Below are 72,089 nucleotides of genomic sequence, written 5' to 3'. Positions count from 1 at the left end.
TGAGGTGAGGTTGAAGATTGTGAGGTAGATAGGGATTAATTTTTATTATTTTATAATAATAATTAATAATATTTTAATAAAATTGACTAGGCTATTTAGTTTTAGGGGTGGAGATGTATTTGATGTAAGATCCCACATCGCCCAGGGGTGAGGATTCTGTAAGCCTTATATGTATATTTCCATCTCTACCTAGCACGAGGCATTTTGGGAGCTCACTGGCTTCGGATTCCATCGGAACTCAGAAGTTAAGTGAGTTTGGGCGAGAGCATTCCCAGGATGGGTGACCCATTAGGAAGTTCTCGTGTGAGTTCCTAGAAACAAAACCGTGAGGGCGTGGTTGGGGCCCAAAGCGGACAATATCGTGCTATGGTGGAGTCGAGCCAGGGATGTGATGGGGGCCTGGGGCGGGATGTGACATTTGGTCTATTACTGTTCATTGGGGTCTATCACTGTTCACTGAGTGGATTAAATAGGTTGGATGCTGGCGCATTTTTTTAGGGGTGGACTTGCTCTTAGGAACCAGTTTGGATTGCCTACAAATTAGGAGTATCTTGTTTATTTTGGATACTGTTGATCATGGAATTAGTTGTTCCATGTTTTTAGCTATTTGTATTATTTCGATTGTTACATAATTGGATTAAAGTTGAATTATGTTGGAAGGAGTTTAAAATATTGTATTATTGGAATTAATTGTATTATTTAGCTATTTGTATTATTTCGATTGTTACATAATTGGTTTAAAGTTGAATTATGTTGGAAGGAGTTCAATATATTGGTATTACATTCATATTAAACTCATAATACTATTGCTACACTAGTGTAAGTTCCACATATTAGTATTACATCCATATTAAACTCAGAGTTCAATATATTGATATCACACCTAAATTACTAATCCATTATAAAAATGAATTTTTTTATGAATTCAATATGAGAGAGAGATTCCATGCGTGCTACTACAAGGGGTCGAGTCCTACCCTTTGATATATGCTTTTGTTTTTTATGAGATGCATACTCTTTTCGACGTTAAGGTAGTTCCTCATTTTGATAGAATTTCGATAGAGTAAAAAAAAAAATTTCATAACTGTGCATTTTGATGACTTAAGTGATCAATGATTATATATTTTTAATTGAGAGACCATTATTCTAATTGAGTTAAAGTTGAGAGACCATTGCTACAATTTTTCTCATTTGATTTTCCATATTTGTCCCTTGATTTAGCCTTACGTGTGTGGCGGCACGTAACTCATTTTGACATAAGTTCTAACGGAGTTGACGAAAAGGACTATAGTTGCACGTTTTAATGAATTAATTAAGGGACTGATGGTCACATGCATATTTTTAGTTGAGGAATCATTACTCCAATTGAGTAAAAATTGAGGGGCCATTCATACAATGTCCTCAAACAAAAGCATATTAAAGTAAGGGTAGGACACGACCCCTTGCAATAGCACGCATGAAATGTCTCCTTCTCTCTCAAATGAGCTTAATTTAGCATTTCTTGATTTTGATTGTACTAAATGATAGATCACTAATGAATTAGATAATTTGAGTATGATATCAATATATTGAATTCATGAATTTAATATGAGTGAAGTACTAATATATTGAACTCACACTAATGTAGCAGTAGTGTTAGAAGTATCAAACTCAAATTATCTGATTTATATATAAGCATCACACACTCTTCTATATATAAAAAAATGTACCACACTCATTCAATTTACTATGAAAGGCCTAACATAACATTGGGTATATATGCAGAGTGAATAGAGAAAAGTCTTGACAGGATAAAGGGGTAACGTGCCATTATAAACCACCGAGCACACATATTAAAATGCAATTTGTCACGAATAAGAAATGATCATGGTATCAGCTTTGTGGAAAACAAATGTGAGCCCTAGTAGCAGCTTTGTGGAAAACACCTCCCTCCCCACCCCCCAAACGATCATGGTATCAAGTTTTCCTTGTGCGGGTGGTAAGACCACGATGCTAGAAGAGCACACAGAGAAAAGGGCAAGAAGTCTCTCTTTTGCCTCGACTCTACAACTTGACTATTGCCAATTCTTTATTAGTGTGTAGTTATACTTAAGGCCGACACAATATCAGGTGCTAATCATCTGTCTTGTAAAATGTTGAGTGGTGGAGCTATTTTTTTAATATTATTTTGTAACAATAGCAATGACATGGCATCAGTGAGACTCAATCATGTAACACAAGAGAACTTGACCAATTTTTTAACAGAATTAATGGTATATAACAAAGTGATGTAAAAATTGTGTTTCAGTGGCGCAAATTAGCCTTGATTGGAAGTGTTTTTAAAATAATTAAAAATATTTTGGATTCTAAAGCACTTGCAATTTTATTGATGATTGGTTTTGAAAATGTTTTTATCAAAAGTTTTTAAGTTAATTTTAAAAATATCTCCAAACGAATTCTTAATTTTCAAAGAACAAAGTAAGATTGAAGTAAAGTTTTAAAGACATACCAAAAATAGGCCATAAAATAAAAAGAGATATTTCTCCTACCGTGAGGGCTGGCCTAGGCCCTAGGGTATCAGCGTACACAGATATTAGGGTTAATACTATGTTTCCTTTAACAAAAGGAGGATCCGGTTGATGGCGACCCAAGTGTTTTCTAAGTGCCTCTCAAATTCTTAATACCTCTTTTTCCTTCAACTGCAGTTTTCAAATGACCAAACCACCAACGCAGCTCATAAAATACAAAAGCGTATCAAAATAAGGGTGGGACACGACCCTTTGCAGTGGCACGCATGGATCTCTCTCTCTCTCTCTCTCTCTCTCTCTCTCTCTCTCTCATATGAGTTTAATTTAGCATTCCTTGATTTTGATTGTACAAGATAAGTTACTAACATATTGAACTCATAAAAGAATTATTTTAAAAAAATAAAAATAATGGAGTGTAATATTAATATATTGATTCATGAGTCTAATACAAGTGTAATATTAATATATTGAACTCACAATAGTGTAACAATAGCGTTATAAGTATCAAACTCCGATTTTTTTGATATAGGCGTCTCAGTTTTGAATTTTCTAGATCAAATATCCATGCCTCTTAGTGATTTGATTAAACTTTTTTTTGTCATAATTTTGGTGCTATATGCACATTGTGTTGTAAGAAATTTCCTATAATCTAGCCTTTTGATTACAGTCTCATCCGTTACAGATATTTGTCAAAAAAAAAAAAAATTGGTTAGATTCTATTGTAGGCATAATTTACTGAACAATTATGGAGGTCATAGAGAGAGAGAGAGAGGTGCGGCATTTGTAGAGAGAAAGAGAGAGATATGTAATTGTGGGTGTATGTTATTTCACCTTATTGTGCCTTTATTTATAGTAGTAGGGAAGTTTAATTCCTTACCCTTTAGGATTACAACATTTAATAGGTAATCTACTCCTAATAGGAATATAAGATACATTCCCATATCTACTAGGATTTACACAATCACATTCCTATTCCAATAGGACTGCATTGCTTCCCCTTGAGTATGTAAATACTCAAGTAAATGGCGCATCAGGTCTTCAATGATGAAGCAAGTACAGTTGATGAAGTTGTCGGCATAATGAGCGAATGCGAGTCTTAAATCAACGGAAGAATGCATAAAAGGTAAAACTCACAAAACCCTTGTTATGGTAAAACCCAAGGTGGGAGAAAAACCCATAGACTAAGGACAAAAGTGAGAAGTTGCATTAAGTCAAAACTATACGTCTTTTGGACGCAAGTAGAAGAGCTCTCAAGGGTATGATCAACCCAGGATGGGTGCCTCATTAAAACCTAGTTAGGTAGCAAAAACCCAGTGGGAAAAATGCTCCTAATCGTAGGGAAAAAGAGTACATTAAGATCAAGTGAGTATACTTCTGGATACTCCTCTTGAGTTTGACATAACTTCCAAATGAGAACTACAAGCATTGCATATGATAGTTAGGCATACCAATTCCTTGGAGGATGAGCTTGCATGACTTCAATCTTCTGATGCTCTGCTGATGTAGATGTAGACGCAATATGTCTTGGCATTGACTTTGTTGATGTATCATGTCTTGGTCGGGTGGATACATGCGGCATAGTCTTCATGGATCATTGTCGGGACTCAACGATGGATGAAAACACATCAAGTACTTAGAATATGCTCAACAAGAACTCTTAACCATGTCTCACTTGTGGTGTAGTGAAGTGAGGTGAGTCTTGGAACGATTCGAAGATTTCGCAACTAAGGTCATATCATGGACCTCTAAGATATTGCGATATCCCTAACGGTAAAGACATAACCATTTGGAGATTTTGTCTTGTGCGGGTTCGATAAGTAACTTGCGTCAGCATAACAACAAGGCAAGCATCATTTCGAGGATCAGGGGGTTGGATCTGCTCGAGATGCGTTGGGATTTGCCCTTGTAGTAGCTTCAGGGTACGTCTTTAATACCAATTCAATGGTTGCGTGTAGGCACGGTGCTGCACCTTTACCAAGATCAACAATGAAGGAGATGTCCTGTCTAAATACAATGAGCTAAGTACAATGAAGCGCAAAGTTGAACTTTAGATATAGAATATTGGATTCCATAACCTCTTCAAGTATCTCATTTGCATATAACGTGTCACATCTTGCCCTGGGCTCCCACAACATACCGGGCTCGACTCCACCGTAGCACGATATTGTCCGCTTTGGGCCTCAACCACGCCCTTATAGTTTTTTTTCTTCTGGGAACTCACATGAGAACTTCCCAGTGGGTCACCCATCATGGGATTGCTCTCATGCGCTACTTGCTTAACTTCGGAGGTCCGATAGAACCCGAAGCCAATGAGCTCCCAAAAGGCCTCGTGCTAGGTAGGGATAAGAATATACATATAAGGATCACTCCTCTGGGCGATGTGGGATCTAACAATCCACCCCCTTAGGGGCCCGACGTCCTCGTCGGCACACACGCGACCAGGGTTAGGCTCTGATACCAAATTGTCACATCCCGGCCCGGGCCCCCACCACATCTGAAGGAAGATTTGTGAAAAACAAGTTCATTTGAGCAACATCAACAACATGCAATTAACAATTAAAAGGCGGAATCATGTTTATATGCACTCAAAAACAAAACTTAACCCATGAACTTCAAAGCCTAGTAGATAGGTGAACCAAGACTCAACTCAAAACAAAGTGAGTTGAGAAATCAATACCTTTGTAGATTCCTCTTTGCATAAGCAAAGGCTAATCACCCAAAGAGAGGGCCTTCATTCCTTGCATCTTAGATCCATGGATTTGGATGGATGAAAAGGTTTCTCCAAGTTCCCAAAATTGAGAACCTCTAAGTCTCCACACCAAGGTAAGATTGGAGAAGAAATGAGTGACCTTGAGGAAGTAAGATTGCTAGATGTTTTCCTCAAGGGTGGCCGGCCATTTCTAGAGAGAAAGGAGAGTTTATGTTTCTCCAATTTCCCCAAAAACAACCCATAATGAATTTTGGCTATAAAGTCACACTTATACCTTAATTCATTTGAGTGGCAAACTTGTAAATAAGTCCAAAGCCCACTCTTTCTCTAAATGGCCGGCCTTAGGGTATTCATTGGGCTATTTGGGCCTTTGTGAATCATTATTCATTAAGTTGTCACACAACTTAAGTCAATGGACTTGACGTTCGAAGCCCATTGGGCCTTAAGGTCCAAAACTATCCCGAGGTCTTTAACGAACTTATTCGTTTGATTAATTAACATATTAATTAATCCTTGCCAAAAATAATTAAACCATTTAATTATTCTTACTCATCTCCGTTGAATCTTCAATCTTTACCTTACACGGTGTACGATCCATTAGGTTCCTTTTAGCGAGGCAGTGGGCAATTCAAACTCTTTCAAATCGATTGTGAATTGAAACTTACTTTCAATTCTCCCGTTAGTGATAATACACTTTTAGGGCTTCCACAAACCATGGTTGACGCCTAGCAGCATGTCATGGTTACCCAAGCTAATCAGAAGAGGTGGAGAACCTATTCAGTTTTAGGATTACAAATGCAATACGGTATTTCTCTAATACAATACTCTTGACCACATTGTTTGGTTTGATAGTTTATTCATGTCTACTATCCAATGTGAGTCTTGTGCTTATATGATTACCTTGAATGTGATTTGGAACGCATTCCAACATCTCATTCATACTCTGGCCAGAAATTCTAAATCATATCATAGAGTATTCTCCCTCAAACAGTTTGAAGGTTAGAGATCCCTTGTTGCGCATTCACTTGCCTCCATGGCTAAGTGGTTTAACCCTGACGATGCCGTGGACACCCTCCTGATGGAGTGACTTTGACATAATCAAAGATTAAGGACCTAACCACAAGACAACTGTGATGCCTCAGGTCAAAGGACTACTTTGCATTATCCCAACCATGAGTTCTCATGTGACATGAATATGAGAACTCTTCGTTGATCGTGTTCAGTGAACTCATTCTCTATTGAGCACCTACGTACTTGTCTTGATGTCACACACACCAATGACTCGAGACTAGTCACTCTCCCTGAGAGAAGATATAGCACGTACTGATCTTAACGGACTGTCAATGCCCAATTGACAATCCTATGATCAGGAACGTTTAGGATGTGTCAACGAAAGAATGGTCTCATGAATCTAACTTCTTTAGATCGCATTCTTCCAATCACATATTCCTTGGACTTATCGTTTAAGCATATAACATTTATATGAGACGGCTCAAACAATAATCTTTGACCTTAATATTAAACTAGATTAGTTTAACATGTGAAATGTCCATAAAGTATCATCATATGATTGGTTTTAGGGCACATTTCCAACAACATCCTGGGCTTGACTCCACCGTAGCACGATATTGTCTGCTTTGGGCCCCCACCACGCCTTCGCGGTTTTTGTTTTTGGGAACTCACACGAGAACTTCCTAGTGGGTCACCCATCATGGGATTGCTCTCGTGCGCTACTCGCTTAATTTCGGAGTTTCGATGAAACCCGAAGCCAGTGAGCTCCCAAAAAGCCTCGTGCTAGGTAAGGATGAGAATATACATATAAAGATCACTCCCATATGCGATGTCTTCATCGGGACACACGCGGCCAGGGTTAGGCTCTGATACCAAATTGTCACATCCCGGCCTGGGCCCCCACCACATCCTGGGCTCGACTCCACCGTAGCACGATATTGTCCACTTTGGGCCCCAACCACGCCCTCACGGTTTTTGTTTCTGGGAACTCACACGAGAACTTCCCAGTGGGTCACCCATCATGGGATTGCTCTCGTGCGCTACTTGCTTAACTTCGGAGTTCCAATGGAACTTGAAGCCAGTGAGCTCCCAAAAGGCTTAGTGCTAGGTAGGGATGTGAATATACATATAAGGATCACTCCCCTGGGCGATGTGGGATCTAACATAATGTATGGATAATCAAAGGTATACTCAAAAGTGACATATTCAGGGTGTAGTTCGACTGGTAGACCCAAATACCGTCAGAACAATGCTTTAACTTCAGGTTAAGGCATAAACGAGTTTTCCTAAGATCTTTCATCTCAAATTCCATCTTCAGATGCGAGACAGTTTTCTCAAGCTCTTTCGGAATCTTAGTGAGATTCATGTCAACAACATAAACTGTAACTCTAGCAATTTGGAATAAGACTTCATAATTTAACACGCAAGGGCATAATCCATACCCCTGACTGATTAAATAATCACTTAAACGGGTATACCACATCCATCAGATTGTAAGTGAATGCCTTAAAACGAGTTAACAAGGTGTTCCGTGGTTTTGAAACTATTTGAACCAGTCCATGTAATTCTTCGGGAACTTACATGTAAATCTCCATATCTATATCCCCATGGGGAAAACACTAATCACATTTCATAATGCTACTATCAATCATATGACGTTTTGAGAGAAACCTTGCACCGTAAGGCGTGCATCATATCGCATTATTTCATTCATCTCATAACGCGCCCTTTCCCACTTGTAACATAATAAGGTCACCTTGGGCAGTGTAGGAACGACAAGTCCAAACACACTTTGGTAAGGAATTTAACCTGGATTGTAATTTCAGTTGTCTAATCAGTTCTATGTTGCCACTTAATTAACGGAACACGGTTCGATATCGTCACTTTTCATTTATGTCGATAGCTACCATATAAGTGAAAATATCATCGATGATAATCTCATTTCAATTCCATTTAGCTCATCCAAACTAGTATACTGGACCAAGAACTTCAAGTCTCGGGAGTAATCCGGATTAATCTCATGAGATGGAAATGATTTGAGATAGCGATCGAGTTTAGATTCATTGTTGTGCCGTGTCTTCCTCTTCTAGGGAAGTGAATCCTATGAACCGAATGATCTATCGTGCTCCAGGCCAAGACAAATTGATTGGCTATCCGCCTGTGTACCAGACCATCCAACAGGGGCGTCTAAACCATCCAATAGAAGCGGCATATCCTCCAGGGATGTTGACTCAGTGTCCGTTAAGTATGCCTATCTTTGCAGACATGTTTGCAGCTGGTATATGATCTCGTCACTTTAGCTAGATTAGAGAAATGCGTCTAGAGCAACATTCTGAAAACTAGAATTCATCACACTTGCTTATCATACTTGTGTGGTATGGGGATTGAGATGAGACATAGTGGGCAACGTCCATGCAAATTCGCGCTGTTCTCCAGGAACGTTGACGTTCTTATCTCTTCCTAACGGCGGGAAGATTGTCTCATTAAAGTGACAACCCGTAAATGAGCGGTAAAGAGATCGGGTGCAAGGGCTCTAAGAGAGCTAATGTGAAGGAGAATCATGATCGACAAAAGATACACATCCTTCTTTGAGGACCTATGTTGGTACGTTGCGGCGTCGTAACTTGGCACATGGAATGCATACCTAAATGCATAAATATGAAAATTGTCAGGTTCGTACCCAGTAACCAACTATAACGTCATATAGGTTGGGTGACAATGGGCCTCAAGGCGGACCAACATAACTGCATACAAGGATTGCATAGCCCTAGGCAGAAATTGAAACCTTGGTACTTTTACCAAAATTGGGGCGATCATTTAAATTTGCGCTTTATGATTGCTAGGCGATCTTATTTGGGGTGAACATGCAATACTTTATCGAAAACCGTCAATATAAACTCTCCGGCATTATCTAGTCTCCCGGACCTTAAGGGATAAGTAGGGTGGTGAACCCTTAATCGGCCATGAGGTTTAGCAGTAATGTGTGTGGACAAAAATGTGACCAGTTTGTCGATTCATCAACCAAAATCATAAGTATTTATATGGTCTGCATTTTGGTTGGATTAATCCGTATTTTGGTGCATATAGCACCAAAATTATGACAAAAAATCACTAAGAGGCATGGATATTTGATTTAGAAAATTCAAAATTGAGGCGCCTATATAAAAAAAAAAAAATCAGAGTTTGATACTTAAAACGCTATTGTTACACTATTGTGAGTTCAATATATTAATATTACACTTATATTAGACTCATGAATCAATATATTAATATTACACTCCATTATTTTTTTTAATTCATTTTTAAAAAATAATTCCTTACCCCATTGTGCCTTTATTTATAGTAGTAGGGAAGGTTAATTCTTTACCCTTTAGGATTACAACATTTAATAAGTAATCTACTCCTAATAGGAATATAAGATACATTCCCATATCTACTAGGATTTACACAATTACATTCCTATTTCAATAGGACTGCAACATATTCAAAATTATTTTCACAATAATGCTACAATTTAGCAATAATTATCTACGATTAAAGATATTTTCTTTCCAAAATAGTTTAAAATATTTTTAAATCCCTCAAAATCAAACGTACCAAAATAAGTTTTTCTTTTAGTACGTTAAAAGAAAATAGGATCGAGAATAATATAAACATACCAATACACAATATGTACAAAATAAAACATACCAAAATAAAAATAATGTACCAATATTAACAATATGTATCAAATGAAACGTACCAAAATTGCAAATAAACGTACAAATTAATGATTTTTGTAAATTCAAACGTACCCGCAGATATTATATACGTAATGTATTGTACCTAATAATAATTCGTAAACAACCATACATAAAAACAAAACAGCAAAAAAAAAAAAAAAAAAAAGAAAGTAATTTCACAAAAAAATTGAAAAAATTACACGAAGCTTTTATATTGATCACCAACTATTTGAAAAAGAAAAAAACCATGTGGAAAAAAGAAATAATATTAAATGTTTGCATAACAAAAAAAAAAAAAAAAGTGATCAAAAAAACATATTTGAAAAAAGAGAAAATATAGTTTAATTAACAATATCTCTATTAAATAAGAAAAAGTGCATCATGCAGATAAAATAATAAATTAAAAAATTATTTTAATTTTAAAAATAAAGGTGACTATTGATCAAAGTACTTTAATCAAATTTAAAAAAAAACACAGATATTTAATCTAAATGATATAAAAAACTGTAAGAGATTCCAATTTTCACTTTATATATAAGCATCAAACACTCTTCTTAGTTTGAAAGGCCTAATATTAGGTATAAATGCAGAGAGTGAATAGAGAAAAGTCTTGAGAGGCTAAAGGGGTAATATGCCATTATCAACAACTGAGCACACATGTTAAAATGCAATTTGTCAGGAATGAGAAATGACGTACGCCCAAATGTTTTTTTTATTGCATACGTGAGCCCTAGTAGCAGCATTGTGAACCCCGAACCCCCACCCCACCTCCTCTCCCACCTGCCAACCCCAAACCATCAATGGTTACAAGTTTCTGTGAGCGGGTAGTAAGACCATCATATCAGAAGAACACACAGATGCCAATGAAACTATCTTAAAATGTAACTTTTCATAGATTTTCTGTCATTTTATAGTTTAATGTTAATTCTCATGTCAATAATATAAAACATTAGCAAAAAAATAAAGTGATAGAGAATCCATGAAGATGAAGAATCCTATTTTTGAGAGCCTCCTTAGCATTTAGCATTTTTCGTTTTTTTTTTCACCTCAACTCTACAACTTGACTATTGCCAATTCTTTATTAGTGTTTAATTATATTTAAGGCCGACAAAATCTTAGATGCTAATGATTTCTTATAACATGTCGAGTAGTGGAGCGAGCTGGACATGCACTATTGGTTTACTAAGTTATGTTTGGGTAGTTTTCCAAGTCCCATAAAGTCGAGAGTTTTTAAAAAAAATGCTAGATCGAGAGCACTAGGAATTTTTTACACAAGCATTACAAAAGCAAATCATGAGAAGGACTTGTAAATTCTTATTTGGAATGATTTTACAAATTCATCTTACATGTTTTCGTATGCTCCTAAAGAACATTTTAGTCTTTAGTCCTTACTATCTACATTGCATAGTCTATCTCTTAATAACTTAGTCTCAATATTTTTAAAATATTTTTTTTTTTTCCAAACGATAACGATAATGAGTTATATAATTGAAAGTTAAGAGAAAAGGAAATCGACAAGAATTGAACCTGCTTCAAAATATATAATGTTATTCCCTTCCATCATTGCCCTCAACATCCTATACCTCAGATCTTTTAGATTCAGAAAATCCTAACTTAGCCTTTGTGTTCGTTCAAGTCCGGGGATATGCATAGCAGTCAACATGTAGATCCGTAATGACCACGAACGTACAACCGCCTAGGTTAGCTTAGCTAGCTACCTATGGTGCCTTTACATATATTAATATAGTTTTAGTTTCATGTTGAGCATGCTTCTTTACATATATTAATATAGTTTTAGTTTCAATTGAATTTTGTGTTGGTTTAATTACTAATTATGTACTTAATCACTTCGATTCGATAGTTACGAATTTAATAACTAATCAACACATCACTCCTTAATTATATATATACTAGCATTTGCTTATACACTTTATGTGTATGAATACATTTTTTTAGAAAATGAGAAGGAGAGGGAGAGAGAGAGAGAGAGAGGGAGGGAGAACGTGGGGGAAGCGGGAGGCTTTTGTTTTTGTTTTTATTATTTATAATTTTAAATATTAGAGATATTTTAACATCACCTATAGGTGAGGTTTTAATAAAAAATAAAATAAAATTTGGACCTATGAAATTACATTATTGCCCTTTTTTGTGTGATAGAAGACTAAGTTGTCTTTTCATCCTCTTTTGGTTGACAAATAATGTTTCATTATATATATATATATATATATATATGTATGTATGTATGTATATATGTGTCTATATATATATATATTCACAGTCGACATATGTAATGTAATATGTAATATGTAATATTTGTCTTATGGGTATCTCGCTTATCATGCAAATGCATACGTTTAATGATAAGGAATTTGTTTTTCCTATAAGTATTATTTTCTTGTCAAAGTTGCATTATAATATAAGTGTGTCCTATTGTTAAATTGTATATAAAAAACACTCGATCAAATAAAATGATAACATGATTATCACTTATTCGAGTTCATATTCTCTTAGTGCGAGAACATTTTCTTAAAAAGTATAGTTATTTGATCAAGCCGTCGTTCGTGCCTAATTAGCTTCCTCCGAGTGTAAAGAAAAGCATAAGGGTGATGCACAAGGATAGATGAATAACCAAGAACATCAATAAGCTACAAATATGGAGGTCTTCTCTCTTGTAGAAAAACACTGATGCCTAAACAACTTAGTGGAAGAAGCATTAACTTGCAAGCTTATATAACACACACTAATTAAACTAACAAATTAAAAACAGACTCGTCAATGTTAAAGCAAAGTTGTGGTGGTGTTGTCTAATCAAAATCCATGCTCTCTCCTTGATAATATTTTATACACATTGCAAATTTGCAATGAATGGCCATGATAGACTTCTTTAATTTGAACAGAGATGATCGATCAAGAAGTTCTAAACTAGCCAATTTCGGAACCTATTCTTTTTCCGTTTTTGGTATGAAATTATTCCTATGCTCACTCCTTCTTTATCTTCATTATTACAATAATATCTAACAAACATCACCATGTGGAACTAGCCCTTATTTTATATTCAGCAGTACCTGCCACCGTTACAAAACTTGTTAAATAGCCGCAGTTTCTAGTCACAAATTAAGCATCACTACCTAATTAACACTTCTAATTAGCATAGCTTGTGATTGCTCCAAGCTATATTTTGCTTGTTCTCAATCCCCTATCCCTTCATAGAAATGGCGACCAGTATCTTCGTGATAACCATTCTTATGGTTGCCCTCCTTCTAGGCCAAAACTTTGATTTGATAGCAGCATCAAGGCCACTACAAATACAACCCCCGGTCGTCTTCCACAAGGAATCCTTGAGCAAGCCAAAACCTCCTTCCACTGCGACGTTTACTATAAAGCATTACAAGAGGACTGAGTCATCGGGAGGCGGTGATGCCTTCCGGCCAACTTCTCCTGGTCATAGTCCTGGCGTTGGCAATCATCAGGCACCTAGTACACTACTCTGATCTGCATGTTGGTTGAAGGATAATATATAAAACATAGACTACAAATCAAAACAGTTGTATCCTTCAACTTATGTATTCTAATGCGGTGACTCCATGTATCGGTTCTCTCCAGTCTTGTGGAATCTATGAGTTAGGGTTTTTCATGTGAAGGTAGTGACGTGCATGCCATATATATGGTATTATGTTACCCAGCTATACGTGTATTGAGTTTGTTTATCATGCATTGGGGTTCTTGCTTTGAGAAAATTATTTTAATCACTTTGTAGTTGAGGGAAGTGTGACAGAAAGAGCTTGGAAGTGCTTATGAGTTATGTAAGAATTTTTAGATATACTTTGAAGTACAGTACTTATCACATGTTTGCTTAGAAAGTGTTTCCAAGTGCATTTCTAGGAAGCATTTTGATTTTTAATAAAGTTGTTGTTATGTTTCTAATTGGTGACTCAAAATGCTTCTGACATAATAACTAAAAAACACAATGGCAGAGCCAGAAAACCAAACTAAGAGGGGCCTTTAAACCATACAAAAAAATAGACAAAATAATTGCAATATATTTAATGGGAGAGAAATTAAAGGTTTTGTTTTTTGTATTGGCATGGAAAATTTTAATCAAACAAGAAAGGTGGAGCTATAAATTTTGTATGAAAAACATAGTATTGAAATGATTATACCTAAGAACAAAACCTTTTTCTTTGTATCATTCTTGTTTTTATTTCTAGAATGGTAAGGCTTACGTCCCCCTTCTTTTTCGTGTATTATTTTTTAATGTCTCTATTTTATGAAGATAAGATTTATATATTTCCTGACTAGGTGTAACTTCTTTTTTCATTATCAATAAAATTTTCCTCATACCGTCGAGGTTTTCCCAAAAGTTAAAAAAAGAAAAAAAAAGAAATCCTATTTATACATATAGACCTGGCATTTGTGTCGTGTTTCCGGTGTTCATGTCATTTTTTTTACATACCCAATATCTTAACGGGTCGTGCCGTGTAACACCTATTAAAATAAACAGGTAGTATGACCCAACCCGAAATCTACCCGTTAATATTAACGGGTCACCTGACCCGTTACCCGTTAAAGAAAATATATTTTAAATCAATAAATAATTAATTGAAAAACATAATACTAAATTAGTATCAAAATACCACATTGTCACATAAATATTACTTCAAAACATAAAAACAAGTTTTGTCTTGCAAGTATTACTATAAATAGTTTTTTTAATTATGTACAAGTTTCCAATATTCTCATGCATTGCATGTGTTGCAACATGATAATCGTGATGTATTTGAGTATGTTAATGATTACTGGAAAGCAAGCTTTTACTAGGAAACATATCAGCTTGTCATGCATCTATTTTCAGATTTGGATATAAGCCGAATGTTGATACTATCATAAATGGTGTGAGGCCTCCAATTACGAAGATTCCTTCTGGAAGACCAAAGAAAAGTAGGATTAAATCTGCGGGTGAAATCACTGGGACTAAGAAGACTATCACTTGTAGCAGGTGTGGATGTCCGGGACATAACAAGGTTTCATGTAAAGTTGTTATACAAGACGATTGATTTTTTTAATTTTTATTTTTAGAGACAGGAGTTATTGGTGACATGTAATAGATTTTCAGTTTGGAGATGTTTATTTTGTTTCCAAATAATGTTTTGGATTATGTAATTCTAGATTTAGAGTTTTTTTCGACTATTATATATGAATGCAATGTTTTAGTATTTTCAGTTTTATGAAACAGTGTTTTCTGTTTAATAAACAGTTAATATATAGATCCATCCATAAATAGCTAAGTTTATGATTTGTTGGTTTCAACATCTGTTTTCTAGTTTGTTTAAGTTAATGTGAGTTACATTTAAAGTTTCAAAGTGAATACAAGGCCTTTGTAGTAGGCAACTATGTTTGGTTCTCAATGTTGATCTAGTTGAGAGAAAATTGAAAGAAAAAAAGGCATAATTGATGCTAACTAATGATTATTACTCATTTATTTCCAAATAGTACATCTATAAGAAACATGATTCTAAGACTTAGTCATTCAATTTTTTAGTTTGATTGTCATTTTTAATGGAAAATTCAAGATATATTATTATGGAGTGTAATATTATACGTACAAGACCATACGACAAACTTAATTACTGATAAAATGAAGACCTTACTAAAAAAAAAAGAAGAGATTAATATTAATATTGGCATCTTATCGAATTACCATCATGTTAACTATAAATTATGTGACATGTTTATTACTTTTGGAGGACAAACTTAATTACTGATAAACAATTGTTATTTTTAAAGAAATAGTGTCGACAGTTTTAGAAATAATTGTTTATGAATGCAGAAATAATGATACTTATTTTTAGAAAAAGCCCTGTTTATGGCTTTTTATGTTTCAACATCTTATTAATGTTAATTTGCTATATAATTTTGGCCATTTTGTTGTTCAACATACATTTATACATAGCGAACTGCATGAAACTTTAGATTATGAAATGTATGTTAAACCACATTAACTCTAAACTTGAACAATACGTAGTATATGTGAAACCACATTAAAACTAAACTTGAACAATATGTAGTATATGTAAAGGGAAGTGTTATTGGCATTCCAAAAATCTCATTCTACACTCCTAACAAGTGTAGTTTTCTTTTTCCTAATATAGAAAGTTTGGAGTGTAGAATGAGATTTTTGGAGTGCTAATAACAATTCCTATATGTAAAACCACATTAAAACTAAACTTGTAGAATTTGTAATATATGTGAAACCACGTTAAAGCTAAGTTGTACTTTTAAGAAGTAAATGCACATAAGGATTACATATAATCCATATTATGAAATTTGATTCTAATGTCCAATACTTGTGAGTCTCTATGAGATTTCGATAAATGCTTCTTGTTCCTTTGTCTAGCTGAATTCATGGTTCATCAAATTGGTTATATCTTTGTGTGCCTTTTTAACTTGGTAATCTTTGATATGTCCTCAAACTTTCTGGTTGTTTGAGAGTTGATCAATAAAGCTCATCATGTATAACCCGCAATCTGACCTGAATTTACAAATATATTCAAGTTGTGAATGAATATGAGGATTGAAGAAAAATGAAATTTGTTATAGATAGTTGCTGCAAAAAATAAAAAATAAAAAATAAAAAAATCAGAACATACTTTTTTTGGAATTGTATGAAAATTTTACATTGTTTCTTAAATTGTAAAGGGCACAAAGTGTATGTATAAGTAGAATTGTTGTAAAAAAAAATTTTACTTACGAGTTGATTTCTGTTGTGCACATGTTCTGTCTTCATTGACTTGGAATTCAAATTCACTTTTGATGGAATTGATTTTCTTCATTGTCTTTTTAGCTGAATCCATAAATTTGAATCACTAGTTGATTCTCTTACCTTGTCAAGCTAGTAGTGGACAAAGTTTCCCTGCATAAAATTGTAGAGATCAATAATATACTTGTTTTTAAGTTAATATGATAGAGTTTTTTAGGGATTGTTTGTTGTTTTGCTTACCACTATTGCTGCATTTTCCTAGTAGCAATCAAATTTGAGATCCTCATCTTTTGAAATTTGTCAAAGATAATTGTAATGTGTTGTTTCTATAGTATTGGTGTCCAAAACTACCAAGGAGAAGTGGTTGTAATGAAATAATGGGAACAAAATCTATGATACTTTTCCATATTGGTCAATCAATTGTCTGTAGAACCTTTCGTTGTTTTGCATAGTGCTTCAATGCTTTGTTCATTGATGTTGTGCTGGTTTAATGAAATCAATTTTAGTAAAGAATGATTCATGAAACTAATGTCTAGTTTGATATTCATGAAACATCATAATCACATACTTTATATGTTCATACAACTGTATATAGAGAACTTTAGTTTCATTTTTTGACATGATGTAGAAAAAAACATCAATTAATTTTGCGTCAATTGATCCATCAACAAACAATGACGTCAAATCACTTCTCAACACAACAAGCTCAGTGGTCATCCTCCATGTCTTCGACATCAACTAAAAATAGTCCCTGTGTAAAAAAAATAAAACAAAAAACATTACACACACACACACACATATTTTTGTAGTACATAATTTTAAATGTTGTATACAAAAGAATTTGTCAATAATGTAAACTTATAGTTGATATTGTATGTAGTATTCCTTGATTTTTTTTCTTTTGTCTTTTGATTCAGCAGCTTGTATACCCTTGTTATCTTCTTCTTTTGTTATCTTCTTAATTGCCTTTTTTTAGGTTTCTTCTCTGGTTCTTAAATGATAGCCTTCAAATTGAATTTCACACAAGTCTTGGGAGGTAATTCACCTTTTGTTTCTTCAACTTTTGTGACTTGCATTTGTGTTGCTTCAACTTTTGTCTTCAAAGGTCATTCACCCTTAGGGTTCTCCTTCTCATTCTCTTTTTCATTAACGGGTTCCAAAGTTTCTTCTTGTGATTGCATGACCGATGGACTCTCACTGTCACTCATTGCAAACTTGTATTTGATCTTCATTTGTTTTTTTTTTTTAGTGTGACCATAGTCTATTCCTAGATCAAGATTTTGTTTGCTATCATCCCTGACACGTACATTCTAGACCAATGTTCTTGTCTGCTCCTTCCCCTCAGTGGCATATTGTTTTCCTTCATTGACATTCTTTTGAACATCCTCCGCTATTGGTATAATTGGTTCCGCTGTCGGTGTTTTTCAACTTCCATTTCAGCCATATTGACATTGGTTCCATTATTGGTGTCTTCTTCTGAACTTGTATTTTAGCCGTATGTGGTATTGGTGGTGGTTCTTTCTTATCTTTCAAGGTGTTTGGAAGTCCTTGTGCAGTAGCATTCAAATCTGGAATTTTGTGAGGGTTCCATTTCAACTGCATTTGATTGAGCTTTTTTTAACTTCTTTTTCAAGCTCCCAATATGTTTCAGATAGTCATTGATCTTCAAAGTATTTGCACTGGTCTTTGTTTGAATCTTTAACATTTCGGCTTTATGTGCATTTGTAATCTTTTGATGAATCTCTACTTTCTGGAGAACCTTTTCAACTTCACCGTTTAGCATTTTGTTCGTATGGTTGAGTACCAAGCATTCTCTATTTGATGCATCCACTGCATATGCCATCATTTCCCTGCAGGTTATATACCTTTTCTCAGCAATGCTTCTAGCTTTCTTGAACTCATTGAATAACTTTTCACTCAGAACTGTATCCATGCCAATGATGTGTTTTTGGACTGTGGCATCAAGCTTGATCATTTCCTCACCAAACAGTTTGTCAAATTTTGTTTGGGCTTCATTGATGCGGATATTCTCTGGTTCATCAGTTTGCCCTGTGTTTTTGTTCACATTCTGATCATTTCCTTCATCGTTGTTGATCACATTACGATCAAGCCCAATTATGTTTTCCATGTTTTGTCCTTCTTCATTTTTAGAATATGCCTCAGCAATTTCGGCATCAGTTGTCTTGCATTTCTTTGCTATATTTTTATGCCTTTTTTCCTTTGAAGATTGTTCTTCTAGTTGAGTAGAAGGAACTTCAGACTCAGCATGCACACAATAACATTATATATTTTGTTAATTTTCACAAAATGTCCAACATTTTTTCTGGAAATTGAGCACACTATTTATGAAATATACACACTATTTCTGAAATTAACCAACACTGTTTAAGAAATATACACAATATTTATGAAATTAACTAACACTAACATCTCCTATCTTTCCATTTAAAGGAGTCTATCCCACTGCTTAAGTATGACAAATGTCTGACACTATTATATTGGACATAAAGTCTTGCCCCGACCTATAGACACTCTCTGTATGAAATTAACCGATACTGTTTATGAAAAAGACACTCTATTTATGGAACTTCAACATAATTACTCAAACTATTTATGCAAAGACAGTATAAGCCATAGTTTTTTTATGGAAGAGTATAAAAGACACATTTAATGAACCATATTTTTGTAGATTCAGTTAATTGTTTATAGATGTTATTGGTCATATATGATAGTTTTTTGTTTGGAGATTATTCTGTACCTCATGTGGTACGTCTTCTCCTTTTAACTCATCTTCATTGTTTGATTCATCCCCTTGAGTATCAGGTTGCTTTCTTTTATTCGCCTTCTTTATTTTTGTCGTTGTTTCTTTGTAGGTTCTTCATGTGGCTATTCAGAAGGAATGGTATCCTTAATCTGCAAACAGTCACATTAGATAGGTGTCATTCTATATGATAAGTCAATATTTTTGTGTTGGAAAACACCTTTTCAAAGCAAAATGTATTGATTATTGATGATTACTTTGATTTTTTTCCACTAGGATTTCCTTGATTGCTTTGTGGATCATGCTTGCGTCCCATCTTGTGAATATATGATACATGAAATCATGTTTTCTCATCCGTCTATTGTCTCAACTAGATTTGTGTGAAGACATATCCATTATCCAGTACTATATGAATTAAGGAAGTGATGTTAGTTTGTGCAAAATTTTGTAAGAAACAATTCATGTTATTTTTATTAACTATTTTTGGTTACTTACCAAAACAAGAACGGTGCATCCACTTTTGATAAGGCGGTCATCGTCACCAAATTTGGTTGATTTGTTAGTATTCGGCAAATTGATTCCTTAGTTTTTCAATCCGAAGATTTGGACAACATCATCATTGGAAATCCCCTGTGATTTATGACACCCAAATTCGAACTTTTGGTATTTTGGGTTGTAGCAATTAATGATTTTGATCAAGTCCATGTTGGACTTCCTTTTCCTCTCTAACATAATCAAAGTCTCATCCATGTATGTCTTTAATAGACTCTAAAATGACATCTTTGCTAGTTCATCATAGACGTCTTGACGTCGTTGTAACATAGGGTTGTAAACTTTCATTTCATTTGCAAGCCCAGTCATGTTGCATCTGTATTAGTTTAGCTTCTTTTTTCTTAGTTTTACCCTTCTTTACAGGTTTTTTCATTGTTTTCACCTGTAACAATGAAAATTGTTAGGGTATTATTTATTGAAAGATAACAAAAAAAATGCATGTTATTTATGAAACTACGCAAAATAGACTTACTCATTTTATGTAATGGTACATGTACCAAAATAAACCGCATTGGAAAAAAACTACACACCAATGGCAAAAACTAACCAAAAATATGATATAACTCACAATATTTATGAAATATGTCATGTCACAACCCGTCCCTAACTTCGATTTTATTAATTTCAAATGAGTGAATTGACGAAAATGCTCATAGAGGTAAGAATTTTGACTTCCGTTGACCATCATTTAGAGAGACGCATGACTTATTCTGTTAGCGTACATGTGTAGTACTTCACGATATGAATGCATGGGCACAAGCAGAATCAAATTTGGAGTTACGATGGAGAATTTACAAACTTATGATCGTGAAGGGCGATTTGGTAATTTCATGTTTCGAGATATTTTGCGGCTTGTTTTGTGAGCCATGTGGAGCTCACACCCCATACTCCTCCCTCACTTCTGTGTCCCTTATCTTCCCGGCCCTTCTCTCATTTGTCATTCTTTCTCTTTATCTTTTATTTTTACTCTTTCTGACTTAAACTCTCTATTCTTCTTTTCACTTAAACTCTTTCTTTTTCTCTGTGAATCGAGGGCTTCACCACCACACCACCTACAGCTATCGCCACTTCGGTGAGTTCTTAGGCCACCTACAATATGGCTCATCTCATCCCTTTCACTTATACCTCAAATCTCTTCTCCCAAACTTCATCGCTCGTCCTTTTCCTCCCTGTACACTGATACACAGCTGCACTACCTTACCATTGCCAATGAACTCTAGACCCTCACATCACCAGACTACCGCCATCTCACCCTTACGAACTTAACCCCAAGTTTGGGTTACTGGAATCTTGCATTGGACCTCAAATGGAGCTCTGTTTTAGATTTGAATTTCCGGCGAGTTTCCATGAATCCCGACCAAGGTAAGTGTTAGGACCTTTCTCTCAAGGTTTGGATGCATTTTGTTAGAAGCTGTTGGAACGAAGGAATGACTTCCCCAAAATTCTGGGAAACTTAAGATCCGTGGCCATCTGGCCACTTTTAGACCAATATTTTGGTTAACACTGATTCCCTACATTTCTAGCTTCAAATTAGTTTTTGTATCGTCGATTTTGGTGGTGAATTGAGCTAGATAGCAGCTCTAGAAGTTGGCCTAGAAATCAGGCCGAACCTATGTTTCACGAAGACGACGAGTACGTTTGTACTCGCAGGCGTGTGGGTGCACTGGACTCGTGAGGATGGTCGGTGCGTACGACGCGTGGAGGAAACCAAGGTCCCTCCTTAGGTTTCTTGACGTGCTAAATCCGAATCTACCGTCCATTTTTCGAAATTCGATAGTTTTAAAATAGTTTCTTTATTAGCCGTACTTTGTACGAAAACACGTTTATACGTTAATACATTATATATTTACGTAAATGGTTTCATTTCTAGGTGAAACGCATCGCAAGGATCTTCGATGCCCACAAGGCGGGTTCCATATATACATATATTTGTTTAGGTTCCATATATACATCTAATAATGAATTTTTATATGACTGCCATAATTAAATTAACATTCATAGGAAATTACATAATGATGAGAATTAGGAAATCATTATAAATCTTATGGGATGCCTTAATTAAATTTACGGCTATGAATAATATTATGTTGACTAGAATTATCAAATCATTGTGGCATGACCATATTTATGTTATCTGCTCATCGTTTGCTTCACCGGTGTTAGTACTCGTCTGGGCTAAGGCCAATCTTTCACGTGTATATTCACATCACATCGTATGCTCACTTTGGATCCATTGTAGGTGTCAGTCCTATCCTAGATTGCTAAAGGAAATTAGGACTTGTATGTGATGCGCATAACGGCAGTCTTCACATGATTGTAGTACTGCAACGTATATCATAGTTACACCTAGTCTTGTTCATGTAAGAATATCTCTGCATGAACTCGTGTGTCAGCATGTGTTGATGAGCACTCGATATGATATGTTTATTTATGCAAGAATATGTGATTATAGACATCATGTGTTTATTTACTTTGTGACGTATTGCATTCTTGAGATACTGCTAACTTTGGTAAGTATTTTCTACTATACGTAGTATGTATATTTTGGAAACTATACTTGTTTTACGGTGAGGGGTTATTATGTTTTTGGAAAGGTTTTTACAAATCTTTATTTTTAGGCCCATTCACCCTTATTTTTTTCGCCCTTCCGAATTTTAGTGACAATGTTCGTGTCTACGAGGATTTCTGGGAAACGCTGATATCGGAGACTACTCCTAATGGTATAAGTCTTATTCTAATTTTACTGTACTTTACTTATGCTCTGACATCACGTGTCAAATGGGTTATTTCCCGCTCATGTGCGCACTCTTATATTTAGGCATTTTTAGGTTTAAATTTATTCATATTTTCCACATGACTACACTTTATGGCTTCGTCACCCTTCTGGTGTCAGCCAGCTCAGCTCGATTCGGAGTCGAGGTGGACATTCAGGGTCGGGGTGTGTCAGTTTTGTATCAAAGCATAAGTTTGGGCAGTATTGCGTTCATCACACTCGTGATGTAAGCGTTCTCGGTTCTTGAGCCTAATTTTCGAATCTTGCCACCTCATTGATCACGAAAAATGTATTAGCTTTTTCTAAGTTATGGGCTACTTAGATGACTTATTGACCTTCTAGAAGAGCATTATGATGATCGCCTCAATATTTTAAGCAAGAACCTCCCTGCCAAGGAAAATTCCGATTTGGATTGAGTTGATGGTCCTGATGTAGGGCTAATGTATTGGTAGTTATGCACAACCAGAGATTTACCTGTCAATCCCACTACTACTTACCAACCCTTTTGAGTTAGGAAATCATAAATAGCTTTGATTCCTTGGCAGTACTAATTAGAATACCACATATCAGAATTCCTATGAAGTTTACTTTTCGTCAAAATTTTTGGAAATGTCTCAAGTGAGGATGTGGTGCTAAAATGGTAGCACTCGATGGAAGAACATCTAGGGGCAATCACCTTTGGTCCCCGACTTTACAACTTTTTCAAGCGTATTCAAAATTTTGGATCTTCAGGTGAAAGATCGATTTCCTAAGTCTATTCTAAAGTAGGTATTAGCAAATCCTTTTTTCGGCCTTAGGACTTTCCAACCAAGACTAGCTTCCAAAAATTTCTTTTGGTATTGTACTCGTCATTTCGATGAGTATAGGCATGGGAGTACGAGTTATTATACCTACAGTTAGCAGAAATCCAAGAAGCAGTAATCAATTTCCCTATAACTAATGAAACCACCTCAGATGACCAATTCCTTACCAATCATCCAAACCATGCACTTGAGCGAGCTTTAACATGTAATCAACCTACGGTGGCGCTACTAATTGACAATATTGCCCGATATCTAGGAACTGTCAACCAGTATTCAGGTGGTATGATTTCTAATACTAGACACGTGCTAGTATATGGAAATGATAACTTTGTGCCAGAACGTTAATTCACAATTTCAAGGTAACGAACAGTACTAAATCACATAAATGCGTTAATTAGCGACGCGATTGTCAGACTGATTAACAGTGACTACCTGAGCTGAAGAAATTAAATCGTGGAAACATAGTAGAATGCCTTTTAGGAGGACAGTAAACTCACAGTTATGTTAACTGTTTTACCCATCTAGGTAACCAGAACATTCTCGACCATGCTTCCATGTGGTCATTTTCATCGACAAACATTAGAATTGAAGCATGAGTTAATTTTCCGCTGTAAGAGTAATTTGAGTATCGAAAAAGCCATGAAGACCTATTAGTACGTGTCGTAAGGAAAGCAAGTAGTATGGAACGTTTCAAGGACGAATATCTTTGGCGTCATTTCCCAAAATTTTATCTGGGATATCAACAAATTGTAAAGTGAAGTACACCATCGATCCACTTTCTTGTACTACACAAATTCTCCTTGCATCATATCGAAGGACTCTTTCAACTTTGAGAAAACTTAGTTACAAAAGCTTACCGATTAGGAAGTTATCCAACCAAACACTTTATCTAAGGAACCTTAAACCTATCCGCGAAGGCAAAAGACTGAACCTTTAGGATCGTAACTAGAATTTAGCAACTCAATCTGGAACCGTTAACCCATGCTTCGAATAGATGGTCTACTCGACCAACCTTTTGAGCCCGAGCTTTCTTCCATAGCCTGACAAATTCGTTGTAGTCTTACAGACAACTTTCCCACCTACTTCAGCAACGAGATTGAATTTTCTAAACACCAACAGTCAGCTTTATACCAAATTTCTCGAATATTAGCTTTGTTTAGATTGGTACTTTTCTTGGAAGATGTTATCTCAACATATAATATTCTTTTCATTTTCTCAAAAGGTTGTAGCTAAAGAAAGTGTGACATTCCCATAAATTTTCGTGAATTATGAGTTATCTTTGGTCTTGTCAATTTTATCGGCAGTTCGTTAACGACTTTTCAGCTGTACTGTTTTTCTATCCTAGTTGGCTGAGGAAAGATTAGTTTAGTTGATACGTGGAATATGAATAAAGTTGTGACAACTGAGGTGTTGTCTTGTTTCGACCATTGTTCGTACGCTTTTTTATGACACCGATTATTTTGAAATCTATTGTGATGTTCCACTAAATGCTTTGGATGCGTACCGATGTTGCATGACAGGGTATCACTTATGTTTCCCAATGATTGAAACCTTACGAAATGAACCATCTTATTCATGACATAGAGTCAACAGTTACTATCTTTACTTGAAAATCGAATGACTCTTCTCTGTGGAGAAATATGTCCAAAATATTAATCAACCTTAGACCTCTCAAATACATCTTCATTTGAAAAGAATTAGATTTCTGACAATGGCGATAGAGGAACCAAATCAACTCCTATGATTACACTATCGTGTATCACCCCAGTTGTACAAAAGTAGTTACAGTTTACTGCAGCAAAAGACATAGTTACCCAGCATGTCCTACCTCATTTCAATTGGAATTCATGAGTATTGATATGATGTTATCTACAAACCATCAAGAAATCGTTCGAGTGGTTATAATCACTTCTTGTATCTAAACGGAGATAGGGAAATATCACCATAAGCTCTCGGTACGAGGTATCTTGTACATGTGGAGATTATGATGATGTTTCGATGATTATAGACAGACTTGACAAGTGAGCTCACTTTTTCGTTGGTCTAGAATGACTACATTTTAGACCAATTGGTAAAAATCCCTTATTCTTGAATTTATCAAAATTTTTTGGTGTTTTGTTTAGCGTCTATTATGAATATGATTTCATAATCACTTCTTTGTGCCGGAAGGCATTTCAGTCAACCTTGGGTACGTGTCTACCTTACTGCACTTCGTATTGTTTTTGGGGCAGACATATCATCTAGAAGTTTCGCTCAGACATTGAAATTTTAGTTGTGACCATTAATTCCTAAATCACCTAACAAATACTTTGTTGAACGAATCTTTACCATTAATGATTGAATATTCCAGAAGCTACCAGTGTAGCGAGATGTAATACGTTTAATCCAATTACCTTGTCATTTAAATTTGATGGGCTTGTTTTGACTCTCAAATTCTTGAGTGTTCATTTAGCCTTCTCGGACATAGTTCTTGCTAAATCCGAGAGAAATTCATTATCAATCTGCTTGCCAAGGTGTTGTGTACTACATTGTTTGGCTACATGGTGTGCATGCTGTTATTGTATCTCACTATGATGTGCATTTTACTTCCAAGTCTTTGGCAGTCTTCTTGAAGGCCATGTGTACGAAGTTTATGCCAGTAGCACATTTCACCCTCAAACTAATGGTTAGTTTGAACGAACTACTCAGACCTTAGTGGATGTGTTGCATTTTGTTCGTTCTACAATTAGCATGGTTGTAACATACATTTATCTTTATTTTAGTTGCATGTAACTACGGTTACAATTTTGGTTTTGGGTATGACACCGTTGGGACGTAGTATGGAGATTTTATGCATAGTACATGATTGACAAAGGAGTATTACGAACATGTATTTGAATAATCGAGATTACAATTTAGGAAATTGTGTGCTATTTGCATTGTCAAGCGAGAAGGTAGTACGTGAGCACGGTCGAGTCGCTAATCAGAGGATTTATATGTATCTCCCAATGAGGGGCATGATGGTAATTTGCACTCTTGGGATTTTGTTGCTTGCTTATTGAGACAATAGTGAGATGTCGATATCGCGAGCTGTAGACCGTAATATTAATAACTTATTTGTTGTGTTCGTTAAGCAAGTAGACAAGTAGGTCCTTTTACGTTAGCATTTGTATTTGTTTATTTAATTAGTTATTTATTGTTTGGGCTTGACCCAAAGATACTACATGCTTATCTTCAGAGTACATGACGCAACGAGTGCGTAGGTGAAAAATATTTTATGTTCAGTTTTAATTTCAGTACAATTATTTTAACTTTATGTTATTATATATATATATATATATATATATGTATGTATGTATTTTGATGTGATGTTATTATAGATATATAAATATTTTTGACTTTATGTTTTTATAAAAAGTATTATATTATAGTATTGTACTGAAGGAGAAGGGCATTATGAGTTTGGAGGCATGAAAAAGGAATCATTGCAATCCGATCGTGATGGAATGACATTCTCTTTTATGCAACCGCTCTAGCTTGATTTCTTCTTTATATATTTTCACTATTTTATGTTTAGCAATTTGTTTCAAATTTCGGGGACGAAATTTTTTTAAGGTGGGTAGATTGTGACAACCTGTCCCTAACTTTATGATTTTATTAATTTCAAATGAGTGAATTGACCAAAATGCCCCTAGAAGTAAGGATTTTGACTTCCGTTGAATCGTTTAGAGAGACGCATGATTTGTTTTTTTAGCGTATTTGTGTAGTATTCGAAGATATGAATGTGTGGGCATAAGCAAAATTGAATTTGGAGTTACGATTGAGATTTTACGGATTTACAATCGTGAAGGGTCATTTGGTAATTTCATGTTTATAGATATTTTGTGAGCCACGTGGGGCGCACACCCCATACTCCTCCCTCACTTCCGTGTCTCCCATCTTCCCGGCCCTTCTCCCATTTGTCACTTTCTCTCACTTAAACTCTTACTTTTTCCTTTCACTTAAACTCTTTCTTTTTCTCTACGAATCAAGGGCTTCACCACCACGCCACCTACGACTATCGCCACTTCGACAAGTTCTCAGGTCACCTACAATGTGTCTCATCTCATCTCTCTCACTTATACCTCAAATCTCATCTCTTAAACTTCATCTCTTGTCTTTTCCCTCCTTGTACACCGATACACAGCTGCACCATCTCGCTATCTCCGGCGAACTCCAGACCCTCACATCACCAGACTACCATCATCTCACCGCTACGAACTTAACCCTAAGTTTAAGTTACTGGAATCATGTTTTGGAGCTCAAACAGAGCTCTGTTTTAGATTTGAATTTTCGGCAAGTTTCCATGAATCACAACCAAGGTAAATGTTAGGACCTCTATCTCCCTTACCTTTTTCATTTGTCAATGAGCGATCTCAAGGTTTTGACGCATTTTGATAGGGTTTAGAAGCTGTTAGGGCGAAGGAAAGACTTCCCTAGAATTCTGGGAAACTCAAGATATGTGGCCATCAGGCCACTTTCAGACCAATCTCCCAGCCAACATCGATCCACGACTGGGCTTCCAATAGGTATAAACCGATTCCTAACATTTCTAGCTTCAAAATGGTTTTTGTATCACCGATTTTGGTGGTGAATTGAGCTAGATATTAGCTCTAAAAGTTGGCCTAGAAATCAGGCCGAACTTTTGCTTCGCGAAGACAACTAGTACGTTTGTACTCGCAAGCATGTAGGTGGGCATGGGCGCGTGTTGACGCGTGTGGGTGGTCAGCGTGTGGTTACCTATGTAGCCACCTGTGGAGGAAGTTTCTTTATTAGCCGTACTTTGTACGAAAATGCGTTTATATGATAGTACGTTACATATTTACGTGAATGGTTTCGTTTTTAGTTGAAACGTATCGCAAGGATCTTCGATGCCAACGAGGCGGGTTCGACCCAACAATCTGATTTGTGAGTGGGTCTTTTCTTTGATATATACATATAATTGTTTAGTTTCCATATATACACCTAATAATGAATTTTTTATATGACTACCATAATTAAATCAACATTTATAGGAAATGACGTAACAATGAGAATTAGGAAATCATTATAAATCTTATGGGATGCCTTAATTAAATTTACGGCTATGAATAATATTAGTTGACTAGAATTATTGAATCACTGTGACATGATTATATTTATGTTATTTGCTCATCGTTTGTTGCATCGGTGTTAGTACTTGCCTAGGCCAGGGCTAGTCTTTCACATGTATGTTCACATCGCACCATACGCTCACTTTGGATCCATTGTAGGTGCCAGTCTTGTCCTAAATTTCTATAGGCAATTAGGAATTGTATGTGATGTGCATAGCGCTAGTCTTCATGTGATTGTAATACTAGAGCATATATCATTGTTACACCCAGTCCTGTTCATGTTAGAATATATCTGCATGAACTCGTGTGTCAGCATGTGTTAATGAGCACTCAATATGATATGGTTATTTATGCGAGAATATGTGATTACAGACATCATGTGTTTATTTACGAAAGTTTGTGACGTATTGCATTCTTGAGATACTGCTGACTCAGGTAAGTATTTTCATACTATACGTAGTATATATATTTTGGAAACTATATTTGTTTTACAGCAAAGGGTTATTATGTTTTTGAAAGGTTTTTACAAAGCTTTATTTTTCAGGCCCACTCACCCTTATTTTTTTCGCCCTTCCAGGTTTTAGTGACAATGTTCGTGTCGACGACGATTTCTGGCAAACGCTGATATCGGAGACTACTCCCAATGGTATAAGTCTTACTTTCATTTTACAGTATTTTACTTATGCTCTGACATCACGTGTAAAATGGGTTCATTCTCGCTTATGTGCGCACTCTTATATTTAGGCACTTTTAGGTTTAAATTTATTCATAATTTCCGCATCGCTACACTTTATGGCTTTGTCACCCCTCTTGGTGTCAGCCATCACAGCTCGATTCAGAGTCCAGGTGGACATTCCGGGTCGGGGTGTGTCATGTCAAACTTTTTATGAAATATCCCACACTATTTTTGGATATGGAACAATATAACCCACACTATTTATGAATTATCCCACACTATTTATAAAGAAATGGAGCAAAACCAAACCAAATCAAACCTACATTGTTTATGAAAGGAATAAAACAAAACCAAAACAATCCTCAATATTTATGACATATAACTATTCAGAGTTGTTTATGGATCTAGAACAATATAACTACACTGTTTATGAAATATCCCACACTATTTATATGGAAATGGATTAAAACCAAATCAAACCAACCCACATTGTTTATGAAATGGATTAAAACAAAATCAATCAAACCAACCCACATTGTTTATGAAAAGGATCAAAACAAAACCAAATCAATCCACATTATTTATGAAGGGAGCAAATGGAATATTAGTCCAAAATAGTCGTCAATATTTATGAGATATAAAAATTGATAACTGTTTATGGATCTAGAACAATATAACTCCACTGTTTATATGGAAAAGGATCAAAATCGAATTTTTTTTTTCAGGAATGTAAGCATGATAGCCTAACTGTTTTGTGAAATTGATGAAAAATAACCCCCAAATTTTATGAGATGTAATAAAATAAACCCCAAATTGATCTAAATCAATATAACCCAAACTAACTGTGAATTTGAGGCCAAAATAACACACAATATTGCTTGAACTATCCTAAAGTCAAACATGAAATTGAAGAATAGTAGTAAACACACAGAATTTCATTTTCGAAAAAAATTGATTAGATATCAAAATGCAGTAAAAATAAAACTTTTTTTTTTTTTTTGGTAGTGTTTTCTAAGTAAAAATTTATAGATTATATGGAAACAAGAACATGCAAACAAGGATTTTAGTTTAGTACCTTTTGTTTGGAGGTAATTTGTTGCTCGTCGGGAACTTGTTGTTTGTTAGGAATTCATTGTTCTTCTGCCATTGCTGTGTAGATTTTGGTTTGAAATTTGCAATTTGAAGTTGGAATTGGGTTTTGCGGAAAGGAGTTCGAATTGGTTTGTATTTGCTAGTTTGTAGGAGTGGGTTGGTGTAATTAATGGTGGTGTAGTGGTGGATTGAATGTAGTAACTGTTGTGTTTGTAACGGGCCTGAGTTAAAGTTTCGTCAAGGGTATATTTGGAATAATAATTGTTATGCAAGTTGGGCTTTTATTTGAGCCTGCGTTTTTTGTTTTTTAAGGGCTTGGTTTATATCCTTATAATTAAAACTTAAGGCCTTTTTATTAAATAATAGTTTATGGTGGTTTTTGGTTAAATTAAAGTTAGTCCAAGTCCTTTTTGTTAACGCATAAACAACTACATTCTAAAAAGAAAGGATCCAGCAAAAAAATTTTAAATAAATATCGAAAAGGAGAGCGTGTATGTACACGTGCCTTTTATTTTTATTAAAATTACATATATATTGTGTGTTAACCAATTGTAGAAATAGATAGATTTGTATCTTAAAACAAAAAACCATACAAACCATCCTATTTGATGCTAACGAGGCAAAAGCAAATCCTTATTCAACGAATAATGCTTGTGTTCTTCTCATGGGAACTTCTTGTTCCTCTACTTACAATCTACACACTTTTATCGAACCAACATCGTAATTAAAACTAATTTTAAGCTCATTTAGAGTTTTGTGAAGGAAAAAGAGAGAAACACAATTCTCTCTCTCTCTCTCTAAGAGGTAGGTGGACCTAAAATAAACATCGGGCATGTCCAAGGCCCAACTTCTTCTTCTCACTTGAAACACGGATAGGTATTTTATTTGACATATGTGAACAGTGCGCTAGACTAGAGAATTCAAAAGTACTCTACAGGTGGCATTATGGGCGACAAACACTCTTTCGATTAACCCAGTCGCTTTTTTTTTTTTTACAGAGATAAATGTACTGTCTGGTGGCATTTTGGTAGTTTGAGGAGATTAAAGTTCAAGTTTCAATGTAAATTCTTATCTTGTGTCATGTCAGTAGTCACATCAAACTGGGAGCAAAGATAGTTATTTTGAGAGTAAAAAGCTTTTGTTGGAAGAAAAGCTTGTTCTATATCAGGTAGCAGAAAGGCAGAAGAAAAAAAAGACTCACAAAAGATTTTAAAACTCTTAACCTACTTTTTCAATTTCTTTTGTAATTTAGCATCTTTGCACTTGTATTTATGTTTTAAGCTATGCTACATTGCTGTTCTTCTTCTTCAAAAAAAAAAGCTATGCTACATTGTTTGTCATATTGATTTCCTTTAAGACAGGTTCATTCCAAAACACAACAACCTGCAAAAACTTGCCTAACTGGCGATAAAATTTGCTCGAATAGGTCTAAACTTACCCGATTTCATGTATTTCGCATTTCTTTCGAGTTATTACTTTGTTGTTGAATATTTCATAAGTAGTTAACTTCATTTCCCTTATGTTCTTTCATTTTTATACAGTCCATTATATATATATATATATATATATATATATATATATTTATATGAGAATTGCAAATTGAGTTGAACTGATATGCAATCAATTTGTAGTTATCACTCGCATACATAAAGAAATTATTTGAAGTTCTTTATAAAATAAGGCATAGAAAATAATGGATATTAACCCCATCCATGCAACAATCTTTTGATTAAAAGCCTAGTTTACTAATGGTGCAAGCTTAGATTCCAATAGCAACATCATTCAACGTTTCTGTTGGTATTAACTAACAATGGCACGCCTGATACAACAAATAAATCATTTTAAAAGACAAAAAGAAAAGGAAAGAGAAAGACATGGATAGCAGCAGAAAGTTCATAGTTACTTTGCCATATCCTGTTAAGCGAATCAAAATAGCTGGGAAGGTTGGTGGGGTGGTTCTTAAGGAGAGTCCTAAAGCTAAAGAGAATGCAAGTCACTCTAGCCACTCTGGCAGGTGGTGTCGAATGAAGAATTGCAGTCCACCATTCTCGAAGTGATCAAAAGCATAGAGAAGGCCATAGTGGACACAAGAAAGGAGATCAGCAAATTGTGTATTGCCACTTGCGATTTGCATAGGAAGTTGGAGACAGTTTCCTAATTTATCTCATCAAGTCGGTAATACCAAGACTCCCACATGGAGAGCTGAATTAAACCTGGGTAAAGGAGAGCTTGTCATGCCTTTCATCTTCCCATAAGACAAGGGGCAGAAAAAGACAAGTTAAGAGGTTAGGGGAAGTTATTTTGTTATCTCTAGCCCGAGGCAAAGAATCAATACCTTAGAAGTAAAGTTGCCCACATCAGTGCTAGTCTCTAATTTTGAAGCTGCAAAAGTTGGGCAAAGTGATCCAGAGTTTATTGCTTCCAGCAGCAATGGAGTAGCGAATGAGAAATGTGTTCCCTCACTAGTGATGACTAAACCACCACCTTATAGGCCTCCGTTTATTGCCAATAAGGGAGGAGTGGACTCCAACTCCAACCGAAGCCAGACAGAAATGGCTCAGGACGAGCCATATTTCTATCCATTATATTATAAAAATCACTACATAAATATGTACAAAAATGTGAATAACAGTAGAAGATGAAGGAAATATTGACAAACTTTACGTTTTACCTTCTCTTCTTGAAATCCTACACGCTGACTTGAATCGTCTATTTCATTGATCAATTTTAAAAATCATGTCTTCCAAATCAACCAATGGTTTAAACTGTTTAGTCATCGAATGATTATCCAATAAATAAACAATGTTAATCGAAGAGTTAAACGATTTTTAATTTGGTTGATTTTTTGCATAATTAATATTTAAAGTGAACTAAAACGTAAACGGTTTCGATCATAAAACCAAGAAGAGAAGATCTAACTAAGAAGTGAGACTTGAAGAAAGTTGAGATTTTATCATAAAACCAATTAGCAATATGAGGAGTAGTTCAGTCTCTTAGGTCATCTCCAACCGAAGGTTCCAGAGGGCCGAAAATAGCCCAAAAACCTTCTCCAATCAAGGGCTAGGCCAGAGGGCTGTGGAATCTGAGAGTGCCCCACGGAATCGAAGAGGGCTAGAGGGCTGGAGGGCTGGCTGCAAGCAACCAGCCAGCCAGCCTGAGGCTGGCCAGAAAATTCAGTTTTCCTATCAATTATAACCGACAAGAATTTTTAAAAAGAATTTTGAATCCAACAGCTAGCTGGCGCCAGTTACCGTTAGATTCAAATTATTATTATTATTTTTTTAGGGTTTTTTGGGCCTTTTTTTTTAGGGTTTTTTTGGGCCTTGTTTTCAAATTTAATTTGTAGTTTTTAAATTTAATTTGTCGTTTAAATTTTAGTTGTAATTTTTAAATATAAGTTGTAGTTTTTAAATTTAAGTTGTTGTTTTTAAATTTAAGCTGTTGTAGTTTTTAAATTTAAATAATAAATTATGTTTGGCCCTTTGGCCCTCGGTTGGAGACGATTTTTTGTGGCAGGGCTAAAACAAGCCCTCTGACCCTCGGTTGGAGACGGAGGCAAATATAGCCCTATACTGTTCATTAAAATATTAATATCTTGGAGAATCTTAGAGGGCTAGAGGGCTAAAATGAGCCCTCAGTTGGAGATGGCCTTATAAACACTTACATGATCTCTAGTCCCTCACCAATGTGGGACTTTGTCCCCACATTCTCACGTGCCCCCCTCACGTGTGGCGAATTTTCAATCTTAATTTATGGACAACGCAAACAGAGTGACGAAGAGCATATGTGACCTTTAGGCTTCACACGTGGTGTGAAATCCCGTCCCCAGAATTTCACTATTAATTACGTATTTCGTTATTAAATTTCGTATTTCATGTTTACATTATTTTTAGCTTATTTTAACTTTGATAATTTACGAATTTGAATCGTATTATTACAAGGTATGAATTTTAGTAATTAATCTTTTAAAATTTGTAGACCTATCGAGGTCACAATTAATGCTTTTGAATAGAGCTTGATCTCACTAGTGTGTAGGCGAAAACCGTTCGGAAACCGGAGTTTTAACGAATGAAATATAAACGAATAAAGTCAAGGACATTTTTGTCATTTTGACTTTCAATTCCAGAAGGCTCCAGCTTTGCTGGAGCAGGAAAGGCTGTGATGAAGACACGTGTATGGCTGTGATGAAGCCATGTGTGTGGCTGTGATGGAAAGAAAAGAAGAGAAAGGAGGGAGAGACTGCCCAATCAGAAAGAAGAGAAGGGAGAGAAAAGAGAGAGGAGAAGAGCAGCCAACCGGGTCCCAAACCTTTGACCCATTTCAGACCCGGTGGCCCAATCTCCTAACCTGTTTCATGTGACTATTCCAAAGGGTTTTCCGTCGATTTTTCTGGCCTTCTTCAACCTCCCATCACGACCAACATCAGCACGACATCCCATCATCCAATTATAGCCAAAATCGACAAGATTTCGTCATGATTCCACAAAGAACACCTATGTCGGTGCCGTGAAACCCTTGCCGGCAATCCACTATTTCTGAAATGTTCTTCTTCAATTACCACCACCATTAGACACCTCTTGACCCCAGGAACAAACCCCAAACAAGTTTGGGGGCAGCGGATCATCGAAGTGGACGAATTAAGGTTCACCTATTTTTAGGGTTTCCGACAGTTCGAAGAATTTTCAGACCACTTCCCGGGCGAATTGGACCTTGGCCCATGTATAAAAATTACTCCTCTCCTCATGATGTTCATTTTGGTGTAATTTGATAATTTTTGGAATTAGGTGATTTTTCCGGTCAATCGAGGTGGCCGGCCGTTGCGTGCGGCGGCGCGTGGGCCGAGACACCACTTGACCTCCCTAGGCTCAATCGGATGCCCCGATTTCATATATGACATCCGATTGACGAAATTCCATCGTTTGAGCATATTTTCGTTGAGGTCCGCCACTTGAACATATAGCAAACAACAATCTGACCGTTGGATCGCCACCAAACTTTAATATGTTATTGTACGTAATATTTGAGGACTTTGAGAACTTATTAATTGGAAATCCAATGGCTAGATCTTGCGGATTAAGTTACGTAGGGTTGTGGACCCTACCGTTGACCATTGACTTTTTGTCAACATTTCTCGATTTCTCTTCGTTTGTTGTAGGAGGAGTGTATGAGAATTTTTTATTATATGATTTATAGAAAGAATTCTAAATGTGGACTTGTACTTTGTCTTAGGCGACAATCGTACGTGACATCTTGATTATCGTGTTAGGGTGCGTTATCGCGAACTCCAGGCGAGTGACTTTAATATATGTGATATAATTATTACCATGAAAACCTCCCGTGCTAGTATACTTTGTGGATACAACATATATTTCTAAATTATGTTTTATGCTAAATAATTATTTTTATAAAGTTTGCCATCAATCTACTTTATGAAATGTTATGTGACTTGCCTATTTGAAATGTTTATGCATTGTGTTTTAAAATATATATTTGAAATGTTTGAGAAACGTGAAGACTAATAAAGGACCGTTAACCTAGTGTCACGAGGTTAGGTGACACTGAGTCTGCACCATGTAACAGTGGTACATGGATGGTCCTGCTTGGTTAATCCGCAATAGGAGACCATACTATTTATGGATCATGCTCGGTTAATCTGCAATGGGTGATCCTTATATCTTAGTGTAGGCTTCGGCCGAACTGCGTCACTCTAGCGCTAGTTTTTAGTGTATTTATGAACAATAGTTTTTGAGAATCTTTGTGGTTTGAATTAGAAGGGTCGTTGGATGTTTGGGTGACTTCTTTGGAGTTTTCAGTGACTTGACTATGATTTCATAAAATATGATTTTATATTTGAGGTTTATAAACCGTGATCGATGTTTTGTTTTTATTGATTTTCACATATGTTGTATTATGGTCATTCATATGAGCTTCACAGTTTATCCAGGTTGTTGTTTGTCCGGTGCACCATTCCCATGTTGTAGGCATTGATTGTACAGGTGACAAGTTTGAGTAGATTACGAGAAGTTGGTAGGGGTAGCAGTGCAAAGATCAAAGACTTGGAGCGTTTAGGTTACCCCTTTATCCTCCCTTGTACTATTTCTTTTGGGACTCTCTTTTGTGCACCATGGGCTTGTCTTGGCCTAACGAGGGTTGTGTTTTTTTTAGTGTACAAACTTGTATATATTTTGTAGGGGTGAACCCACTATCATATTTAATTTGGGATATTAGTTATAGTTATTCCATTCCGTATCTTACGTGAGATTTAATATCTCATACGTTCTCGTGTCACGTGTCGATCCTTGATGTATGTATTGGTCACACGGGGGCCAACATGCTCTAATAATATTAAGAAAGTTTAGATTACTATAAAATCAATTGAGAATATGGGAAGTAACTCAACTACTTATAAGCATATGTAAGGTCCCTCATGGCCCAATTACTTTCGTTGTTCTTAAAATCATTTTCAAAGAAAATCTCTTAAGAATATACATATATATATATTAATATCAAATATTCAAAATCCTGTTTGATTAAATTTTTTAAAAAATATTTTCTTTTTGTTTAAATTCAAACTATCTTGAGCAAAAATTGGAAGAAAGAAAGGATCGGGAAAGAGAGAAGCTCGAGAGAGAGGAAATAATGGGCAAGGAGAGAGAAAGGCAAGGAGATGGCGAGGAAGTGAGGAGAGAGAAGAAAGAGAGGGTAATGAGAGAGAGCAGATAAAAAGACAGTGAGAAGAAGAGAGAGATAAGATAGAGGGTGAGGATGTGAGAAGAGTGAATGGGAGGGTGAGGAGAGGAAAAGCAGAAAGGGACTGAGAGAGAGAGCAGAAAATGATAGAAAACCTCTATAAACTTATTTTTAGTGTAAAAAAAAAACCTATATTTTTAAGTTTGTGGTGAATCTAATTTTTAAAAAGTTCTACGAACAAGAATTCAAGGAGTAAAATTCAAAACGTTTTTTAGTTTTAAAAGTTGAACTTAAGTAGGATATCAAATAAATCATCATTTGTTTGATGTGTGATTGATACTTTCAAAAAAAAGAAAAAAAAACAAAAAGGGGTCCGTAGAGCATCCCTCCGTTCTATGTGATCAGTTAAACTTGGTGAAGTTATGTGCGAGTTCTTATCGTACGTTTGGTACGTGTGTGTATGGAAATGCGCGGTGACCCTTAATGGCATTGATTGCTGTCCACACCCACTCCGCAATTAAAATTCCATTAATAAAGTAGCTAGCGGCTAGTTTTTTTATTTTTATTTGTTTTTTTTTTAGAACTGCTAGCAGCTAGTTAAGACATGAAGGAGGTCCTCAAAAACCAAAGAGGCAAGCAAGCTGGGGATCAGGGAGAAGAGAAACTATCAAACCAGGCAAAGCAACAGAAATAGAAGATGAATATGGTAGATAAGGAAGCAGCTCCAACCTCTCCAATGGAAGTGGTGGGGACGGGGCCCAGAGACGAAGATGGGAGCAGCAGCAGCAGCTTGCGGACGGCAGAGACGTTGCTTCGGCTGCTGCCAATTGCTCCTTGCGTGGTGGCTCTTGTGGTCATGCTTCACGACTCCCAGACCAATGACTTTGGCTCTCTTTCCTATTCCCATCTCGGAGCTTTCAGGTATGTATGTACACACACACACACACACACACAGAGACATATATATGCTCTCCATCTTATATATCACCAGATTTTAATCCTTTTCTTGTAAGTCTTTAGAATAATGTTAGAATCAAAGTTGAAAATCTTCAAGTTCACATGCACTGTGACAGAAACAATACTCAATCTAAATATGATTAACTGCTGCCACAAGCCATATCTGAAGGATCAATTTTTTTTTAGACTAATTACTATAATTTATTTAATTTATTGTCCATGATAACCGTGAATATAATGGAAAGAATAATAGTTGTGTTCCACTCGTAGGGGGAATCTACTTGCCCATCACTTATAATTCACGTAGATGAACTTCATAATCAGATCCGTTCATACACTTTATCATCATCTAAAGATCATATCTGCAAAAGATTATTCAATTTGGAGATCCATCCATGATTGTCAAATCAATCGACGGTTTTAGTAACAAGTAGCATCTTCATAATGAACCGTCCATTTGTTTGATGTATATGAATAATTAAATGATCTTCAAATTGAATGACTTCTTGCAAATATGATCTTTAAATGATGATAAAGTGCATGAACAGTTCCGATTAAAAATTTCATATGGCAAAGATACGTTTATTATAAGTGGAGAGACAAATAGGTCCTTGTGGAAAACACACGCATCATCCTAATGGAAATTAGTGATTTTAGACTGAAGATTACAATTACTGGAACCAACTAGCTAGTCTAATGATATTTAATTGATCACACGTCTAAGCGAGATGTTTCAAGTATGACTCTCATAGATGATGAAGACATATATATTTGTGTCGAGTTTGATACTAAGTTATGGATGATCATTGTGTGGCTTACCTAGCATAATATCCCCTAACTTTAGAGTAGAACATCGTTATGATACACTAGATTTAGCTTTGGAATACTCAGCTATTAGTTCTCTTCCTGGATTTAAACCAAATTCGTCATCATATTGGTTACCAATAGAACTCCCACAAATGATATTCATGTGAGATGGCTTTCTTTTTCCGCTATTGCCAGGGTGAATGGTAACTCATTAATCACCCAATCGTACTGAAAACACATGGCATGTGAAAGAGGAATAGGCCTCTAAAAAAAATACAATCCATAAACTGTGAAGGTCCACGACCACGACTCTTCAACCCATGATGAGGAACCCGATGAACGCGACACCATTAGGAAGATGAAGTTGTTGAAGAAACATTACCAGGCGGATTTTACTTTATATATATTTTTAAATGATTGTTAACTCTACTGTTTAATCTTTTTATATAAGTTTTTTAATTAATTTAAAGTAAATATAACTAAGAACACAGTTAGAACTTTGTCATCTTAAATCATTGTAAAGATGATATGGATGTTGCAGGTATTTGGTGAATGCCAATGGCATTTGTGCCGGTTATTCTTTTCTCTCCGCTATCATTGCAGCCAAGGCTCGTGCGGCCACCAAGTGTCAAGCCTGGACTTTCTTCTTCCTTGATCATGTAATTAACTCGTTTCATGTATTTTTTACTTTTGGAAGCTGTTATTCACACTATTTACCGTCTATAATAAAAGTTCTATTTCCCATCTCTTGGACTTTTAATGAAGTTTGTGTAAACTATAATGTTACACGCCCAGGTGCTCACTTACTTAGTTCTGGCTGCCGGAGCTGCGTCAATGGAGGTGCTTTATTTGGCATACAAGGGCGATTCAGCCGTAAACTGGAGTGCAGCTTGTGAATCTTTTGGTGGATTCTGTCACAAAGCCACAATTTCTGTTGCCATTACATTTGTGGCGGTGACTTGCTATGCACTCATTTCACTCATTTCCTCCTATAAACTCTTCAGCAAGTATGATGCTCCTGACCCTGTCGCCAACCCCATCAAGGGCATTCAGACCGCCACCTTCCGCGCTTGATCGCCGGCCAGTCACCGCCACTCACTCTCTCCTTAATTCACTACCAGCCCTTTTTCAAATTTGGTCTTGGTTTACTGCCGGGTACATGTTTATTGAATGATAAAGAAGTTACATGGCTTGTTTGTGACATTTGATGGTTATCATGTGTTTGGATTACTGCCTATGTTTCTTGAATTTCCAATCAGTAATACAAAGACCTATATTAGTAGTGATCTGTAACTAAATGCTTTAGGACCCTAATAGCTTATTTAGAGGGAATCACGTAGGGGCTTTTTTTTTTTTTTTTTGGCCCACCAGCCCTTTGCCTTTAAATTTTTTTCACGATTTTATTTAGAATAATGTTAGGTAGATCAAGATTTTAAAATAAATTTACAAATTAGATGATGTGTCGCCAATAAGAAATAAACATGTTAATCAATACTTAAGTAATAATTCAATCATCAAATACCACATTATTTGCTTTGCAAAATTGAGTTTAAAATTTTGATTCTCCTAACATTACCCTCTATTTAACCGACCTATTAAATATAAATTTTTGTTAAAATGAGCTATATCACCCCATTCGCTCTCCATTGGAGATGACCTTAGAATCCTCAATCATGTCACATTAGTTTGATCTCGATTCCTCTAACTTGAAATTGTTGTGCCTTTCGGTTCAATTAAACTAAATTTGTAATGCAGCTGCCATGTCGCAATTAGTCCCTATCATACCTACTGCCCATGGACCTGATGGAAAAGTCGTTGTGCCCCCATGCAAATCACCTCTTTCCACATGTGGTGGATTTTTCCTTATGATTTGAAAGGAGGCGACACTCTTTTTAGATTCTTAAAAACCCTCTTGTTTATGAAATTCGGATCGCGGAATTGAATAAATACACGAAATTTATGAATAAGATTAAACATGTGTGAGATATTAAAAATAATGTGTTTATTATATCCCAATATGAAATTCTATATATATTAAAAAGCTTTTTAATCAAAATGATCATTGAGATTTGCATAACACATCACTTTGGTCATTGAGATTGAAAATCAATAGAAATGGTCCCTGAAATTGTTCACCATCCATTATTTTGGTCCTTCGATTAAAAACTTGTTAAGTGTCCCAGAGCTCTTGGCCGGAAGTTTGGGCAATTTTCAAAGTTTCGTAACTCAATCTTTTCTTAACCAAATTCGACCCATAATATATCAAAACGAAGATAGGAAAGTGTAGAACAAGATTATACCTTTTAGAAGCCCAATTACTACCAGATATGACCAAAAAATAGCCTGAAAGGTGACTGGTCTGCAGAAAAATTGGAAAATTCGCCGGAAATTGGGTAAACTTTAAACGTTCATAACTTCTTCAATACTCAACGAAATTGAGTGATTCAAAAATAAAAAACATACTTCTCAATGAGAAAAAGAGAATGGTACCTTTTTTATGGCTAATTTGCAGTGGTTTGGGTGGAAAACGGCTCGCAAGTGGCTAACTCAAGACCAAGACAACCACTGTCAATCTGTTTTCCGTCCAAACCACGCTGAGTTAGTCGTCGAGAAAGGTAACATTCTATTCGTCTCATGTAGAAGTATGATTTTCGTTTTTGAATCACTTGATTTCGTTGAGTATTGAAGAAGTTATGAACGTTTAAAGTTTACCCAGTTTCCAGCGAGTTTTTGAGTTTTCCTGCGGATCAGTCACCTTTTAGGCTATTTTTCGGCCGTCTCCGACAACCATTGGAATTCCATATAGGTATAATCTTGTTCTACACTTTCCTATCTTTATTTTGATATATTATGGGTCAAATTTGGTTAAAAAACGATTGAGTTACGAAGCTTTGAAAATTGCTCAAACTTTTTGCCAAGAGTTCCGGGACACTTAACGGAGTTTTTAACGGAAGGACCAAAATAATGGATGGTGGACAATCTCAGAGACCATTTCTATTAATTTTCAATCTCAGGAACCAAAGTGATGTGTTATGCAAATCTCATGGACTATTTTGGCTAAAAAACCATATTAAAACCCAGTTTGGCAGCTAATTTACTGTTCCTAATAACAGTTAAAGGACGGATTTGCCCCTCTTCAAACGTTCTTTCCCTCCTTTGTTTTACGGTGGTACAGTGAAAATACTAAAATGCCCAGTTTTAGGGGTGGTGCGCTCGCAGCTTTCTTCCTCCACCTCTTCCTTCTTGCTCCAGTCCGAATCGACACGCCCACCACCTTTTCCTTCTGGTTGCAGTTCGAATCCACGCGACAACCTGCTCATCCAAATCAATTTCACCACCCATATTCTTCCACATCGTTCTAAACTCAAAACCTAGATCGCAGTTACTCACCCAAAACCCAGACAACCGCCGCCACCACTTCATCCACCACAACGTTTTACAAATTTCTCTTGACTGAAGGCAAGCGAAAATTGCCCTCTTCATCTCCTCAAGTAAATTTGATTAATAGATTAATTTCCCCCAATTCTTTTTTGGTTTCAAATTTACATCGATTGCTAGGCTTTTGGAAGGGTGTATGGGTTTGGGTAATTTTCATATTATTTTGGGAGTTTTGCCCACTTAAGGTGGAGCTTTTGTAGATAGATATTGGCTCTCTGGGTAAAGTTCTTGCCGTTTCAAAATGTTGAGGAGGCCATGGAAACTAAACTAATTGATTAAGTTAAAAAAAATTATTTGATAATTTTGGCATTTGAAATTGAATGGCATTGATTTTTTATTTTTTTTCACAGATTTTGGAATGACGAGATGAGCCGTAGGTTGGCATATTATTGTGGTCTTGAATGATATTTTGGTTCCCTAAAAAATGTATTTTGTAGGGAACCAAAAAGAGGAAGACAATGTGTAAATATGCTTGGTTATTCAGATACGAAGTTTTTTACTTGATTGCCCGAACTGGACTTACAATTACAATTAACCAAATGTTGATTGGCTAGTCTGTCCAGGTTCAGTTAGAATTAACTCCATAACTTTGCTGAACATGCAGGAAATGGAATTCATATACAACATGTGAGGGCAGATGGAGACACTCTAGATGTTGAATCTACGAAAAGTAATTAAGAGCTGTGTAGACACTAGACATGCAAATGGTAATGCAGCATTCCATGAAGCAGGAAGTTCATTCAGGTTCGAAGTCTCGTTCATGTTTTATGGTTCTCCATCAGATGTTTTTTTTTGTCATTTCTAGAGTCTAGACTATTAACACGATGACGCCTCAATACATTAAGCTTGAGTATTAAATATAATTGTGAGAAGACGTTGTATTTGAAGAGTTTGTCGTCATTATAATTTCTTTCGTTTAATATGAAGTTATAAATATGTAGCCTTCAAACTCTGAAATAGGTGGAAAATGAATTTAAGGGTGGCAGTAGACTATTCAGTACATTTGATACGTATTATATGTGCTGTTTATGTTGTTGAATCCAAGATAACTGCAAAAGTGGAACCATAGTATGGTCGCATCTTTCTAACTTATGTCATTTTTCTGCAGCTTTCTTCCTTCCTTTCGGATTTAAGAAATAACATCCCTGAAGCACATGTCTTCTTGACGACCGATGGCTACTCCTTAGACGTATTTGTGGTGGATGGATGACTTGTTGAGGTAGTTTTCTTTTATGATATAACGTGTTTATCGTCATTCACTATATCATTTCTACTGTTAGAGTTTTGTATCTTAAAATTTTACGTGTTATTATATTATTAAATGAATAATGTCCTATACACGAAACGTTGGATGGCCTTTCTTAAAATATATGCTGCTACAATATGCCTATTTTTGTTGGCTATGGATTTTGCCTATACTGCAAACTGTTTATGTGCTTTCTTTTTGTATGCATGGATGAACTCGTTTTAGTCAGTGTTGATTTCTGACCTGTAATATGGATTGTTGTTGTGATTACAAGTTAGTTTTATACTCATTTTAACAATTATGTATCGAAGTTAATATCTTGCTTGGAGTTTACATTTTTTTGCACATGATGCCAAAAAGGAATAGGAATAGCAAAATAAATTTAATGGTGTTAACTACATTGAAATACCATGTTAACCTATGAATCTATGAAAGATTGAAGAAAGAAATAATGGCAGAAAGATGAACAAGGAAAGAAGATGAAGGAAATGCTCTCTGTATTTATCACAATAGTCGAATACAACTCAACAGAAAATGATCTCTAAAACTTTCTTTTTATAGTCATTAGGCCTATTGCAAAATACCCAAATACCCTCACTAACGCCTCTAACTAACTCAATCATATGGTTATTACTCCCCCCTCAAACTAAACTTGGAGTATCCAAGTGAAGTTTGAACTAACTAGGTATTTGAGATTGATCTGGAACTGCGAGAGCAAGATATCTGCCATGCTTCAAGAATTAACCTGCTGCAAACAAGAAAGCACCCACTGACATCTTTGTAACTGCTAACCAAAACCTCTGCCCACCCCATTATCATCACACAAGGCTACAACTTTTGCTGTTGGTGAAGCCATGATGAAAGCCACAAGTACAATCTAGCTTTATCGTTAACATACCCAACAGATTTTCGACTTTGAACTGAGAAGCCATAGTAACACACTCACTGTATATGCAAATTACCCCTCCTAAATCTTTACAGAGACTGACACCAAATCAACCAAGGAGAATGACACTCCAAGAAACCAAATCAACCAAGGAGATTGACACTCCTGATAGCTTCCTAAATCTTCCCAGATACCAAAATTAACCAAGGAGAATGATACTCTAAGAAATCAACATTATAGGCTGTTATAAGCTTTTGAACAATTCAAACCCAATAAAGAGAGTAGAATTTCAGTGAGGCAGAGAGACAGAATTGGACACCATAAAAATTGCACAGTTCATGGTTCGAAAATCCAGCAAACCAAATGAAGTCCATGACAAACACTGATCTTGGAGCCATGAAGAATCTTGAACCCAAATATCACACTAATATCCCAGAAAAGACTCACAAGAAAGATGAACAAGCGGAGTGTAAATTCAATATACCACACTTTGGCTATCGACCTTACTAATTGACAAAATAGCAAACAATTTCTTACTGAAACATTTAATCAAACATATTATGTGCACTGTGAAAACCAGAAATCAAGAACCTGATCAGAACTTCAATCTTGAGCCAAAGCACGCAGAGGAAGCAAACCAAAAACCTTGGCGAATCAATCTACCAACTAGCATTGAGAAAACCAAGACTGAGCAAAACCCAAGTGAGAAATAGCGGTGGGTTTGTCTCTAAACGTTGCAGTTCGGCTTCCCTTGAGGACCCACGAAGCTGGTTTGGTCAGGCACTCATTGATTTTCTTATCTAAACTCAACAAACCCAGTTGTGTCCGGCGAATAATCTCTCTTTTTCCGGTCACATTCCTATGGATTTAATCAGCAAGAACACCGGAGCGGTGACTCCTATGAAAAACCAACATGGGTCTCGATCCAAGAAACATGACAACTCGAGATACACTGAGAATTCGAACCCCAATGTTTCCCCTACGTCGAAATAGGCGGCAAAGTCCCAAAAGACGGCTGAGCAGAAGCAGGGCCGCCACACATTGGTGGTTGAAGCAAAGGGGAATGATCGCTGTCTCTTATCAAAACCAAGGTTGAAGACGGATTTTGACGAAATATCACTTCCTGAGGACAATTTTACCGACGAAGCAACACAAGATTCTGTGAACTTTAGAAGACCCAAAGAACAATCGCGGAAGCACCGAATATCTAATGAGAATTTGGAAAGAAACTAAGCTAGAAACATATGAAAAAAAAAAAAAGGAAATGGAACCACCAGAATCAAAGGCGTAAGCCTGGTGGCTCCGATACCATGTTAACTACATTGAATTACCATGCTAACCTATGAATCATGAAATATTGAAGAAAGAAACAATGGCAAAAAGATGAACAAGGAAAGAAGATGAAGGAAATGCTCTCTGTATTTATCACAATAGTCGAATACAACTCAACAGAAAATGATCTCTACAACTTCCTTTTTATAGTCATTGGGCCTATTGCAAAAGACCCAAATACCCTCACTAACACCTCTAACTAACTCAATCATATGGTTATTAAATAATACAATATCATACTTCTGCACTCCCGTAGCGGAACGCGGGCGTTTTTGCTCGGTATAAGTTAGATTAAATGGTACAATATCATACTTCTGCACTCCCTGTAGTGGAACGCGGACGTTTTTGCTCGGTATAAGTTAGTGAACATAATGGCAGGTAGAAGACTATGGTGATCCTTTTTAGATAGAACATGTTGATTTGTAGTTCTCTGTGAACATCATCTGTACTTGCTTTGTTCTGTGAAGATTATTTGTGTTGCTATTCTTTCCTAGAAATTTTCTGCATGTTAATGCTCTTATATTGTTTTAGAATATACTGTCATAATGTTATCTTCCTAGAAAATCAGGAATGTGTATGAGTTCTTTTTCGGCTTGCTTTCTGATTACACACTCTCTTTCTCTTTCGGGTATCTGCTTTTGCTTTTCTCTCTTCATATTTTGTTTGTATGAAAGTCCATCCTTTTAGTCGTTGATGTCTACATTTTTGGTTGTACATAGAACTCTTAACGTAGAGTCAGTAAAATGCAGGTGCAAACTGAATGAGCTAATTAATGTGGGAAACTTTTGGAAATGTATATAACTGTAACTTAGAAATCTTTGCTTTAGTATTGCACATATGCTCTTGATGTAAATAGAATTTAAATGTAGCTTAAAGACTTATTTTACCATGTTGGTTTAGTCGTTCTGTTATTTTTTGAATTATTTAGATGAATGTATTGATTTGTGGTTTCAGGTGATTTTTAGAAGTAAAATACTATGTATTAAGTGTATAGTGATATATGTGTTTATGAATGCAATTAAGCTGCTGGTGGCTTTTGAGTATCAATTCATTATTGTGTGCTGTTATCCAAATTCATTTTTTTTTATTATTTTTTTATTTTTGGGAAATGATTCATAGTTGCTATAAACTACGAATTTAAAACCCGCAGCGGAACGCGGCACTTTCGCTCGTTGATACTAATCTACCAAGAGGGCAATGGGAAAACTAGTGGGCATGACCCCATAAAATAGTCGTGGGCATGTGCGAGAAAACTAGTGGGCATGGCCCATGGAAAAAACTAACCGGCATAATATAGAATAAGATCGACTCATCAGAATTAAAGGGGCATTGCCCTTAGCAAACAGGTAGGGGAACACGAGTCATATTGATGGTGCTGCTATGAAAGAGATTAATGGTTCTTCAGAGGGTTTTTTTGGTTGTAGTTGTGGTGTTGGCCAAGAGGATCCTCTTTCTCTTTTGTTGTTCTGTTTGGCCGAGGAAGTCTTGAACCGAGGTCTTTTAGATATGCAAGACCTTTTGTAAAAAGCGCTCGCGAGAGGTCGTCGTTCATAGAGAGCACTCAAGAGAGGTGGCCATTCGTAAAGCACTTTGGAGAGGTGGTCTTCTGGAGTGCTTCCACTTGGAGGAAGTGGTCATCCCATGTGGTTTTTTGGAGAGCTGGCCACTAAAGAGTTGACCATTAGAGTCGACTGCTAGAAAGCTGACCACTTAGGCCGATTCAAATTAAGTATGTGTGAACTTTATGTACTTCCTTTCTTATTATTTTATTGTCATTTTTTATATTCTCACACTTCACATTCTTGAATTAATTCCTCATACATTTATTTTCATCTATAGGCCAGCAAATCAATAAAATGCATAGATCAATCCTAACCACCCTTGACCCCAAAGGGAGTTGAAGGACTTAAACAAAGAGGAGGTTCCTTGCTTGGTCAAATAGTCATCTAGTCAAAAGTTAAATTTGTGGCGCGCATCAATTTTTCATTCTATCAAGCCAAATTCGTGGCTTGGTGGTTACAATCCAACAATGACAAAAATTCTCGTCAACGACCATCCTGCTAAATTAGGGGAAACACTTACATAGCAAACTAATGGATCGTTTGATGATCATTTTGTTTTTATTTTCAGTTTATTTTTTTAAATTAAAAACTTGCTTGATAATTGTTTTTAGTTTTCAAACCAAAATAATAAAGCTAGTTCGGCCATGTGATCTCACTTTTGGTTTTGGGCCTTCCCTTTATGTGTGTTGCCCATTGTAATCCTCAGAATACCAGTTTTGACCTTATATCTTAGAGCTACTTTCGCAACTCTCTTTATCAAACACTTTAATGGAATATAAAAAAGTTCTCATCCTCCTAACTGAAAACGCATAAATTTTTCTTCTTTTCACTTTCATTTTGCCAACTGTGGGTTATGCACTTTATCTTTCTTTATTTCAACGATTTCTACTTAACAAATATGCAATCAGTCAATTATAAGCATGCATCAAGTTCAAACACAGTGGCGAATGTACACTGAAATGAAGATGATCCCAGGATCATTTAGAGTTCGGAAAATGCATGCTAATGTCTTCCGAAGACTTTTGAACGTTTGGTAAGGGTCAGTTATGAACCAACCAGTGTTTGATGTAACATATGCCTAACATATGTTAGCAGGTTGTGTCGAAAGCATCCGATAAATTCTATCAACAACATTCATTAAATCGTTTCTACATGTGTCGATATTTGTTAACATTACGTAACAAACAATGTTTGACTGATAACAACAAAACCATCAAATATTTGACAAAATGCGTCACCTAAAAAATTGATATATTTTGGCGCACTTCGCGTTGTGTTTTTATTAAACAATTTGGACCTTAACACTAAACCCCCAATATTTGAATCCCAAATCCGTTACTGTTCAACTAAAATATTAAATCGTACCGTGATTCATGTGGTTGGAAATGAAAACTTGAAGGAACTTTAAGGAATAATGAAAGCAACCTCCGTGGAAGCATCAATGCCTACAAATAGAGAATTGTAGTCTATCCAACTTAAGTGCGGTTCTACAGACAGTGGATCCCACCCGTACACTACTGACCAGGGAGAGATGGAGATAGTCCAAGTAATCTCTTATTCTATTTTCTTTTTCTTATAAGGGGTAAATTCTTATTTGACTTGGAGCATAATGGTTTGGGATAAAAGTCAAATGAAAAACACCCAAAAAATAAAGCCACAAAACTTGCATAAATAAATATATATAGTTCAAGTTTATATCTTTCAATTTACATATTTTCGCAAGCCAAGCCACAAGATTTAAAACTTAGAACAACTTATAAGTCTAAATAAATATTACCATCACCACCTACGGCACGTTTACATAAAAGTAATCAGAATCAAAACGCGGAATTGAATTTCGATTATAGAGTACTTCAATGTTTACGAATATCAAGAGTGAAAAAGTTGGTGGATCTATGTGAAATTTGGAATCCTACTATGAAATTTAGAGGAATTGGATTTATTTCATTTAGGTAATATGGGTGCTGGAGTCATAATGGATTTTTCCTCCCCATTATACTCTCACTTATTTCTAAAATTTCAAGATTGCACTTCACATTAACCCAACACCACCAATCGTTCCTCAGTTCATTATGAAATTCAATAATGATAATAACAGTAATTAAGCCACCTAGTACTACAATCTAGTGTTATTTCTCTTTCACTTGTAAGTGTGAGATCTTATGTTTGATTCTTGCCAAAGGCGAATTTGTACCACATTATTACTAGCTTATTGTGAGGCTAAGCCCACCCCTCCCCTTTAATGTAGATAATATCGATTGTTCAAAAAAAATGTGAGAGCTCTTATGTTATTCTTGCCAATGGCAAATTTGAAACTCATTATTATGGCTAACCCAGTGTGAGGCTTAACCAACTCCCCCACCCTCAGTGTAAATAAATATTGTTTTTTTTTTTTCAAAAAAAAAAAACTATAATTGAAATCGAATTAAATAATCAAATTTCGTTGTGTTTAATATTAAGTGAATACAGGCATTTAACATTTTTTTTCTATTATTTAGTATATTTAACCAAAAAAATAGTGTATAAAATAATTGTTTTCAACCAAGGCATTTTAGTAATTATCTTGATTTCCATTTCGATTCGGTGAATTAGTAAACCGTTTATATGGAATCTACACCACTTGCATTCTTATTCTAGAAAAAAAAAATTAATAAACAACTTCAACATCCTCTCCATCCCAATTCCTCCTCAATTCCCCTCCTCCCATTACAAATTAGTAAACGAGTTACTAATACAACCAGCGTTGCTATAAGATGCATTGCATCTAGTCTTGTAAGAGAATGCAGAACGAATGATGGATATGTGAAAAACTTAATTTTAGCCATCTATATGCTTTAGATAACGAACAAAAGTGCCAATTGAACAATCATGGCTAAAAACAACTGAAGAAAATTACAACAAACTACAAATGCAAGGTGGATCAACTAAATATATTAAAAAATACGAAATTTAGAAATAAGGATTTGGAGGAATGATTGGATTGAGGAATTAGTCAAAAAAGGGGATGGAGAACTTCAATTTGTCATGGCTCATAAGTCATAGAAAAAGAGTATTGAGAGAGAGATTTTCGTCTCTTAATTTATTTTACTTTTTTATCCATTTAATTTAAAATAAAAGTGTGAAAAAAGTGGTCAATAATTGTTTTTTCTTTTTTAAACAAACAATATTATTTACATTAAAATGGTAAACTTAGTCTTAAGGGCTAGCAATAATGTGATCCAAATCCGTTTTTAATGAGAATCGAATTCACTTATAAGTGAAGAAGAATAGAACTAGATAATATTACTAAGTGTCAACAAATGCCTTTTATTTCAAATCTTGGATGAGATGCATATCTGATTAGAGAAGCCCTTCTAAAAATAAAAAATTTAATGGGATGTTGTTTTGTCCTGTCCAAAGCTTGGAAAATATTCCAAACCCATCCAAATACGTTTTGGAATGGGCACCTCTCCTTCCAAGCAATCAAAGACTTGTTGCAAGTAAGTCTCAACGACTACAGAGCAAGACTGGTACCTACTGTCTGTCTCTACCACCTAACGCTACACAAAGCCCACCACCACCCCACTTTTCTATGCCCTTTTGTATAATCTCCGTCTCCTCCTCCTCCTCCTCCTCTTCCGTGGCTCCACCTCCGCCTCGTCCTCCTCTGCCTCTTTTTGTTTCGAGCAGCCTTCTCGACTCTCATGGCGAAACACCAATATGAGTTGGTGTTAACTCTTCTTGTGGTTGCCTCCCTTGGCATCGTCTCCTTCGTTTCATGCATAGCCGCCGAGATTAAGCGAACGAAGGTACGTACATACATACACACACACACATACATACATAACACATACGGTTTGATCATGACAATGAATGGTTATTGCTTGATTTAATTAGGGGTTAATTTCTTGATTAACTCTGGGGTTTAATTTTGCAGGAAGACGAGCTCAAGTTGTTGGGAAGAATGTGTTATTTGCCAGAAAGTCAGGCATTTGGGTTCGGAGTTGCGGCCTTGATATGTTTGCTTGCTGCCCAGATGGTCGGAAATTTGATTTTTTGCAGTTATGTTTGTTCAAGAGATGAGAAGAAGAAGAAGATGATGAAGGGTACGTCTTCTACCACTGCTACAACCACCAGCTCCAAAGCCAAAAGACCGACTGTTTCGATGGCTCTTTTGTCCATTTCTTGGTGGGTGTTCAATCTCCTCAATTTTCCTTCTTTGTTTACAGTTAATTACTTGGATCTTTTCCACGCAATCTAATAAAATATAGCTGACCGCTATAGTTCCAAACTCAACACTTCTCCGTGCTCCGTTTGACTAGACTAAATGGTTATTTACGCGATTTTATTAAAGAGATGTTATTAGTACTCCGAAAATGTCGTTTGATATTTTTTTATGTACAAGTTTTCTCTTGTGATTTTGTACACAAACAGGTCAAGATGATATTTTTTAAGTGTCAATAATTGTTACCGATCAAATTAAATAAACAGAGTCATAAATAATTTAGAATCCCATATATCAACCAACCTTCTCATTCGAACATTTTAATTCTATTTTCTTGGCTCTCCTTCGCATACGGTAATATTGTATGATCATAAAAAAAAGGTCTACATTCTTAGTCAATAAAGATGCCAAAAATCAACCAAACCTCTCTTTTTTCGTCAAAAGATACCATTTAAAAACCGTCTACCCTGTCAATCAACTGCTGAAGTTTCGGTGGTTAGGTCCATTGTTCCTTGCATCATAGTGTTGCTGCATATTGAAATTTTAATTGCCATGGTTCCGCTGCATAATATTTGATTGATTGACATAGTTGATTTTTAAGGTGGATTCGATTTGAATCGTCGTGCAACATTGTAATAAGAAAATGAGAAGTTCAAAATGAGGCAAAAGACCATAATAGTACTTCTCGATGTGGGTCATGTAAACTGAAGTAGTTTTGAGGGGTGACAATATTTTAAAAATAATTATTATAATAATATTAGTCGTTGATGTACAAATCGGATTAACTTCAGAACAACGTGAAGTGTCAATGAGTGACCTTCGTAAGGGTGTTTTGGTCATTAAATGTAGATGATATGTAAAGAGACTAAAGATAAAAAAATAAAAATAAAAAGAAAATACAAGGTGTATGTAATTCATCTTAAATTTGGCTACATTTACAATAGAGGAATTCTAATTCATTATAGAGTGTTTACATAATGCAAGGGTTCAAGCATAATTGTCATTAGTAAAACATAAAGTTGATTAAGGATTGTTAGATGAGACGAAGCTTATCTAGAGTATCATGTTGTCTTCCGCAATCGATGTGGAACTCTAGTGATTTTATTCTGGTGTTGACACGTCGCATTGTAATTGATTTCCTAGTTAGACTCATTTGCTTCAGCAAGGGTGTCTCAACACGAACTCTTCAATAGATCTCCCAATATATAGTTGACCGGTACTTGGTAATTTTAGGGTTAGTGAAATAAGGTACAAACATTAATAATTCCTAAGAAGATGGACGTCAGACTCGATCTCAGAACCACTAAGATCTGATATGAGCAAAGTGCCGATTAAAATGGTAAATTTTGAATGACCATTGACTATTGTTGCGCTTGCAGGATGAGCTTTGTAATAGGAGGGACATTGCTGAGCACGGCAACTAGCATGAGCAGAGAGCAGCAGTACGGACGAGGATGGCTGGATGGGGAATGCTACTTGGTTAGACAAGGAATCTATATTGGTTCAGGGATACTCATCCTCATTGCAATCGGTTGCACACTCGCCCTAATCATCGTCACCGCGACGAGGAGCCGAGTTGAAGATGGCTTTAAAGTAAAAGACCAAAGCACAAATAGTGGATTGCCCTAATAGATAAGAAATTTCTCTTCACCCACCTAATAGATAAGACATTTCTCTTCACCCACTACATTCCGCGTTCAAACCCTTCCCCTCCCCCTCCCCCTAGTCTAGCTTAGAATAGAAATATCGCTTGTAATCAAAAGTTTTTTTTTTTGGGTCAAAGCTTCTAATCAAAAGTTAAAGAGCAGCAAGATGGATATAAAGTTGTAGTCAAACACATATGTATACGGTTTCAACTATTACAAATATAGAGACACAAGATCAAACCCAAGCTAATGCTGGGGGGAGAGAGAGAGAGAGAGGCACAACTACACCAGAATTTGATTTCTCTTTTTACCAATTGTATCATGGACAATATTTGCACAAAAAAGGCCAGCTCATGGGCACTAAAAAGGCATGAACCAGTCCGGTTGGTGGTAGTTCTAAAACTCCTCTAAAAAACAAGAAAATCTCAAGATGTCCACAACATTTACCTTTGGGATTCGATGCTCATGTCAAGAACGAGGAGGTAAAAGGAAGCTAAAGAGAACCATAGACCGCAAGTGAACATTGAAGCACGATCCAGCATTAGAAGGGCATATTGCCACCGCGTCCCCTCCCTCCATAGCCATATCCATAACCCCTTCCCCACTGATATGGACCCCGGTAATTCCCACCACGCCCAGAAGCATAACCACCATAACCAAGATTAGATCTCTGCTGGAAATTGCCAAATGTCTGGGGCAGAAATATTAAAACTAAATTAATATATCACTCAACAGCAACTTACGATCACTTTCTGATTTAATATTCAACCAAAAAACAAATAAAATAGAGTGGCAAACCTCAGTATCCTGCTTCATTCTCTCAGAAAACCTATGTCCGTTTCTTCCTCCACGGTTGACTGAACTACATGAAATTGTGTCAAAGAACTCATCCTTGTTATATGCAGGCTGGATGAAACAAAGAAAGAAAAATGATTAATTCAAAGCTCAACATTTGCATTCAACCGCTAAACCATCCAGTATATACAAAATCCGTGTCCTACCTTTGTGTTGGGTACCAGGCCACCTTCATTCTCATCCAAACATTGACCAGTTCCACTAGTTCCACTAGTTCCACTGTCATCCACTCTTTCTGTTGAATGTCTTTGTTTGTCCTGTCCTAGGTATCCCCACACTTCATCCTTCTTAAACTTCTCGTTCATCGCTAGAAAATCAAACTCCTCAGTGAACTGTGTAGAGTATGGAGACTGCAAAAGATAAAACAATGAAAATATTACCAGAAGTCCTATTTTATCCAGGAAACAGCTAGAACTAAGGATAACCAGAATACCCTTCCGCTTCCATTCATATTTCCAATAGGATAAACAGCTAGAACTTAGGATAATCAGAATATGCTTCCGCTTCTATTCATATTTTCAATAAGATAAGCAAGGAAAATGACATGCATATTTTCCTCTAACCACAGCCAATGATCAAGCTAACTGATAAAATTGGAATCCTAAAAAGGGTAACAATCCATGTAGATACCAAATGCAAAATAGCATGACGACAGGATCATAAATGCACTTCAAAATGTGCAAGACGCTTCCATTACTATTTAATTGCATACATCTACATCACGTAGAGAAATATGTAATTCAGAATGCAAATGCACACTTCTGAGATATCCAATAAAACATCATTTTCAAAAGCTAGGTACCAAACAGTGCAAACCAAAAGCAGCATGGTTCAAAGTAGAAATCACTTATTCTCTCCATCCATCCCTTCCACACATGACATGCATGCACACACCCAATACAAGTACGAACAATTCAACTTGTAAATTCCTTCTTTCCCTCCCTCAATGGCAGAGATGAGTGCGATGTGCGCACACCCGCACCAGCAAGCAAAAACCGCAAACAAACATGAAAGTTATATATGCTGCCAAGAGCTTAGTGAGATCTTTACAAGCATGTGGGCATGTACCCACACCAACATTTAAGTACTTTTGAATTTATACCGTACTTACAGTAGTTAAAAGCATTTGATCGTCTAAAAGCACTCATTTTCTTAATTCTAATAGTCAAAATTTCCTAGGAACATCTCACACTGTATAAGGTCAAAAAAGAAAATATCTTATCAATTACTAAATTAAGAGGACACTTTGGCAATTGTTCCAAAGCACATAAATGGAATAAACATCAGGTCTAAACCTAAGACGCAGAAGTTCACAGAGCCCTTGTTAGAAAAGCGGCACCACATTTGTACATTGGAAAACACAATCATTTGCAATGGAAAACGAAAAAATATAGGGGATTGAAAAGACAAACTTAGTTATCATAAAGTTTATGAAAAAATGCTACTTTCAATCTCACCTGTTGGGTAGAAGTGGGCAGTGGCAACAATGGTGCTTGAGTTGTGGGAGGAGGAATCATGGATATAGAACTAGATGAGGTTGGCATCAAAGTGCCCATTAAGTGTGATCTAGAGGGTGCCAATTGATCAGGGGTTAACAAAGATGGGGGTGGTGTTAGCAAGGGACCTAGATCAGAACCCACAGAAAACGATCCTGGATAAGGCATGGATTGAGCAGGTAGAACTGGTACTGGATCAGAAACAGCTTTCGTAACAATTTGTGTTTCACTTATATCCAAGTCTTGGTGAGGTGAAGGAAACAAAGGCATAGTTAGTCGGCTAGCATTTAGAGGTGTAAAATGAGATGGTAAAGGTACCTGTGAAGCCAAAGATGAAGGCATACCAAGAGAAGAAAAAGTTACAGGAGTAACAGAGGCGGAAAAGTTTGGATGTACAAAAGTTGGTGCAGAAGAAGAAATTACGGGGGTAAGACATTCCGATCCATTTGCCATGCCAAAAGCTGTAGAGGACTGATTTCCAGGTGCCTTATTTTGCACTGTCAAGGGATGTGATATTGCAGATGAAGACTGCAAGGGAATATGGTTATGTGGATGGTCAGACATATTAAGTGATGCACCATTGTATCCTTGCCAATACATTGGAAAAGAAAGTGCTGGAGGACTGGGAAGTTGAGTAGAAGAGGTATTTCCTGATGGACCAACATCGGTTCCATAATGATAAGGCAATACACCGATATGTTGTCCTCTACTAGTCAAAGCTGGGGTATCCTGCCAATGAGTTATTTCTGTCAAGCTTTTACCTCCAACTAAGGCTGATGGTGGAGAACCTACAGGCGCCCCAGCATAGTGCGACTGCAAATTAAAAAATCAATTAAATATATGAAATCATATTTTCTAATAGACTCAAAGAGATTATAATTGCCTATGTACTTTTACGTATGAGCATCGTACACACAGGTACTTAACCAAATGTCAATACCTGTATAATAGCAGGATCTTCGTGAATGTGTTCTTCCCTTTGAGATGACGGGGGGGGCTTAACTTGTAAATCCTACAATTGTGAAAACAAGAGAATTATCAATACATGTATGATGCAATCTACAAAATTTATCACCCCAGCAAACTCATCTGTTTACAAAGTCTAGGAACAGTTTCATCACAATTGGATCTCATTCATAAAAATCCTCTCTAGAACAACAAAAAAATGTATGTCTGTGTGTGAGAGAGAGGGAGAGTTAACTGAAGTATCATTCCATGCCACATAAGAAAACTTATAGAACAAAGGAGGGCAGAACTGGTAAAAGATGATATTAAACTCAAAGGTGATCCCTAGCTCAAAAGGGCACAACACATATTGAAAGCAATGAAAAGCGAAAAAAAGGGATGACACATCCAATGATTTACATACAACATATAGAAAGAAAAAAAACCAACTAAAATGCCACACAGAATATTGCATGCTTCAGAAAATAAACTATTATGTCAAATCTTTCGTTCATATCCCCAAAATTTTCCAATAGATTTAGCATCATTCATGTGCACACAAGTTTCTTAGTTTCCACACTAACAAAGGAACGCAATTTTGTTCAAAGATCCACACTTTCTTCTCCTATTATATAGTTAATCATACTAATCTTATGAATATTAGTTTCTTTGATTTCTCTTCTCTTCTTCAATCTCTATCATATGTTCATCTCTGTTTCCCCCTACTTTCTATTCTTTGTATACTTCTTTTCTTGTTCTTTATGATATAAAGAAAATTTGCTAATGAAGACTGGAAATAAACAAAAATACAAAGTAAAAAAAAAAAATAATAATTGTTTCGTCCCTAGCAACATAAACCAAGAACTAGCCAAAATAAAGCAACTCAACTTTATATGGAGCGATAAATGTATAAAAGAAAGAAGATAAGATTAAACAGTTAATCAAGTATATAATGTTTCCCTCTTACCTTGATGTCAGTTGCTCTAAATAGAATATACTCATACACCGTATCAGTTGGAGGAACTTGTGGGCCATCCTTCTTTCGCCCCTCTGTTCCATATGCTCTAACTGCAACATCATACAGAACTTAATACATTTACAATGTTTGACTTCCCAACTATAGAAGACAAAAAACCAAATTATAACTATGTAAAGAGTTGTTTTAGCAAAATTTCATGTCAGAAAATACATACAGGATGTAAATACTTGTGGAATTTTTTAGAACAGTAATATGTTCTATATGAACACAGGTTGTAGACATAGTAGAAAAGATAAATTTCACTTCAAACGCTCCTAGTGTATATTTGACTATTACTATATAGAAACCTTATGAACATTGTACAATGTTAACCAACCGAACATTAATAAAAAATTTAACCCCTAGTACTGTAACTTTCATACGTCCACTCAATATAAAAGAGGTCAATAAGGAAGAAAATTAGATCCAATTCAGTATATTGAGGTATGTCACAAATTGATGACGGGGTTATATTTCACTCCAACATAAGTAATGAACATAGCAAACATCTACCTCTCTCTCTCTCTCTGCCAGACGAATGATTGTTTAACATTCAAACAATTCGATCATCTTCATCAAATAACGACTTAATGAGTCCAAAAGCTGGATGTATGTTTCAAACTTAAAATGGAATTATCACCAAGTTCAACATAAGTTATGAATACAGAAAACCTCTCCCCGACGGATGAATAACAATTTAACCTTAGATGAAAAAGTATACAATCTTCATCAAATGACAATTTCCAAAAGCGTTCTTCTCGAGCATATAGCAGATCAAAAATTTTTACAATTATAAATCGATTAGACTGGATTGATCTTTCAAACACTGTTTTCTTCAACCTCACAGAAAGATTTCCAAACCAAACATACTTATATGCATAGAGAGATTTGGGGACCGAAAAAACTAAACCCTAGGCGATCCACGAGTACGGATTCAAATGGGCATCGAATCAACCAATGCACATATCTACATATACATATACAGATTACATATGTGTGTATAAATGTGCAGAGATTGCAGATATAGGAAGAAATGGAAGCGCGAGACGCACCGTTTTTGAGGCCGATGGAGGAGTCTTGGACGCTGAGGAAGTAGAGAACACCTTCGTAACGTATCTCGTACTTGGAGATTAGGGTGATGAGACTGCCAATGTACGATTCCCCAGATTCAGTCGACGCCATTGACGAGGGAAATGAAATGAAGTTTTTCTCAGAGCCGTTGCGGTTTTTTCGAATTAGGGTTAGGGCTTTGTCTCTCTCTCTCTCTCTCTCTCTTTCCTTTCCTGCGAATTGTGAAAGGTTGGCTTAAAAGCGCCAAAACCTTAGGGGTAGTTTGTTATTCTATTTCGGTATTTCCCTGCCGAACTTGTGAATCACTTTGTAAATATAATTTTTGCTGAGTAATTCTAATTAGGCCAACTTTTTTGTCATAAGAAATAAAAACGTTAATTTTTTTTTTGGAAAACTAACAAAAAGTTCTCAAAAACTTTAGTTTTAATGAAAATGACAAAATAAAAGTGTAAGTAAATAGTAACAGGAGTGGTGTAAGTAAATAGTAATAAGAGTGGCTTTTTAAGGTAAAAATGTCATTTTCGTTAAAAGTGAACAATACTAAAAGTTTTTCATTAAGATTCTTTTTTTTTAAACAAAAAATTTGGACGATTTCTCGATTTATGTCATCCTTACATAGGAAAGAAATAACTGAACTTTAATAAAAATGGTTTGTCTAGCAAAAATCAATAAATGTGAGATCGTTTAATAACTGAACTTTATATAAATGGTCGAAGGTAGTAAAAACATTACAAACTATTTGTTTATAAACTTTATATAGTTGATTAACTAAACAATTTTGATTTAAAAAATAATCTTTACAAGACAACTCATAATATAAATAGTTTTGATGATAAGCATAAAAATTTATAAATTGATTGGAAAACCAGCAAAGCATTCCTCAATTAACTACTAATTGAAGGGCAGTCTTGTAAATCACGAAAAGTTTAATCCTAATCATTAAACCCTATGCGACTCGCTCTTGTTACTCTCTCAGTTTCCTCCCTCGCCGTCTCAGTCCTCGGCAAACCAAGCAATCGCAAACAAAGCACCACTCACATTTTCTGGGTCACTTTTCTCAGGTAATTTTCTTCCTAAAAATCTCGATTTCCTTACAATGTATTTAGCTGCTGAGAAAATTCATGTCTTGCCTTTGTGTTTATCTATGTGTAGAGAAAATCTTTAATTGGGTTTTTATTTCTTCTGGAATTTGTTGGGTTCAAAACCTTCTTATTGGTTCTGCTTATTAGCTAAATTATATCTGTGAAGATTAATTTTGACGCATTTTCCTTTATTTTCTGTGAAAATTAATGGGTATTATTTCAATAACTTCACCGTACACGACTTTGTCTTCTAATTTCTGATTTGTCTGGAATAAAAGTGCGACACCCGTTTGTTTAATCCTGAATTCAAGAAAATTCACAGCCTTCTAATTTTTTATTTTTCTGGAATAAAAGTGCGACACCCGTTTGTTTAACCCTGAATTCAAGAAAATGCACAGCCTATGAGTTTCTGGCATTCAATTTGTCAAAATTTAGCAAAAAAAAGGGGAACTTTAACGAAAAGTTTCTGATACTGTTCACTTTTAACGAAGAACCATATATTTACACTAAAAAGTTAATCCTGGTAATATTCACTTTACCTTTTATTTTGTCCTTATTGTTAAAACTCAAAGTTTTCAAACCCTTTTCATTAGTTTTCCTTAAAAAAAAAAGCCATTAACGAATTAAAGCTTGCTGCAATGTACAATTAGGTTACCTTCATTTAGGTATCTTCAGATGGTCAGACTTAATATCTGATATGCACACAAAGATTTGTTTAGTTAATTGTGTTCATATCGTACACATAGAGCGTGGAATTGTTTGAAGGTGAATAGACTTTGGAAGAGCATAAGCTAGATCTTATGGTCAGTAGCTAGATCCTTAATTTTTTATATGGTGAGAAATCTTGTGTTTGCTAGTTAGGTCTGGTCCTGCATATCTAATCTCTACTGTTTAATGGTAATTGTCGCCAAGTTTACCTTTTTAGTACTTAAACTGGAAGATGCAAAAAAGAATTGGATTTCATTTATGAATGAATCAGTTCCTTACTGGAAATCGCTAAGTTTACGCAGTGATTTATTTTGTGAATGCAAGTGACTACTCAGTTTCTACCCTAAAAATCAGATGTATGCATGTGTGAATATAATTGGGTGTATCTTTTTGTATGCAAGTGAATACTCTGTTGTGGGGTTAGGTTCACTACGCCTCCTTTGACTAGGTGTATCATTTTGTGTTTATTAATGAAAATTCATTCGCACTGTCTACTTCTTTTTAGAATCTTGTTATTTAGTTCATTTGTATGTTTTAAACATGTTTTGTAATTTTGGGCAAGTCTAAAGACTAACAAAGTTTCTATAAAAATTTGAATCTGGGGGAAAAAATGGAGTATGTAAGGTCAGCCCAGACCATTTTGAACCCTAGTTCAGCTAAACGTGGTGTTTGGCACATTTTATGTTGTTTTCTTTTTAATCTGTTTATTGGTTGATTTATTCTGCTCTATTTGTGTTTTTTTGGGTAGCGGGAGAATTCTTTTCTTTGGTTTAAGACATGGTGGGTTGGCAGAGGCATGTACAGTCCCTAATCCATCATGTTGGCAAAAGAGTGGAGAACCATGGTTGCACGTCTGCTGCAAACTTTTCTTCTTCTTCTCATTTTCTAAAAATCCAGACACCATCTTACCAAACCATCTCAAGGCCCCTTCATCAGTACTTTCAACACTTGGTAACGCACAAAACTCATCTTTCCATTTAATGTCGTATCTCTCGATTACAGGCTACAGCACCCTTTGGTTTTTCTCTCTCCTTTTGTATTAATTATCATATATCTTGTTCTCTTTCCATATCACAAGGGAATTTCCAGTTCAAGGAACTTGCTTGCAGATTCATCTGATGGAGCACCTCATCAATCTTCAGTCACTCCTCTCTCAGCTTCAAGTGGTGAAAAATTTGAAGAACAAAACCAGAAATCATCTTCTAGACCTTCACAAGTTCAATTTGTGTTAAAGGGCATGAATCAGGTTACCATATTCACACTTATTGCATCTTTTTGATGGTTTGTAACAGATTCTAAAGTTTTTTTTTTTTTTTTTTTTTTTTTGGTGTGGGGGGGGCGGGGGCGGGGGGTGTGGTGGGGGGTGGGGGTGCTATACATTAAAATGTGCATACCGGTTGGAACACTTCAATTCTATTCAAAGCTCTGTTAATGGGTCAGTTCCTTTAGGGTTGTTGAACAACTTAGAAGAGATGTTACATTCATATTGTTCATCTTGCTTTATTTATGGGTTAAGGTGGAAGTTCTGTATTTGGGAAAAGACTGCATTGCAAAACGGAAGTCTGCAGACATTCTTTATGTCAAGGGGAGGAATTCCTTTTTGTCGAAGTTTGTCAGTTTTTTCCCATTAAATGATATTTAAAGGCTGTATCTTCACATTAACATTAAAGATGCCTTGTTACCTATATGGCTGCTCTATAAGTTCTATGTTGGATGTTATTTTTAACTTTCCCCTTTTTCTGATCGTACATTTATTAGCTTTAGCTCACTGCCTCCTTGCAGAGCCCTAATAAGGTCAACTTGGTTGCTAAACTGGTTCGTGGTATGCGTGTTGAAGATGCATTACTGCAACTGCAAGTGACAGACAAGCAAGCTGCAAAAACTGTGTATCAGGTGATAGAGCCGTTCCACACTTTGTTGCGCTAGGAAGTCTTTTGATTAGAGAAATACTTGGTGTGTGTGTGTGTGTATATTTACATATAAGGATTGCAGGACTGATGGATGCAACTGAATTTATGACTTGTTAGAGGGCTGGAATGTGAGAGATGCACTTTCTAGTAGTATAATCTAGTGATTTCTCTTGCAAAATAATATTCCTTTCTTACAAAATTTAGATATCTTGTGAATTATTTGGTATTTGAATTTAAAGTTGTTTAGCCTTCGGTCTTTTTTACATAATTATGCTCATCTAGAACTCACGGATGAAGAAATGTCTAATATTTGGATGTGTTTCAGAGCCTCTAGAGGTATATATTTTTCCTTCAGAGTCATAACTTTTTATAACAGAATATTAACATTATGTAAGACGCTACTGTTTGCAGGCTCTTCACTCAGCCCGGGCAGATGCAACTTATAATCATGGGTTGGATCCAGACCGTCTTCTAGTTGGTAAATAATGCCAGTGCAGTAAAGTTTCCTCAATTTATAATATTGTTTTTCATAAAAATCAATCCTCACTGTTCTGGATTCTCTCCTCAGCTGGGGCCTTCGTTGGAAAGGGATTCTTGGGATTCCGCAAGAACAGACTTTACTACCATGGTAAAAGCAATGACGGAACTAAAGTGAGACCAAATTACCAACTAACGGTGACGCTAAGGGAGATTTATCCGGAAGAGGAGGAGGAGATAGCCAAACAGAGAGCTGACAATTTTCTCTATATCAAGAAACGCCTCAGGCTCACGAAGCAGGAAAATAAATTTGTTTCTCACCACCTTATCGGCAATCACAAAGGCAAAGGAAGTACCAGTCAACAAAGTGGTATGGCTTCGTGAGCAATCTTCCTTCCCATGCATGAACATTTTGAAAGAGTTTGGAGACGTTCGAGAGCTCCTCCTTTGTCCTTGCAATTCAATAAAATGTCGTGTAGAAGTGTGAAAAACCGAAGTGTCAAGAGTAGGATCAAGCCTTTGTCTCAGTTCCTGGTCGTGGCTGCATCCCGCGTGTTGTTTTAAATGCTTAGAGGTATTCCATCTCAAATCATCTCTCTCTTTAATTGGTGCATTCAGAGAATGTAGTTTTTACTTCTTTCACCTTGGCACTGGCCGTCGACAACTATTTTCACTAGATGTTTTGCTAAAGTAATATAGGAAGCAATTCCAAGTGCTTTTTCTACAAATATTTGGATTTTTAATAGAATTTTTTTTTTTTTTGGGTTCCTAATAAAAGCGCTTATGCTAAAAGCGAGATCAAGTGCTTCGTACAATAGTGATTTCAACCTGCCCTTCAGAACTCTCAGATCGTTACCTCTTGATTGGGTTGATCAAGTAGTGTTTGCTCAAATTAACGATCCTTGTAATTCCTTTTCGACTTTTTGATGGTTTCCTTTTAGTCTTGCATAATTGTAGGCTTGTTTTATTAACACCTCGCATATTGTTGATACATCTCACATACTTTACCATAATACCGTTGATGGTTTCCTTTTAGTATTTGCTCAATTTTAGTCTTGCATAATTGTAGGCTTGTTTTTTTAATTAAAATTTATCTTAATATACCTCACATACTTTACCATAATACCGTCTCACCCCACACTTTTAAAATACACACCACGTCTTTTTACATACATCCCACATTTCTACATACACCCTACATTTTCTACATACGCACCACATTACATAAACCCCACACTTTTCACATCTTAGGTGCAAATACATATTTTATTTTTTACTTTTGTATAATCACAAAACAATGAAACCAGTTTTAAAAGGTAGAATTTATGTAGAAAATTGGCCAAAATGCTTCCATGATTCATTGGATAGAAGAATTTGATCTCTCGAAAGTTTAAAGCCAATCGAAACTCCTTAACCTGCATAAGCATCTGAGTAGATGCTTTAAAGGTGAGAGTCGATTTCATGCCGATCATCCGGCCATATTTTCCCGCCTGGCTTTCACTGTGAATGGGGGCACAATCACAAACACAATGGCATGCGGGCTGAAGCACATAACAATAACATAATTATAAAATAACATAATTAGGCCTCTCAATCTTGAGCCACAACCCCAGCAAGTAGTAAAAGACAAGGGGTGAGCGTTATCCATGAATCGACCATACTGTTTTTCAAGAGATATCAGTTTATAGGCCTGCCGATGTCGTTAAAGTCACTAAAATAATAATAAAATACGAAACCTTCACATCATGTGAAGCTTCCAAAACGTCGATTTCATGTTTCGTCAAAAATATATTTTTTTTTAATTAATATGTTTGTAGTTTTATTGATTACAGTTTGTTCTACAATGAAGAGGGAGAATGATTTTAAGTATTCTTGGGATAAATGTAAAAAATGATTTGGGGTGTATTTATTTATTTATTTATTTATTTATTTATTTATTTTAACCTTATAAGGTCAAAATTATCATTACATAATAAGGTATATAAGTCATTTGCTATCAAATTTTAATGTGAGGTGTATTCAATTATGGGATGCTAATAAAAAAAAACCTAATCGTATTGGATCTTACCTTATCCAAACCCAAACATGCGTTTTGGGCTTTGTCTGCAAGGCTGCAACCATTCTCAAAACCATATCCAAGCCCAAATTTTTTTAATTTTGTAAAAATGAAAAATCATTAAAACCCATTTAAATAATCTCTAATATTCCTTGGGACTTTTAAGTGGTAGAATACCACCACCATTTTCTTCACAATGAGCCTCCATACAAGCCAAATGAATGATGTGCCCCCATTTCATATAAAAAGAGTGCAATAATAATCTTTAATTTATAAAGTTGGCGATCCACTAGTAATTGCATTGAGTATAAAATTATTTTTAGTTGCTTAACTCTTTAGGATAAAACTTCATAGTGCGCGCATCTATTCTTTAGTAAAGGTTGGCGTTTACACCTAGATCTCGAAATTCCCTTCCACTATACTGGATTTTGTCTACTCAGTAGTTGGGCAAGGCGGGTGGCGTGGGACTTCGATGGACACGTGGGAGTGCAAGAAGAAAAATTTATTTCGCCCAATTCTTTAAATTCACTCAAATTTCTACATCCCAACTTCCTTCTTCAATCCTTATGACGCCATCATGGCTAAGACCTGCACCAACAGACTTTGATGCGTCATAAACTTGTATGCTTTGCGCACCTAAAAAAATTCACAAATCCGTCATTGATTACGATTGCTTTTCATACCAATAGATTGGACTTCTTTTTTCAATTCCTCCAAGAGAATAATCGCCTAATAATTGCTTTCAATCTAATATTTGTCCATAACTGAGTTGGAGCTCAGAAAAGAAGCCAAGTTCAATCATTGTTCGTCTCATACATTTAAAAAAGAGCATGCCAAAGAAAACCAGCTTATGTGTTTGTTGTACGTACGTAAATGCATTCGTCTTTCCATTCTCCCAACCAAAAAGGTTAAACAATTTCGAGTCAATTGTTCACATTGATTATGATTGGGTAGTTCACCTTAGGCCATCATTGTTTTACACTACTTTTATTTTAATTTTATTTTTCACAGAATAATTATAATAATAAAAAAAATTATAAAAGAAAAAAAACAAATCTTCAACTGAAGATGGTAAAGAAAACAAAAATTGTGAGTAATTTAGTTGATTCTCAAAAGTTTAGAGTTCTTCTCTGATAACCATTGCGTTTGTAGTATTTTATTAACTCTTTTTGAGACAGAGATGACGAAGTTTGGAGGTAGAGTGTGAGAGAAAGGGAGACAATGTATGAACTAAAAGAATTAATTAAACTAAGGTTATCAATTTATCCAGCAATCATTTACCGAGGTTACTGTACTTCATCTAAACATGAAACAATGGTAGAGGGATCTTGTTAGCACACTGTTCGTTCCATACTTTTATCAATTCTGAAACTATTGAGCATTGGTCAATTAAGTATCTTCGAAGTAGGGCCAGTCTAGAGATTTTTAAGGCCCAGGACGACGTAAAAAAATATGTCCTCACTTTATATACGAAAATTATTTGTTTTCACACGTAAGACATCGATGAAATTATACTTAGAATAGCACTTCAAACTTAATAATTTAGAAACAAGGAAAAACTAATTTATTTTGTATCGCAAGAATGAACAAAAAAACTCAAGGTTTACAAGTAGATAGATATGAGTTTCGTTTTCCATCTGAACTTTTAAAGTGTTTTTGTATAAATCATGAGGTGTTTTTTCTTATTTACTAACCTTGTCAATTTGGGACTAAAAAAATAATGATATTTTTGTGTCTTTAATTGATATGTATAAGTAATAAATTGGCACTAAATTAAACTTTTTTATGACACGTAATATAATTTGCAAATTTGGTTAACGCATTACTCTTTGTGGAAGATTAGACTTGAATTGGAACAAATGTTTAAAAATAACAACCCACATAGCTACTAGTTATTAATTAAAAATAAATTAACAACCAAACAATAATTCGTAAAAATTGAAAAGAATAAACATGCACTTAGCATTTCGAACTTAGGATCTCTCGTTAATTTTAAACAACAAAAAACCATTGATTCTAGTTAAACTTCTTGATTATTTAGTCAAATTTTATATATTTATACTCTTATGAAACGAAATTTGTAAAAGATCAATCACAACATAAACACATGTCAACAACACCAGAATAAAGCTATTAGAGTCCCAAATCGATTGCGGACAAAAACAAGGAACACTGCTCAACTATAAAAGGAGATCATTCTCCCACAATTGATCTCTAATGATCTTATTATACTTAATTCATTACTGGAACTCACTAATAATGATCAAGCTTAAACCTTTGTGTCTTGTCAACTCTATATTATTAATGAGAATTCCTCTACCCTCATAGACGTAGCCTAACTTAAGATGAACCACATATATCTTGTGTTTACTTTCGTATCTCTATCTTTTTACGTATTTTATTCACATGATGACCAAAGAAACCTTACGAAGGTCAAATATTGATAGCTGTTTCAAAATCAACTCGATTTTATGCATCACACACCACCTCATATACAAGAAATTTTCAAGTATTGTAATCGAAGAATGAGCTACGAATAAACACGTTGCTACATTTGATTGCATCGGTCAATAACTTCAAACATCTCTCTATCTCACGTCATAATTTCACTACAATAACGTGTATGACACCTAAGCCTTTATTGACTTTCCCATAACTTGAAAACTCTCACGTCATAAATATCTCTTTGAAAGATCTCTCTTGACTTTTCCATAACGTTCAAAGTTTTGACTCTGACTTACAACTGCTTATTTTGTAGTTAATCGACATGTGTCCTTCACGTAGCTTTTGGTGTTGTGGAAATGGAGAGGGCAGTTTATGGATATGATTTTGTTGAGTTTTATCAGGTTTAATAATTAGGTTTGTTAGTATTACGTTTCTAGCTGATGAGTCACCAGATTGCAAATACATGCACGTTTGAAAATTTTAAAATCGATAACCATTACGTTTTTAATTTGTTGTTCGCATTTTTTATGATTTTGGAGGTAGAAGAAAAATACATTAACAATGTGAGAGGAAGAAGAGTGGAGAAAGAAAAGCGACATGGAAGAAAGGTACATGATGCTTCAGCCTCTAATCATGCTAGCTAACATAAGTCAAATCTTAAAACAATCGAATAGGCATCCAAAAATGAAGTGTTCTTGGGAGCATACTAAAACAAGATGAACTAGCCTTGTAATTCTAAAGATATAATGAACTTAATAAGTCTTTGAGATTCTGGGGGTCATGTACAAAATTATAAAAAAGCCCTTCCTTCAATAATTTTTTCGAAAAAAAGTAAGACAATGTATTGGTGTAAGAAAGTAATAACTTAAATCAAACAAACTTTAGTACTCATTGATTGTAAGTTTACAAATGTCATTAAATAATAAGTAAAATTAGCTACATACATAACCTTTACTAAATAATCAAAGGATGTTCAATCTTAAACAACCAAACAAGAAAAAAGTTTCAAAAACTAACTTTAAAGTTTCACTTGAATATATAGCATTATTATATAATAAAATTGAAAGAAAATGCACAATGAGATTTTAATGTGCTAATAAAAGTAATTTTTTTTAATAAATAGCATTATTATATATAAATATTTGATGACAAATTATTTTTGGAGCCCCCTCAAAATTAGGGACCATGTGCGTTTGCACTTTTTGCTTACCCCCAAACCCTCCTCCAAGATTGGCCCTGATAATTTGGGGGCCTAGGCGAGCCTTCAAAGTGGGGCTCTATAGTTCTCTGATCCCTTACTTTTTGTACATTGATATGTAAAAAGAAAAAAAAATTCACTAAATACATTAAAAAAATTCTATTTTTACGTCAAATACCATAAAATATTAATATCAAACGAAAAAAGATATATAAACATTACCAAAATATTACATGTCTCGCGTTTTTAGACACAGATGTAGTAATTAAGTTTACATAATTTAATTTTTCAACCAATTCTTTATGTATTCTAATATGAGGCATGATAACTAACTCATTTTCAATCAGGGAATCACAATGCAACAATCAACATTCAACTCAATATTAAGCCTGAGACATTAAGCAAATAAATGCACCCTTTTCCACTATGCCAGAAGATTTTTGTGTTATTCATCTTACTTTTATAGTATTTATATACTAAAAATATAATAATAAATAAAACTAGTGGCCCCAAAAATCGGCGACTCTAGATGGTCGCCTTAGGCCATCTCCAACCGAAAGGGAGCCAAAGGGCTATGTTTAACCATATAACCCTGCAAGAAATTATTTTTTTAATGAACAATGTCAGACCATATTTTATACCATCTTCAACCGAGAGGGTCAAATGGCCATAGATCAAAACATAGCCCGTTTGACAAAAAAGCCATCTCCAACCGAATGAGACTATTTTTTAGCCCTTCAATAATTTATTATTTTAATTGAATTAATATGGTTAATTGAATTAAACTACCATATTAAAAAAAAGGTTTTCGGACATATTTTGAGTGTCACTTGCCGCTAAATCAATAAGCCTTCGAATTTCTTATCTTTATATAATGAAAAGGATGTGAAAAATTGGTGAAGCATTGAAATAAATGAGGTAAGATAGTATGGAATGGTGAAAAGATGTGAGAAATGGGGTAGAAATGGCTTACGTATTTATAGGGAAAAAAAATTAGAATTTTTTTTTTTTAAATTTCGTCTATAAAAAATGTCAAATCTAACAGTAACCTGACGTCAAGTAGCATGTGTTTGGGCTGGGCTATAGGGTTGGCTAGTTAGTTGCTCTTGGCCAGCCTGCTAACAAGTTCTCCAATTTTTGGTCAGGCGGGTTAAGATTATGTTTCCATGACACACCCTGACCCGAAATCTCAAGAATTCACTATGGCACAATATCTCGTAACTAAGGGCAAGACATCCAAAATCACAAAATCTCAACGGTAATATAAGTAAAATCAGGTGCTCATCAATCTATACTAGCACACAAGTCGAAGTCGCTTAATGCGACATGCACGACTGAACAGATGCTCATCAATATATGCTAGCACATGAGTCGGAGTTTCCTAATGCGACCTATACGATAGGACTGGGTGTAATTATAATATACGCTCTAGTGCTACAATCATGTGAAGACTAGCGCTATTCGCGGGTCACCTATGAGTCGGAGTTGCCTAATGCAACATGTACAATAGGACTGGCACCTACTTGGATCCAAGGCAAGCATGCGGTGCGAAGGTGAACATACACATGAAATACTGGCCCTGGCCCTGGGCGAGCACTAACACCGGGGTGCACAATGATGAGCAAACTACATAAATATAAGCATGCCATAACGATTCAATAATTATAGTCAACATACTAACTTTCATAGCCATATATATAATTATAGCATTAAAGATTATAAGCATACCTGTGCATCTCGTAGGATGTAGCATATTTAATAAATTTTGTCATTTCGCTAATTCATATAAACTTTAGTCTAATCTAGACGTACATAAGAAATTCTTTTTCAAATGCATAAATGGAAACTATCAATCATATAAATATATACTATAAAAAGGAAAAGATCCATTCACCTGAAGTCCACGCTACAACTCCCTGGCACGAATATCGAAACGATCGTCGCCTAGAACAAATATCAAATCACTTCTCAGAATTCTTATCGATAGAACACGTAAATTACATAAAACACATCCCCAAGGTCATTTTAGAATGATTTGAAATTCATTGACCAAAAGTCAACCATCAGTCAAAGGTTGATGATAGGGTCCACAACCCTACGTAACTCGATCTGGAAGATCCGCATCTCAAATTTCCCATCCGTAACTTCCCAAGAGTTTCAATAATCTTTTAGAACAACATCCTAAAGTTTAGGAACAATCCAACGGTCGGATCTCCGCCAATCGCTAAAATTAAGTGATGACCGACGTTTTATTTTACAAATTTACAAATCCAATTTGGGAAGATCCATATGTCGGATCATCGATTCATTTAATGTCCAAGTGACGATCTCTATCAAAACTATAGTCTTACGACAAGATTTCGTCAATCAAACATCACATATGGAATTTGGGTATCCAAATTATTCTAGGAAGGGCAGGTGGGGTCTCGGCCCACCGAAAAATTCAACTATTTTTAAAAATTCTCAAATTTTACAAGATTGAAGATCTCAACGAGTAGAATAAGTTGTATACCTATTGCCAAGTCCAATTCAACTGAGAAACGCCTGAATTTTCCCACGAATGGCCGGAACCCTAGTTTTAGGTGTGCTTCGATTCGACTTCCATGTGAGCTCCGACGCCTCTACCACGGCTTAGGCTTTGTTACAGACCTTAAGAGAAGTGTTTTGGTGGTGGAGATTAACGTGATTGCCTTCAGAAATGGCCGATCGTCAGCGTGGCCCGTCGCACCCACCGGTGCAATTCTTCGTGATTCCGAGACTAATTTCTTCGGATTTGGGGTGGAAATGATAAGAAGAGGGTCATGGTGTACTTCCCAGGTGGTGGTTTGGCTTGAATCGCCAGAATTTGGCCAGCGGAACCCACAGATTCCATTGTTTCCGACCAGGTCGGGTCACAAAACGGGTCAATGAGGTGACCTAGTTTCTTTCCCCTCCTTCTCTCTTCCCTCATTCCTTCTCTCTTCCCTCATTTTCCTCCTTTATTTCTTCTCCTATTATTTCCTTCCTTCCTCTCTCCTCTCCCATTCGACCAACCTTTCTCTTCCCCACCAGTTGGGCAGCTCTGCCCCTTACTTCTTCCTTCTTTTTTTTCTTTTTCCCACAACCTCTCTACTAATATTAAACTAATAATATAATAATTATGAGAAATATATCAAATAATAGATAGTAATCTTTACAAAAGTGCTTTTCAGATTTGTAGTTCCGTAAAACCGATATCGTAACTCCAGTTTCGGTTTAGATTATGCTTACGCGATCGTCCCGTCGAGAATTTCAAGAGTACGGTAAAATAATTACGCGTCACGAAAGGTGATAAAAAAAGTCAACAATCTAGCTTCTAGGACATTTTCGTCAATTCACTTATTTAAAATTTTTATAAAATCATAAAGTTAGGGACATGTTGTTACATTCCAAAAATGATCTTGCCGTTTAATTTGGATTAATAAATTAATTATCAAAAATAATAACAGACTTCATGAATGATTGACTTAGGGCGATACAACGAATATTACTGAACCAGTTATAACCCAAAGAAACTCAAATAAACTGATATTTCAATCTCGAAAACTTAATGAGGTCAAGTAAAAC

The 72,089-nt window shown here is 35.6% G+C and overlaps 4 protein-coding genes across 6 annotated transcripts; 3 read left to right on the top strand and 1 right to left on the bottom strand.

The window, feature by feature from the left end:
* Positions 1 to 37,847: 37,847 nt before the first annotated feature.
* LOC137711680 (CASP-like protein 2A1) lies at positions 37,848 to 40,256 on the top strand. Its single transcript, XM_068450941.1, has 3 exons — positions 37,848 to 38,086; positions 39,471 to 39,588; positions 39,725 to 40,256. Exons 1-3 carry the CDS (start codon positions 37,863 to 37,865, stop codon positions 40,001 to 40,003), a joined length of 621 nt encoding a protein of 206 aa, XP_068307042.1. The 5' UTR covers positions 37,848 to 37,862; the 3' UTR covers positions 40,004 to 40,256.
* A 10,570-nt stretch (positions 40,257 to 50,826) lies between these two features.
* On the top strand, positions 50,827 to 53,412 carry LOC137711535 (protein MODIFYING WALL LIGNIN-2). The gene is made up of 3 exons (XM_068450782.1): positions 50,827 to 51,181; positions 51,310 to 51,560; positions 52,977 to 53,412. The coding sequence occupies exons 1-3, from the start codon at positions 51,077 to 51,079 to the stop codon at positions 53,224 to 53,226; spliced, it is 606 nt and encodes a 201-aa protein (XP_068306883.1). The 5' UTR covers positions 50,827 to 51,076; the 3' UTR covers positions 53,227 to 53,412.
* A 108-nt stretch (positions 53,413 to 53,520) lies between these two features.
* LOC137711534 (decapping 5-like protein) lies at positions 53,521 to 58,842 on the bottom strand. Of its 2 annotated transcripts, XM_068450781.1 has the most exons (8): positions 58,610 to 58,842; positions 57,507 to 57,607; positions 56,535 to 56,606; positions 55,939 to 56,407; positions 55,556 to 55,836; positions 54,245 to 54,448; positions 54,042 to 54,149; positions 53,521 to 53,934 (listed from the first exon to the last, which is right to left on the bottom strand). In XM_068450781.1, exons 1-8 carry the CDS (start codon positions 58,737 to 58,739, stop codon positions 53,785 to 53,787), a joined length of 1,515 nt encoding a protein of 504 aa, XP_068306882.1. In that variant the 5' UTR covers positions 58,740 to 58,842; the 3' UTR covers positions 53,521 to 53,784. The 2 variants fall into 2 exon arrangements, with proteins under 2 accessions (XP_068306882.1, XP_068306881.1); XM_068450780.1 differs by having other exon boundaries at positions 55,556 to 56,407.
* Positions 58,843 to 59,560: 718 nt separating this feature from the next.
* LOC137711368 (uncharacterized) lies at positions 59,561 to 63,840 on the top strand. Of its 2 annotated transcripts, XR_011065053.1 has the most exons (7): positions 59,561 to 59,689; positions 61,167 to 61,369; positions 61,497 to 61,664; positions 62,201 to 62,311; positions 62,740 to 62,806; positions 62,897 to 63,379; positions 63,584 to 63,840. XR_011065053.1 is itself a non-coding variant. In XM_068450599.1 (6 exons), the coding sequence occupies exons 2-6, from the start codon at positions 61,196 to 61,198 to the stop codon at positions 63,187 to 63,189; spliced, it is 813 nt and encodes a 270-aa protein (XP_068306700.1). In that variant the 5' UTR covers positions 59,561 to 59,689; positions 61,167 to 61,195; the 3' UTR covers positions 63,190 to 63,564. The 2 variants fall into 2 exon arrangements, 1 of the variants encoding a protein (XP_068306700.1); XM_068450599.1 differs by lacking the exon at positions 63,584 to 63,840 and having other exon boundaries at positions 62,897 to 63,564.
* The last annotated feature ends 8,249 nt before the right edge of the window (positions 63,841 to 72,089 follow it).

This window comes from Pyrus communis, chromosome 12, assembly GCF_963583255.1.
Source record: "Pyrus communis chromosome 12, drPyrComm1.1, whole genome shotgun sequence".
Lineage (NCBI taxonomy): Eukaryota > Viridiplantae > Streptophyta > Magnoliopsida > Rosales > Rosaceae > Pyrus > Pyrus communis.
This window is presented reverse-complemented; position numbering and strand designations above follow the sequence as displayed.

Coding starts and splice junctions, on each gene's coding strand:
- LOC137711680 (XM_068450941.1), top strand. CDS start 37,863: ATGAATATGGTAGATAAGGAAGCAGCTCCAACCTCTCCAATGGAAGTG. Junction 38,087..39,470: donor TCCCATCTCGGAGCTTTCAG/GTATGTATGTAC, acceptor TGGATGTTGCAG/GTATTTGGTGAATGCCAATG. Junction 39,589..39,724: donor CTTTCTTCTTCCTTGATCAT/GTAATTAACTCG, acceptor TTACACGCCCAG/GTGCTCACTTACTTAGTTCT.
- LOC137711535 (XM_068450782.1), top strand. CDS start 51,077: ATGGCGAAACACCAATATGAGTTGGTGTTAACTCTTCTTGTGGTTGCC. Junction 51,182..51,309: donor CCGAGATTAAGCGAACGAAG/GTACGTACATAC, acceptor TTAATTTTGCAG/GAAGACGAGCTCAAGTTGTT. Junction 51,561..52,976: donor GCTCTTTTGTCCATTTCTTG/GTGGGTGTTCAA, acceptor TTGCGCTTGCAG/GATGAGCTTTGTAATAGGAG.
- LOC137711534 (XM_068450780.1), bottom strand. CDS start 58,739: ATGGCGTCGACTGAATCTGGGGAATCGTACATTGGCAGTCTCATCACC. Junction 57,608..58,609: donor CTCCATCGGCCTCAAAAACG/GTGCGTCTCGCG, acceptor ATGATGTTGCAG/TTAGAGCATATGGAACAGAG. Junction 54,150..54,244: donor GCCTGGTACCCAACACAAAG/GTAGGACACGGA, acceptor TGTTTCATCCAG/CCTGCATATAACAAGGATGA.
- LOC137711368 (XM_068450599.1), top strand. CDS start 61,196: ATGGTGGGTTGGCAGAGGCATGTACAGTCCCTAATCCATCATGTTGGC. Junction 62,312..62,739: donor CTGCAAAAACTGTGTATCAG/GTGATAGAGCCG, acceptor TACTGTTTGCAG/GCTCTTCACTCAGCCCGGGC. Junction 62,807..62,896: donor TCCAGACCGTCTTCTAGTTG/GTAAATAATGCC, acceptor TTCTCTCCTCAG/CTGGGGCCTTCGTTGGAAAG.